Source organism: Silene latifolia, chromosome 2 (assembly GCF_048544455.1).
Source record: "Silene latifolia isolate original U9 population chromosome 2, ASM4854445v1, whole genome shotgun sequence".
NCBI lineage: Eukaryota > Viridiplantae > Streptophyta > Magnoliopsida > Caryophyllales > Caryophyllaceae > Silene > Silene latifolia.
The window spans coordinates 22436117-22508205 of record NC_133527.1 but is presented as its reverse complement, the minus strand read 5'-3'; the positions used below and the strand labels follow the sequence as shown (position 1 = coordinate 22508205).

Here is a 72089-nt window from a genome sequence, read left to right as displayed (position 1 = left end):
TCCTCATTAATTAATTATTATTGTTTTATGTTCTTCAATTATTCTTTCATGCTTTCAATCATGCTTTCATCTTTAATCATATTTGTTGTTGTTATTATAATTATGAGTAGCTAATCCCCTCATCTAGGATGAAGGGGATCTAGGTTAATTAAAAGGGAAAATCAATTAGTTGCTATTGATATCATTAAAGTTGTTGTTTGATTATTGTAATTCTTCTAGTTAATCAACTTGAGGCCTGAGTTATTAATTAGTGTAGCGAATCGATCCTATCGCCGACCGGGTTAGAATTGATATAGGCTGCGATAATCAAATAGAGAGTATCTAATCATAGCGACCGCATGTTAGAATCAATCTAAAGGGCATAATGGAGTCGACCGATCTTATGACCTTAAACAACTTGATAGATTTAGTAATTGATTGATAATCCCCGACTGATTGACCTAGTGAACCTAATTCCTAGACTTTTAATAATATTGTTAAACCTTCATTTAATTACTTGCAATTAGTTTGTTAGAATCAACTCAAAACAAAACCCCCCGAAATTGGTTACTTTAGACAGCTTAAATATTTACAGACTTAGCTTTCACCGCCTCCCTGTGGATTCGATACCTGTCTTGCTGCTAGCTATTCTTGTTAGTCCTGAGATAGATTTACTTTGGTTTGGTGATACGACTTTAGCCACATCAAATTTGGCGCCGTTGCCGGGGAGGCAACAATTGTTTAGTCTGTTTGTGTTTATTTTGTCTTTTTGTCTCAGGGAACCCAGTTCCTTGAGACCGTTCTCACACTCTCTTGTTAAGTTCCGTTTATGCCCAGGTCTAATAGGTCCCAGATTATCCCTTTTGATCCTGAACCTGAGAAGACTTTTCGCTACAGACGGAAATTTAATCAAGAAGTGGGTCAAGTAGAAGACTTGAGTATACTTGACGTCGAAACGGCGAGCTCAACCGAGACAAATGATCGGTCCTACGAGGAGGAAGAGGACGAAATTCCTATTCCCGAAATTCCAGATTATCACCGAAAGTCCTAGAGCCCCCATCATGCCTACCTTAGCCACCACTCGAGCCGACCTTAGCCTCTATTCCACAAGGGTTTAAGCTGCCCACTACTACCAATGGAACATTCGAGATTCGGCCATCTTATATCAATTTGGTGGAACGAAATATGTTTGGAGGGACAGCTGATGAGGATCCTGCGACGCATATGGAGAAATTTGTCACTTACTGTTGTTCTATCCCATTAACAAACTGGAGTGACACAAGATCGTTTAAGCGGTGCTCTTTCCTTTCTCTCGAAAGATGGAGTCACCGAGTGGTTGAGAGATATGGATATGGATACTGAAGGAGTTACAGACTGGAATTCCTTGGCTCTTGCTTTCTACAAGAGGTACTTCCCACCTCAGAAGACTAATGCTTTGAGAAATCAAATTACTAGTTTCAAGCAAGGAGTTACTGAAGATTTGAACGAAGCTTGGACTCGCTTCAAGCGTTTGGTTCGATCAGTTCCCCATCATGGTTTCCCAAAGTGGTTCCTCTGCAACCAGTTTTATAACGGGTTGTTTGACGATCATCGTGCCCTTTTGGATTCATCTGCGAATGGGAGGTTTCAAGATAACACCAATGATGGTGACGCGTGGAAGTTGATTGATCAGATTGCTACCCGTACCGCCAGGTATGGAAATCCTAGGGGAAGCACGCGAGGTACTGGAGTTGATAGTGCTCTGGCGGCACAGCTGGAGACTATTTCAGCCCAAATTGCTGAGATAAAGACTACCCAATCATTGGGTAGTAAAGAGAGAGTTCATGCTATGAGTCAGCAAGTAGAGGAGACTTGTGCTAGATGCGGTTTAGATGGTCATGGTGCAGCTGATTGTATGAGCACATTTGAGCAGGTTAACGCCTTTCAGGCTTACAGACAAGGTGCACAAGGTACACCTTTCTCCAACTTCTACAATGAAAGAACGAAGGAACATCCTTTCCTTCAATGGTCTAGTCAGAATGTGCAAAACCCGCAGCAGTCACAACCGCAAAAGAATGTTTATGTCCCTCCAAACAATCGTGGTAATCAGTCACAAGGGGGATATCAAAGGCAAAATCAAGGAGGCCAGCAGTTTAACAATCAATATCAACAGCCTCCTCAGCAAACTCCTCAACAAATTCCTCAACAAGCTCCGAACAATGAGATGGCTGAGTTGCGTAATCTTTTGCAACAAACTTTGACGATGCAGCAGAAGCAGACGGCTCAAATTTCTGAGCTGATTGCCCATAACAAGATGCTCGATAATCAAGTGGCTCAGATGGCACTTCAAAATCCATCAAAACAGGCCGTAGGTCTTCCTCCTCAAGGTAAACAAGCTCATGAGCAAGCTAATGTTATTCAGCTGAGGAGCGGTACTTCTTACGTGAATCCCGGCCTACAAAGCCTTGAGAAAGATGTGCCCATTATTGTTGATGATGTCCCTTATATGCATCCCAAAGGATTGGGTAATTTGGAGCTTAGTGATGATGAAAAAGAACCTGACGAAGTTGAAACACGAGCTGACGATAAAAGTAAAAAAGACGAAAAAGCTGAACCTGCAAAGGTTCCTCGATCGAGTCACAAGCGACTCGATCGAGGATCCACCCAGCTCGATCGAGTCACCCCTGACTCGATCGAGGATCCAAAATTGACAGCCGACGGTGTTTCAAAAGTTGTTTCTAAGGATAAGCAAGCCGAGCCCATAACTATTTCACTACCTTTTCCTCATCGACAACAAAAATCCAAGCTGGATAAGCAGTTCGGTAAGTTTATGGAGGTCGTGAAGAATCTACAGGTAAGTGTCCCTTTTACTGAATTAATTACTCAAGTGCCGGCTTATGCGAAATTCATGAAGGAGATTTTGACAAGGAAGAGATCCTTCGACGCGGTGGAAACTATTGCTTACACTCAGAAGTGCAGTGCCATGTTGCCAATTAATACACCACCCAAATTGAAGGATCCAGGAAGTTTTTCTATCCCTTGTCATATTGGTCATCTTTTTATTAGTAAAGCTCTTTGCGATTTAGGAGCTAGTGTCAGCGTTATGCCATATTCTGTCTGTAAGAAATTAAATATGGGTCCGCTGGCAGTTACTAATATGACACTGCAGATGGCCGATAGATCAGTTAAGCACCCACTGGGGGTGTTAGAGGATGTTCCCGTTCGTATTGGGAAATTTTTCATCCCCGTTGATTTTGTTGTCATGGACATGGCTGAAGACAACCAAATCCTTATCATCTTGGGCAGACCGTTCTTACATACTGCGGGGGCGGTTGTAGATGTTAGACAGGGGAGATTGACCTTAGCTGTGGGGGATGATATGATTGTTTTTAATTTGGAAAAAGCATTGAAAAACCCCATGATAGAAGAAACTTGTCATAGTATAGATGTTGTTGATTTTACTATTGATGAGTGTCTTCCTATGTGTTTGGACAGGGATCCTCTGGAGATTGTCCTGGTTTCGATCCACTGATCGACGGGTTCATGGAGTCCAGTTCATCGAATTGAGCAGCTTCTAACTGGAGAGGAATGCCCACATCAGAAGGTATATAGTTTGGGTGTCACACCTAAGGTAACTGAGGTAAAGAAACCTGAATTAAAACCTTTTCCCTCTCATCTCAAATATGAATTTCTTGATGACTGTGAAATGAACCCAGTGATTGTCAATGCTAGCCTAACTGAAGGTCAACTATCTGCTTTGTTGACTGTTTTGAGAACTCATAAAAAGGCAATTGGGTATAGCATTGACGATCTCAAAGGTATTAGTCCTGATTTTTGTATGCATAGAATTCACTTGGAAGAAGGCCACAAGCCTAGCGCACAGGGTCAGAGACGACTAAATCCTCCAATGTAGGAGGTGGTAAGAAAAGAGGTACAGAAATTACTTGATGCTGGTATTATTTTCTCTATTTCTGATTCTAAATGGGTCAGTCCTGTCCAAGTTGTACCTAAGAAGGGAGGTACTACAGTAGTGAAAAATGATAAGAATGACGGGCAATATCTCGCAAAGGCATGAGATGCCTCAAACTGGAATCTCCGAAGTAGAGATTTTTGACGTTTGGGGCATTGATTACCAAGGGCCGTTCCCTACATCTTTTGGGAACCAATACATATTAGTAGCTGTAGATTATGTTTCTAAATGGGTGGAGGCAATTGCCACCCCCACTTGTGATGCTAAATCTGTTGTTAAGTTGTTTCAGAAGACTATCTTTTCACGGTTCGGAGTGCCTCGTGCAGTGATCAGTGATGGAGGCAAGCATTTCAATGAGCGTCATCTTAATTCTCTCTTGAAGAAATATGGCGTTACACACCGCAGAGGATTGGCTTATCATCCTCAAACCAGTGGACAAGTAGAAATTTCCAACAGAGAGCTGAAACAGATCTTGGAGAAGGTAGTAAGCAAGAATAGAAAGGATTGGAGTCGGAAGCTCGATGATACTTTGTGGGCCTACCGTACTGCATTCAAAACGCCGATTGGAACCTCACCATACCGACTTGTCTATGGCAAGTCCTGTCATTTACCTGTGGAGCTTGAGTACAGGGCTATGTGGGCCATAAAAGAGCTGAATATGGATCCCTCACTGGCGGGTGAGAAACGACTGATGCAGTTGAATGAGCTTGACGAATTTAGACTGCATGCCTATGATAGTGCTCAAGTATACAAGGAGCGAACGAAGAAGTGGCATGACAAGCATATCTTGCAAAGAGAATTTCATGTTGGTGAGAAAGTTCTCTTATTTAACTCACGTTTGCGCTTGTTTCCAGGTAAATTGAAGAGTAGATGGTCTGGACCGTTCATCATTATTCGATGTGAACAAATTTGGGTCAGTTACACTGCATTCTGACACAGGAAAGACCTTCAAAGTGAATGGGCAACGCTTGAAAACATACTATGAAGGTGCTTTTGTGGGGGTAATAGAGGCTCTTGATCTCTTCCCCATTGATTCTTCTTGCTGATGAAGAATTACGGTCGTGCGGGACCGCAAAAACCAGCGCTACCGAGAGGCAGCTCGGATTTTGTAAATTATTAGTTTGTAATTAGGATTTTAAATTCAAGTTTTGTTGTTTGTTTTTATGTTCCTTGAACTTTGAGAGATGAGGAGAGGGTTCTTGATGTGTTTTCAAGTGCCTTTTGCAGGAATTTTGATGAGAATTGAAGCTATGAGTAACAAAGGACGAAGAAAGGAGTCCCAGCCTACTTCCTCGATCGAGCCAGCTGCGACTCGATCGAGGAACCTACCAGCTCGATCGAGTCAGCTGCGACTCGATCGAGGAACCTGCGATGAATTTAGAAAAGTTTAAAACGAAAGTTGGGTATTCCTGAAATTGGTTCCTCGATCGAGCCAGCTGCGACTCGATCGAGGATCCAACCTGGACCGGGTTCCGCGTTTGTTTTTCCGACGGTTTTATGCTCTCATTGCTTTACTTTCTTTCAATTCTCTCCTTCTATTTGTGACCAATTCCTGCGATACTTCCTCCTCTATCACTCTTTCTCTCTATTTTCATCATCAATCATCATCCAAACTCACTTAAAACTTGTGCTTAATTGCTTATTACTTGTTTGAATCATTCTCTTGTGCTTATTTTCTCAATTCCATTGCTTAAATTGCTCAGGTATGTCACGAATTGCCTCTAATGTGTCTCGAAAATTCTGAAATTTCTTGCCTATTTCTTGAGTTTATTGTATTGAATCTTCCATTGCTAGTATACAATTGCTATTTCCTTGCTTTCTAGCCCCTTAATTGTTGAAATTCATGCCTAATTTGCTAATTTGGGAATTAGAGTTCTTCAAAATCCGGGTAGAAATTTTGCATTAAATTAGTTAGAATTGTATTCTATTGCTTGGAATCTTCCATATTTGATACATACTCATGTTCCCCTATGTTTTTGGATGCTTTCATTGTCATTTGGAGTCTTAAAAATTTATTTTTTGGACCCATTATTGCCAAAAACGGGACTGTTTTGCATAAGGTTGAAGTTTGATTTTCTACTTGCTTTTATGTAGATAATGTCGACTTCTAGGCAAGGAAATAAGAGGACTAGAGAAAGGAGAGCCCCGGTTCAACAACCCGAAGTAATTCCCGAAGAGGTTGTGTCCTCGGAGGATGATTTGTCTCCCTTAGACGATTATCCATTTATCGAATTCCGTGACAAAGCGCAGAAAGACATGTTTGAGTATCTGTTAACTAAGTCTATGAGTGCCACGAGATGCGTGGATAGGAAAATTTTGCGCACATTGAAGATCGATGACATCATGTATGGCATGTTTAATGAAATTGGGTTGCAGGGTCTTTTCACGCTCCACGAGTTATCTTACCCTGCCCTAACTCTCGAATTTCTGAGCTCCTTTACTTACTATCCCAGTGATCATCTTATTAAATTTCGTTTGCTTAATGTTGAACGGTCCTTAGACTTTGACCGTCTGTCACACATTCTGGGAATAGATAAGCATACAGACGGGGACTTGTATGGTGTTGGTGGGCTGTCTGCTGTTCCTTATTTTCCATTGTTTACTGGTTATATGGATGCGGACGTCAGTGCTATGGCTTTGTTAGATGTCCAACACGTTTGTCTTCGTATGTTTTTGAGGTATTTGAGCTATTTGTTGTATGGCCGGACCGATAAGAGCAAGACCTCCACTATTGAGGTCTTAATACTTGCTAGTTACTTGAATCCTTATAGGGAGGAGACATTCCAATTCTCTCCCCCTGCTCTTGTGTGTTCGGCATTTGATAGGATGATTGGGAGGTACGGGAACCTTGACTGTGGTGCTCTTGTCACCAAGATTGCTAGGGCTGTTTGTGACTTTGAGGGTGATGACCCATATGAGCCCATGGCTGACTATGAACCGCTTGTTGATGATGACCACCTTCGTTATGACATTTCTTATCTTGATATTAAGAATGGGAAGGACCATTACTGGAGGGTCCGAGGTGAGTCATACATGCTTCTTCCTTGCGCCGGTTTGCCTGCTGTCGACCCCCTCGAGGAGAGTACGGCTGTGGTGCGACCCCCACCCGTTACTTATCTGATTCCCGAGGATCTTTTGGTTACTTTTCCTGGGTCTAGTACTACTACCACCACCGGCGGGCGCCGGCGGCGATGTGCACCCACTACCCATCTGCCAGGCTCATTCCAGCCCGCTCCTCCACATCCTTCAGCCTATCCCACTTCAGGCTATGCTTCAGGTTACCATTTTGATCCCGTCATTGAACGGGAAGTGAGGATGTATACGGGCATCAACACTGCTTTGACAGAGAGGAGGATGTGGGAACAGATGGAGGCTATGACTTTAGCTTCCGGGGGGCAGTATCGCGGTGTGTCACCTTCTTATTACACTACTCCTGGTGATGACAGCCGTGTGTTCCATCTTTACGGAGTAACTCCTACGGAGTAACTCCTACGGAGTTTGGACAGTTTAGCACCGAGTACGGTGCATTAGGCCGTCCCTTCTACACTTCAGTCCGCCCCCCTCAGCCTACTTCTGTTTTCGCGGAGGACACCGGCATCCCTTGTTCCCAGAGAGGCCCGTTTGGCCAGTTTGGTGCTTCTACTTCCACTGCTGCTGCTACTGGAGGCACTCGTGGTCGAGGCCGTCTTAGGAGACCCACCAGTGGTAGAGGTCGTGGCCGCAGTGTCGTTCCTGATCCTGAGTTGATGTCTCTTTATGCCGAGATTGATGGTTTTGATGATACTGCTGATGACGCCCAGTAGTGACAGCTGGTCACTACATCCCTCTCTTTCCAGCTGGTTTGGGGGAGGCTACTACATTACAGCTGGTATTATCCTTCTTTTTGTTTTTATTGCATTTCCTTTTTACCCTCTTCCCTTTGTTAGTTGTGTCCCATAGGTTGCTGGATTTCGTGTGATCATTTATATCTTTGTGGGCGTCACAATGAGGACACTGTGACATTTAGGTTTGGGGGAGTGTGTTTATTTCTGTTGTGTGCTTTTATTTATTGTTGTGTGAAAAAAAAAAAAAAAAAAATTCAAAAAAATTGAAAAATTATAAAATCCAAAAACATGTTTTTATTTATTTTTATTTTTTTTGAGTCGAGTCTTGGTGAATTGTATAGCAATGATGATAATTTGCTTTGTCTTTGCATTTGAGTCTCACTTAGTTGTCCATGTACATTGTTTTGACCCGTTAGCTATGATGAACAAAGCTCTTTACTCAAGTCTTGACCGTCACAATATGCCTTATGCCGGGTAGACTTGACTTTATTTTGTTGGTAAACCACTTAAATTTCTGAGGTCTTTAGAGCTTCCTAGGCCGGCAACATTAATAAACCGGTCTCATTGTTATTTAGGCTGATGAGTGTGGTCTCCTTGTGGTATATGTAATATCAAACTGCATAAGTGTGACATTAGTTTCTTAGCTTTTGCGCGTTCATTTGATTAAGTACATGTGGATAGGCGATTCTTATCGTTCAAATAAGCCTTACATCACCCAGTTTTGTTAGCCCGTTTGAACCATGTAGCCATTTTATATCCTATTTCTTAGCTACATTCTAGAATTTGCCTACCCTTTTCGGGACAGTCGCAGTTGTTTGAGCCTTCTTGTTATAGCTACTTTGGTTGGGTTGGGACTTTTATTGTCATGTGGGTAGTAGCTATCTTTTTGTAACAATTGTGTGACCTCTTATGTTGAAAAAGAAGTATTGTGAAGCAAAAGAAAACAAAAAAAAAAAGAAAAAAAACAGAAAAAGAAAAAAGAAAAAAAAGGCTTCGAAAAAAAAAGAGTTCAGAAGAAAAAAAAAGAGAAAGAAAAGAGAAGGAAAAAAGAAAAGATGAATAATGTTTGCTTCATTGATTTATGTTAGGAGGTCGTGTGTGTTAATTTCTGGAGTCTAATGCACATTTGGAGAGCTTCTTCATTTCTCTCATATGTTGTCAAAGTTGAGATTATTTCTCCAGTTGGATGATTGTTTTATTATTTATTAGATTTGGCTATTGGTCTAGCGCTGCGACTACCGTCTGAGCCTCACATTACCCATACGTGCTTTTGCACAAGCCACTTCTATACCAATGCCACTTTACCACCATTCTGTCCTTGATACATGTACTTGGTCTGTTTCGTGAATGCGTATTAGTTGGAGAATCTCTTATCACATTAGATTGCATGCATATCTCATAAGTTGAGTGAGAGTCTTATTTCTTTCTATCTTACATATATATCACCCATTATGAGTGAAACCGCGAGAATCCAACAGAATTGTCTTGCAAGGTTGAAAAGTATTCGGCTGAGTCTCGGTATCATGTCACATCTTGAGTAAGAGCTGCGTGAGTCTATTACCCGTGCTTTTGAATTTGTTTTATTAGCACAACTTCGGTCATTACTTTGTTATAGATATGGATAGCTGAGACTTGTATGTGCCTAGACATTTGCTCTGAATTATTCATTCACCATATGTTTATTGTCCTTTGTTTTGGCCTGATTGCTTTGCTTGAGGACAAGCAAAGGTTTGGTTTGGGGGAATTTGATGTATCACTTTCATATATACTTTTATAGCTCCCTTTACACCATATTTCATACCGTTTCGTGCCTATTATATCATTTATATGCTTTATTTCAATGAATTGTCGATACTGTCGCTATTTTGTGTTTTGATGCAGAAATGACTCAATATGAGTATGATCAAGCTGAGATTAGCATAGCGGAGACGGCACGGTAGAATACACGAAGCATGGCACGGGAAACGAGGAATCACGAAGACTAGAAGTGAAAGAAGAGAAGAAAGAACCTGTGAAGCAAGTTCCTCGATCGAGTCACTTCGACTCGATCGAGCGCATCCTCGATCGAGTCACCTGCGACTCGATCGAGGATCCTCTCTGGCGGGTTTATTTCCGGAATTTCCTAAAACGTTTATCTTTTGTTATAAATTAAAGACTCGTGTTTTATTGTTAGACTACGTTATATTTTGCTTGGATATTGCTGGAAAACTCTCTAGAACCCTAATCTTTCCCTTGTATGGTACTAATCTTTCCTCATTAATTAATTATTATTGTTTTATGTTCTTCAATTATTCTTTCATGCTTTCAATCATGCTTTCATCTTTAATCATATTTGTTGTTGTTATTATAATTATGAGTAGCTAATCCCCTCATCTAGGATGAAGGGGATCTAGGTTAATTAAAAGGGAAAATCAATTAGTTGCTATTGATATCATTAAAGTTGTTGTTTGATTATTGTAATTCTTCTAGTTAATCAACTTGAGGCCTGAGTTATTAATTAGTGTAGCGAATCGATCCTATCGCCGACCGGGTTAGAATTGATATAGGCTGCGATAATCAAATAGAGAGTATCTAATCATAGCGACCGCATGTTAGAATCAATCTAAAGGGCATAATGGAGTCGACCGATCTTATGACCTTAAATAACTTGATAGATTTAGTAATTGATTGATAATCCCCGACTGATTGACCTAGTGAACCTAATTCCTAGACTTTTAATAATATTGTTAAACCTTCATTTAATTACTTGCAATTAGTTTGTTAGAATCAACTCAAAACAAAACCCCCCGAAATTGGTTACTTTAGACAGCTTAAATATTTACAGACTTAGCTTTCACCGCCTCCATGTGGATTCGATACCTGTCCTGCTGCTAGCTATTCTTGTTAGTCCTGAGATAGATTTACTTTGGTTTGGTGATACGACTTTAGCCACATCACCTGCCTTATATTATTCTTTCGATGTGAGATACATAATTTAATTATTTAGACGTAGTATGTTCATCATGCCTACATTCTTTTTCAATGTGAAAGATATAATAACCAAGAAGTACATGTTTTTTCTTAAAAAACCACTATTGTATACATTTTTTTTTTAAGGTAAAACCACTTACTCTCGATCATTAGATAGGGATCTCTACATCGTACATATAACGACACATTAATGCTATATTACTGCATTCAGAAAACAATCATTAGTAAAATCTTTAGTTTTGTACTGTGTCGGGAGACTATCATTAGTAAAACCGCATCGTTCTCTTTCAACCACCCGTGGTTCCGTCGTCATTACGAAACCTAAAGTTTACGAACAAACAACAATTACATTCAATAAAACACCAAAACATAATGTTACTAGTTACGTAGCTACAATTATCCAAAAAAATGTACATCCTCGCTTCCTCCTAACAAAAGAAAATCATAATTACCTCTTCCAAAAAATAACATAAAAAATATTATTTAAATTATTTTTCTACAAAATGTAACGTTTGTGTTTAAGAAAAACCTACAAAAATATTGAAAAATAAGCTTACTTAAAAGTCATGGGTTTGGTAAAACATAATTTATTAATCCCAAAATTTGTAAAAACTAGATTTATTTTCTTATGATTAAACCAAAAAAAAATTATTTAATTATTTCTCTTCAACATCCTCTCAACAAAAAAATCATAATCACATCTTTCCTCAAAACAATAAAAGTAAAAGGTAATGTAATATTAGAATATTTTTGTTTGTTCTTAGACTACCGCTGGATTTAAGAATAAACCCACAAAAACAAGTGCAAGTACAAGTAATTATATTGAAAATAGGGTTCGTTTGCTTCAATTTTTTGTAGGTTTTGATAAAACCCACATAAATTAATCTATTAATCCCGAAATTTATAAACCCAAAACAAAAACTATTAGCATTTAAACATATCCAACACACTCAGAAAAGTATTGTGATTTTGAGTCACAAAATTCAAATTATACAAATTTTGAGTCACGCTATTCTACACTTGAGTCGACGACGCGAGACGATTTCATCGTCGTTGGGTTTGTAATAACTATAAATATAATAACAAAAGGCAATTCAAAGCATCATATTTCAGCATTCAACTATTTAAGAGCAATTTATCAAGCCACATCACCATTTCTTATTTTGAAAAGAAAAATGAATTTGTAAACATTGAATTGCAAATAAATAGCATAATAAATATTAAACTTTGACCGATTTAATTTTAAAATCATTTAAGCAACAATCAAAAATTAAGATACATACTAAAATTAAAATTTCTACGTTTATCGTTAGAATAAAATAAAGAAAAAAATTACATCATTCTAATTTAACGATACGAGAAACTAATGTATTTTTGTAAATGTTAAATGCAAATTAAACAATTAACTTTGGCTTTTTAATTGTTGATATAAATTAAAAAATTTCAAAATCAATATCCAAACTCAACATTAAATTACGATGTTAATTGTTAGAATAAATCAAATGAAAATAAAAATTAAAACACCCTAATTTTAAATTGTTTATATATTTAACTCCACTTTTTGTTATAAACTTCCCAATTTAATTAACTTATACATTTTATATAATATGTCAAAGAGTTTTTTTGGAGTATGTACCCACTTTTGACTGCATGGAATTGTAAGAATAATATTGTGTAATAAAAAAAAGTTTATAAAGTCAAATTATATTTCGAAAAATTGTATTGCAAGGATATTTAAAAAAAATTATATTACAAAGAGAGAAAAAATATATTTAACAAAAATACACTGTAGTGGAAGAATGTTAATCATTTAATCTACCTTGAATTATAGTTTACAAATAAAAATAAAAATATAGAAATTTATATTTCGAAAATATTCTTTAAAGTTGAATTAAGTACAGATATCAATTGTTTTTAATGAAATAACAATATATGGTAGATAAATGATCGAGATATAGAGGAAGCATGATAAAAAAAATAGAAAACAATAATAACAAAAATCGTTGCAAAACACTAACAAACGTAGCAATATTCGTGACAAAATACTAATAAACAGTGGCAAACGTTTAGGAAATTGTGGTTATATATATAACAATTAGTATCAAAATTAAATCGAAAGTTTGAGCATAATTTGGGTTGAGCACAATGTGACAATGGGAGATGTTCATAATTGTCAAAAATTATCAAAAATAAAATAAAATCCAAAGCTTAAATGCTTAATCATATAAATGTTCTACTAAAATTCATTGAAATAATAAGCTAAATTATCAAAATATAATATTCCAAAAAAAGTGAATTAACGGGTTTTAGATATATGAAATCTATTACCTAACGGCCAACCTACATATAGACTTGTCTAGATGAATATTTTTATACACATGATTCGTCTTTTATACCACAAACATATTTTCCCAAAATGGAAACAAGACAAATAGTATACTCGCCTTGTTGATGAATAGGTGGATCTAATATGTCTATGCCGTGGAGCGTAGTATCATCCCAAGATCCAATGACTGCGAATTTTCTATCAACCACCTTTGGTTTCGTCGCCATTCCAAAGCCTAAAGTTTACTAACAAACAACAATTACACTCAATAAAACACAAAAACATAATGTTACTAGCTACGTAGCTACAATTATCTAAGTTTTAATTGTTTTTCTACAAAATGTAACGTTTGGGTTTAAGAAAAACCCACAAAAGTATTGAAAAATAGGCTTGCTAAAAAGTTGTGGGTTTGATAAAACTCACATAAATAATTTATTAATCCTAACCTTGACTTGACGATGCCAGACGATTTCATCGCCGTTGGGTTTGTAATATTAGAACATTTATGATAGATCTACATTTGTTTGTTCTTAAACCCATAAAAACAAAACAAAAAACAAGTAGCTAAATACATTGAGAAAAAAAGTTTGTTTGCTTAAAATTATTGCGGGTTTTGGTAAAACCCACATAAATAATCTAGTAACCTTAAAATTCGTAAACCCGCAAAAAAAAATCGGCAAACATTAAATAAAACAGTAAAGGAAAAGGTGATATACTGTTGTATAAAGAAGAAGCTTGAAGTAGTAGAAATGGTATGAAGGTGAAGGAGGATGGATGGAATTGTATAAAGTGGGTTTGCTAAAGTATGATTTAAGAAAAAATTAAGGTGAAGGAGGATGGAGTTGTATGACGTGGGTTTTTGAAAGAGTATTGTTGTTGTGCACAGATGCGTCAGGGGCAGATGACAAAGAAGAAAACAAAAAAGGTTTTGATTCAACTCTAGTCTCAACTCTCTCTAGGTTTTATTTTGTGTAAGGAGCTGGAGATGTTTTTATGGGAAATGGTGTGTGTATTGTGTAGGAAGGAATAAGAGACGAGCTTAATTATATATACTCCTCTTATTGGGTGTACTCCCTCCGTCCCTTTTGTATATGTTTATTTACATTTATGTCCCTCAAAAATATCAAGAAGAGGAAAGGTGTCACAAATTTAAGTTGATAACCAAATTACCCTTAAAAAATAATACTCTGTATTCGATATAAAAAGTTAATAACTATATAAATGAGATATTCAAAAATATAATAATTAATATAAAGTATCGGTCTTAACTCTTAAAACGGCCAAATACCATCACACGGTCCTAATATATACAAAATATTTGGCATTTCCTAGGCAAGTTCTCATGTGATTTTGTATGTATTTCACCCGTCTTAAATAATACTGTATTTTCTAGAAAAAAAATACAATAGATAAACAAATGATCGAGATGGAGGGTGTTTTGACTTTCACTTATGTTTTTGCTCAAATTCCCCGTCCCCGTTCACTTCAATTCTTGTCAATAAAAGATTTTGAGAGAGATGTTTCTCTCTAATTTCTTTTGTTTTTTTTATATATCGAGGTATTTTTCATTGAGGTTTTAAATGGGAACTTATTTTAAAAATTGGTTTAGCTAAACACATTAGACGTAAGATCATCAGTAATGTCTCGTCATTCGGTTCCAAGCAAAACATACAATATCATCCATAACAAACCTAAAAGAAAAAAAAAACATTTAAAAAAAGGGTAAAAATTGATACACAATAATCTTAAAGTGGTGCGAAATTTAGACTAAAAAACTTAATTTGTTAGAACTCCTCTCTATTTCAGTAAATAATTTACATTCACTTTATTTTATGAGGCGAAATAAAACAAATGTAAATTATTAACCGGGATGAATGGAATATTCTGTATTAAAGAATTAAAGAAAGTTGAAGTGAGGGGAAGATAATACGGGAATATTATTGAGCTAAAATGGTGGAGTTTGTGATAGAGCCATGCAGTATGTAGTGTTGCACCAAAAATGCAAGTGTCAGGTTTGCAAAGAAAACACTCTTTCTATTGATGACTTGCAGCCTTGCAGGTTTATGTTGGAGCCAATGAGATTGAGGATATCTTTAAGGGAGTGTACTTGTCTAAAATGTAGAACATGTCAAATAATGAGAAAAATAAAATTTAAAGAAAGTTTATTTTATTTATTTATCAAGTGTAGTTATTTGAGTCATTTTAATTATAAAATGAATATGTTTCTGTTAAAAGAGAATACTGAATTATTTGATATTTCTGACATTAGTTTTTTTTTCAATATTTTCCTTTTTGTTCAGTATTGGAATTCAATGGAGAGTGGAAACAATTTATATGTACTTTTCGTTATATTGAAACTTATTACAAAATTAGGTTTAACTTTAAAATTTGTTACCTTATTCAAAAAAACTTTGTAAAAACGATCTCTCAATAAATTATCGTGAGACGGTCTACCATTTTATCGGATCCCTTTAGGCATTTTTCGAACCCCTTTTATTATTGATTGCAACTCAAAAGTCTCTTTCATTTGGTATGTGTACTAAAACAATACCTATTTGTTCATATATTGTAACTATTTTTATTAATATTTCATTTTATACTCTTAGGGCCGGTCATTTGTTTGCATTTATTAGTTTTGTCACAAAGATCAAGAAATGAGGAGGAGCTTATAATTATTACATAATAAGTGGAACAAATTGAGTATAGAGTACCCAATTATTCATCAAAGATATTTCTAAAATAAAAAGACAAACGATTAACTGAGATACTCAAAATAAAACAGGCAAACAAATAATTATAATAAAGGTATTCCACATAATGAAACTTCGATGACCTAATTACATATAAAAGAATACATGCACATTAAGCAAAAATCAATTGTTCTATGTCGATCGCCAAGGATGAGTACTATTTGAAAATTTATTTAAACGCAAATTCTTATTTTAGATGGGCTATTTTCGCCTGAAATAAGACGGACCAAATATAACCATTTGACGATAGAATGTTATAATCATTTTCAGGGTAAAAAGTGACAAATTGTCATTAAATAGTTATATTCTATTAAAAAATAGTGATATTTTTTTGGTTTGAAAATAAAACTGTCTGAAGCAAGACTGATTGTTCTTTAAAATAACTTTGAGTTATTACAATTGAATAACGAACCTGGGATTTTGGGGAGTTGACACGAAGCAGCAATCAATAATGCAAGATGGCCGGAATTTTACATCCTTACTAGTCCAATTAAGACACGGACTAGAATTAAAAGATTAATCTAAGTTTAGTATTTTTCTTGCCTTTTAAGCTGGTAACAGATAATTTTTTATTCAGGAAACTGATAATAAATAATTTAATTTTCTCTCCGTGTTCTGGTTATTTATTCATCATTCCCACTTTAAGGTGTTGGTATTTTAATCATCCATACTTATAATGATTCACTTGTCATTCAATAACACTAACCACAAGTGATCTCTTTCATTTCCTTAATAATTGTGCATAATTCAAAGATAAATAAATGACCGAGACGAAAAGAGTATATTTTAGCTGTAATAACACTCTAAGTCTCTAGTTAGAACTTTTTAATTTGAATAAATAATCAAGTTGAGATCTGTATTGGAAGATTATCTAAAATTGCTTTTGACTTGAGTTATTTTGGCATTTGCCAGACAAATTCACATGTGATTTTGTATGTATTTGATACGTCTTACGGTTTAAGGCGAATACATCCGTATTAAATAAAAATTTGTGAAAATAAAATAGGTAAATAAATGATCATGTGTGAGTTTTTTCCATCTTCATTTCCTCACCAACAACCGTTAGGCGTTAGATCGTTTTGGGAAAAATTCTAGGCTATTAAGATAATGGAAGGAAATGAAGATGAAAAAAAATGGAGACATTGGAGAAGATCTCAATTGAAAAAAAAGATACTCCACTAAAGTTGAAGTGAGGGGAAGATAATACATTGAGCTAAAAATGGTAAGATGTGGTGTTTGTAATAAGAGCAATGCAGGTATGTAGTGTTGTGCACAAAACTGCAAGTGTGTCAGGAAAATTTGCAGAGAAAAAATGGGCTACTTTCTATTGACTTGCAGGTCTATTTTCTGTGACCAATGAGACCTCTTTACTAACGGAATATTATAGAGTTTCCCTGATTTGTGTTGCACAGATGGTAGTTCAAGGAGGCACTCCCTCCATTCTCATTAAGCCGGACAGTGATAGGGCGTTACCGGGTGACACCCAAATTAGGTGCCACCCTCTCACATGCATTTTTAATTGAAGGGGTCCCCACTCACCCCTTGTGAGAGGGTGGTGCTCAAATTAGGTGTCACCCGGTGACGCCCTTTTATTTTCCTTCCCATTAAATAGTCAAAGATGCTAGGAATACACGGCGTGTACCAGGCCTTGGTACACGGGCCAATCAGCGCTCGCCACGTGTAAAGGTGAGTCAAAGATTCTTTTTTTGTTTGGAGGGAAAAATGGGAGGGATTTTTTCGGTTTTGGCGGGAGTAGTATTGGGAATAACCCCAATATTAATTAACACTTATTTTAATCTAATCTCCATAATTAAAAACACTTATTTTAATATAATCTTTTTAATTAACACTTTATCTCTCTTATTATTTTCATTACTTAAACAACTGTAAAATTAAATACAGTAACTTATACTAGAACAAAAAAAAATACAGTGATTAATATTGTAAAATTAAAATTTTCGAAACCTTATTTTTTAATACTCGTTCAACATCTACACCAAAAAAAAAAAAAAAAAAAAAACTCGTTCAACATTTGATTAAATGGCGCTTGATTTTGATCTCAATAACTTGTATGAAGAAGGTGAATGTTCACGAGCAGCAGAAACAAAAGGCAACGGTGAAGCAGAATATAATGGCGATGTTGATTTAATGAAAGAGTATGTCCAGTTGTATGGCGACGGTCCAGTGGATGATGATGACACCGTCGTTACTACTGCTGAGAACGACAACATTGTTGAACCTGTTGTAGGTTTGGCTTACAAGTCATCTGAAGTACTCGCAGCTTTCGCCCATTCATACGCATATAAGAAGGGGTTTTCATAGTACATTCGCACTAATAAACTCTTTAAAAAGTACAAGGAAGACGGTGTTTCAAAAAAAGGTTCCTTTAAGAATGAACCGCGGTATCATATGTATGAAAGATTAAGGCTTTGTTGTGGTCATGCTGCTAAAAACACGGATGCCTGCAATGTTTACATTGAGTCCCGTTATTTCGACGATGAAGACGTAGTGAAGATAACGCAATGCCATTTAGAGCACAACCATGAGATGGATCCTAAGAAAAGCCGGTTATTTGTTGGGTTTAGACATATAAATGACTACTTCAAAAAGAGGATGATGATCAATGATGCTGCTGGTATTTCAATATTAAATAATTACAAGTCGTTGGTCTTGGAGGGGGGAGGTCATGAGAACCTTGGCTTTAAGTTTAGTGATAGTCGAAACGTCATCAATCAAGAACGAAGACGTAGCGTCATAGATGGCGATACTAAAGAATTGAAGGCATATTTTGAGAAGATGAAAGAGGAGGATCCTAATTATTTCTATGCAATTGAGCTCGATGATTTTCGGGCTCCAATGAATGTTTTTTGGTGTGATTCACGCTGCCGAGCTATGTTTAAAGCGTACGGCGACGCTGTGACGTACGATACAACTTTCTTGACGAATATGTAAGGTTTTATATCTCAATTTATCTGTGTTAAAATGTTATTTTGATTAATCGTATTTGTTTGTTTGGTTATGTAAGAGTAGGAGTGTTTTACCGTGCTTCAAGAATTCATAAAATTAAAATTTAAATTACCAATTTAATTGTACTATAGAAATTATTCTGATTAGTGATTTTATTTGTTTGGTTATGTAAGTATCAGCTTTGTAGTATATCATTAATCTGATAGAATAAATCATGGTGTTACAGGTATCGCATGCCTTTTTCCCCTTTCATAGGGGTGAATCAACATGGGAATTCAATTGTTTTTGCTTGTGCTTTGGTTACGCGCGATTATGAAGAAAGTTTTGAGTGAGTTTTTGCCAAGTTTTTAGAATGTATGGGTAAAGCTCCATCAGTTATATTGACAGACCAGGAAAGAGCAATTGGTAATGCAATTAAAAAAATCTTCCCCAACACTCACCACAGGCTCTGCCTTTGGCACATATTGAAAAATGCTGGTAAAAATCTGGGAAAACATCCACTTTGGAACGATATCTCAAGTGACCTTAATTTAGCAGTTCACGACAGTTTGGAGGTGCATGATTTTGAGATAGCATGGAAGGAAATGGTTCGTAAATATGGTATTGAAAAATGTTCGTGGGTGAAGGAGTCGTATTTGATCAGGGAGAGTTGGGTCCCCGCATATTGGCGTGGGATATTTTGTGCTGGGATGTCGTCGACGCAGAGAAGTGAGCAACAAAACCGGTATTTCAAAAGTTATGTCAATGGGAGGACTACTTTAAGTCAGTTTGCAAAGAAAATTGAGGAAGCCTTGAAATTGAAAGTGGAGGAGGAGACCGCGAACAATCACGATTGCACAGAGAAACCGTATAAGATTGAGTGCAACTTACTTGTTGAGCAGGTTTTCCATAAATTGTATACTAAGAAGATATATAAGTTGGTACGTGACGAGGTAATTGGGTTAATTTATACCAACGCTGATCCGCCAAGAAGACTTGGGCATAGTGTGACATTTAACGTTGAAGATAAAAAAAGTGGCGCCATTTGGTAAGTGTAAGAACTATTGGGTTGATATTGACAGAAGTGTGGGACTGCTCAAGTGCTCATGTAAGTTATTTGAGTTCAAGGGTATACTGTGTCGACATATTATTAGATGCATGGTTATCGAAGATGTGAAGGTGATCCCGGAGAAGTATATACTTGATCGATGGCGAAAGGACTTGGTTAGAGAATACGAGACAATCAAAACTGGGTACTATAATCCGGAAGCCTCAGCTCGTGCGAAGAAATCGTTGGAGGTGACTATAAGGAACCACTACATTTCCACACTAGCGCTTCGAGACGATGAAACGTATGCAACATATGATAGATTGACTTCTGAATTAATTAAGGAGTTGGAGGGGATTGTTGGTGTTGAAACTATAGACGCCTATGTCCCTGGCGGTGTTTCTTCTAGGGTATGGGGTCATAGAAGGCTACAGCCTAAGGAATGCAATATTAGATATATGAAGAGGAAGGCAGCACAGAGGGAAGGTGGTCTGCAGGACCCTGTTGACAGAAGAAGATCTGGGAGGGTACCAAAAGGCAATAGAACTCCCGATGCTAGAAAGAATAAGAAGGTGAGTAATATAGTAATTGTTATTCATTGTTGTACTAAATTCTGTACTCGGCGTTTTTGCATAACTCTCTAAATAACGTCATAATTTTTTTAATTGCAGAAAAAAAACTAATGTTCCAAACCCATTCACCGCTAATGAGAGCAATCATTTAAATACTGCATGTAGCGAGTTTGGTGCATCGCAATCTACTCCTACAAGACAGTTTGGTGCATCGCAATGTACCCCTACGAGGAGCCAGTTTGGTTCGTCGCAATGTACCCCTATGCGGAGCCTGTTTGGTGCGTCACAATGTACCCCTACGCGGAGCCAGTTTGATACGTCGCAATCAACTCCTACAAGGAGCGTATTTGGTGCATCGCAATTACGCTCACCTTATTCTACCCCTAGCAGAAGCACATTTGGTGCATCACAGCCTACTTCTTCTTTGCATGCGATGGAAGGAGATGTTAATCGATCGATGTATGAGTCATCTTACGAATTTTACCGTTTGTATGTTTGTCATGTAAATTGCATATGAATGAAATTGCATTTTGCATAATGAAGACAATCATCTACTTAATTAAGTCTAATTATATTATATTATACGTATAATATACATGCCATAATTTGACCAAGTTTAATTTGACATACCATAAGTTTAATTACAGAAACCATGAGTTTATAATTACAAATTTACATACCAATTTAAACTTAGAGCCCTAAAAGATCAACTTAAAAGTAAATAAAGTCATGGACAATATCGCCTCTTATAATCTTCGTCGTAGAAGAGGTTCTCAGTACGCACTTGGTCTTCAATACGTTCAATGGTCGGGCCTGAGTGGAACCACCAGGTATACCATCCCCTTGTTGCCTTGCTCACATAACGTTTCCACCAGCCGCACCTGGGTATTATATAACCCACCATCAAGTCCTCATTAGAACCCACTTCGTAAGCGGATGATCTCTCATCTGTCCCTTTGAGGATGACCTTTCCTTTTGGATACGCAATTGAATTTGGAACATTCCTAACCCTTCTAAGAAATCTTTCTTCCTCTAATTTTGTTATTTCTGCCTCCCAAGGACAATCCGGATTTGAAACCGCTTGTCTTTTATTTGGATGTTGAAACTTCCACCAGTAAGGGTCGCACTTCCGTTTTCTGTACATATCCATAAGCTCTTCGAAAGATTCCAGTAAGATCTGTACATGCATAAAGATTAACGAGATACATAATGTTACTCAAAACTCACTACATTATAAAGGAACATGCATATAATAAATTTAATTTAATTTAACCCATGAACAATATGTAGGATTAAGAACAGACATGCATGTTTTGGGGCTTCCCTTTCATATAATCACAATCATCAATCCTTTAAACCTTAAACCTCAATATATGTAGTATTTGGGGATTTTATATTTGGGGATTACATATCATATAATCAGAATCATCAAGACATCAATATATGAAGAACAAGCATGCATCTTGGACTGACTAAGCAACAATAATCATTTAAACTTGTACAGAGTATAAATTTAGGGCAAAATTTGTATACAAAGAACAATATTCCATCAAGTATTCATCTTCTACTGACTAAGAACAATAATCCTTTAACATATAACATACATACTTGTTAAATTATTAAATAAATATATTTTAAGTTTAAATGTGAGATCAAACCTTGTTAATAATGATGAAGAAGTAGGCGTGATGTAGACGTTATCAGACGGTATGTCTCTTCAACTTCTCAAACAGTCTGCGCAGTCAGTTTATATGGGGAAGTGGAAAAAGAAATGAATGGGTGCCAATTTGTTGTCTAATATTAAAATAAAAGATTTGTAATTTTTTTTTTATTCAGTACAATATCAACATGATTATAGGATTATACTGTAGTTTATAGACCTATGTAGAAGATATAGGCAGCAAATAAAAAAAAAAGATAAGATCTTAACAATATTGCGTTATTTTAATAGCTTGATACGGATATTATAATATTTCACTATGTGATATGATGATCTAACAACGAACGAAACTTACTTAGATAAACATAAACATTATATATTAATATATTTTCTTCCATAAAATGATCTAAAAACGAACGAAACTTACTTAGATAAACATAAACATTATATATTAATATATTTTATTATTCCATAAAATAAAAAACAAACAAGACTTTTCCTTATTGAATATCGTCCATTTTGATGGACAATATGGCCGTTTTAGCCAAGTAGTAATTGAGATATTATACTTGTTCGTTTCAGCACGGCCACCTTTCTTATAGTACCAACTGCCCCATGCTCTGCAAACCAGGGCAGCATTCATCCTAGTTTCCATATCGCATCTTGGCACGATGTAGGACATGATAAGGTCCTTGCACGAACCAACTCTGAATGCCGGTGATGTCTTGTTGTATCCCTTGACCTTATAGTTCTTTGGTGTATAGAGAAAGCCTGGTTCCCACCACATCTTCCTTCTTTTGTATGGGTGAACACCTTCCATTTAGGTTTTATAGGGTTTTTGGGTTGTGTTGATGGAATGGTTGACAGAGAAAAAAATCTATGGGGACATATATATATATATATATATATATATATATATATATATAGGAGATGGAGATGGCGTCTTTTCATTTTTATACTCCATATTCAATGGTCAGTTTTACGTATATTGTATAGGTTCAATATACATACGACGTTTTTACATTGAACCTATACTCCATATTCAATGGTAATTAATTTGAAGATGTGTGCGAAAAGGTCCATTTACTACGTTGTCTCACGTGGAAATGCAATTCGTTAATTTAAAGTGTATACAAATAAATTTACATAAAATTAAACAAGTCATGTTCTTAATAGACTTCCCCGATCAGTTTCTTAATGATGTAACTGCTCCCGTTATTTTGGTGACCCAACATAAATCCTAACGCTAACTTACGGCACATTTTACCGTCTTTCTCAAGTTCTGCTAGGTTTCCATCAGATGGATATAGTAACTTAAGAAAACGGTGCATGACGTAAGTTGCTGAATCCCCCTCGATTGCCACTCCTTTCTTCTCCTTCAGTTGCCATTTACTGCACTTGAGCGAAATCCCACCGGCCAAACTTGTTGCTTTGTCCAACGTCCTTTTCTGCAAAAACATATAGAAAATTCCATCTATTAACGTTGTGCTATTTATGCTTTAGTAGCACATAACATACACAGGAATCATATTAAACGAAGAAACCGGCTTTTTACGAAACGTTATTAGGACATTAATAACGCTTGATTACCACAGCTTCATGAATATTCGTGATGTCAACTGAATCATCGGTTGTCTTGTAAAGGCGTACTGACTTTTTACACTTGTTCACCAAATACAACATCCAGGGGCCATCAAGAAATACAGGTACATGGAACTAGTCAATAAACATGGAAGGTTCAGGCACAAATTAAAACAAATACGAGTGAGGCACCGATAAAACCATTATTCATGCAAATTTATGCAGAAAAGGCACTTACATGGGTTGTCTCACTTAGTTTAAACCCCTTACTTATATCTTTTTATTAGGGTGGCCATATTCGGCATGAACTTATGACAGCCTCTAGCCTTGACAACCAGATCAACCATCTCCCCCTACATAAATTGAAGAAAGATGTAGTTCTAAGATTGTACATTACAAAGTTAGTTGAATATGTCTCACAATTTACCATAAGTTTTGGACAAAGTATGTAGTGTTGAGTGTCAATCGGATCTTCCATAAATAAAGTATAATTGATTACCCTTGCCAAAGCCTTCATTACCTAGGGTAAAAAATTAATCAAATTCTGATTTAGTAAAAAATAAACAATCAGTTAATGTAATTAAGATGGAAACCTTTTTCAACAACCTCTACACCAATTGGTTCTTCTCCAAGAATAGTATGACGAACACGACTGACCGACAATTCAACTTCTCCGTCATTGAAAATTGAATCGTCTTTGCACCTAAACAATAACAATATGGACGATAGCAACGTACACAAACTGTGCAAATATGAAAGCAACTACAGAATCCTAACAATTCCCATGCACTAACCCATATGCAGCTTTGGCAGGATGTAGAACTATACGGCATAGAAGTTTTTCAACCCTTCCATTGATAAATGTATTTTGGTCTGCATCGTCAACACTACAGTTATTTGTTTCCTTTTCTGTGACCTTTTTAACTCGCTTACGTCCTACCGTTGCCGGCTTTACCTTCACCTTCTTCAAATTCACATCAGCAGCCATTTCCTTAGTCACCGAGCACCCTTTACCTTCAAGCCACTTTTGGTCTACAATAGCGTGGACCTATTGGGTAAGGTTGGCCATAAACGACATTCCGAACAACATCAGACCTTCCAAACTGATCCTCTGAATCACCTACCCTATCAGCAGCTATTGTCTTTTGAATATCAGAGTATTGCCATGCACCCAATCTTGGCTCATCAACTTTCCACCTAAGGCCCTTACCTTCAAAGTTCAACCTATCAAGATAGATAATCTGCAAGTACAACACGTGACAGAGACAATGCACAATTATGGAGTGTAACTTTCAGGCAAAATTAACAACCATATCTGAAGCAATTCACATATAATGAGGAATCACTTACCATCAAGACTAATGCACAGCCTGAAATACCATCACATGTACCTTCACCAGTATATTTCACCATCCACTGTAAAATGAACTTAGACCAATTCCATTTCCAACTTTCAGAAACATAATCATAAACAACCGCTCGTAGCAGCTCTGGACTTGCGTAGTTGCTCTTCGTAGTACAGAGAAGGACACCTAATACATAAAAAATGAAATGCCGCAAGAAAAGTACTCTACTTTTGACCTCAGATATACATGCATTGTAGATGAAGTTGTAGGGGACACCACCATAACATTCATAGTGTTTCTTCAATTCCATAAACTCTACACGCCTTGAAGACGTTTCTTCAAAGTCGAAGGCGTCATCACCATATGGTAAACCAAGCACCCACCCAATCATTTCCTCATCAACTTTAACAATATAATCATCCCAAATTTTCAGTTCACAGGATCTAGAGTATAACACCCTTAAAATTAGCGATAAATAAAGGCGTAAATTCTACGTAAAAACTGACAGGATATGTTTGTAATTGGTTCAACTAGATAAAACCTGTAATTTCAAAAAATTTCCTAAACCATTCACAAACATTTCCAGAAGGAGAGTGTCATAACCTGCAATTTCTAACAAACTAATTTACATACATAACTAAAGACGCGGGAATATAGTAATACAAACGAAAATAGAAGAGGGAGACATATGTCCCTTCAAAATATATACAAAACCAAAAGTCTAAAGGTTTACTATAAAAATAGCCAAAACTAGGTCCAAGGTTCTCTTGTTCACTAGCTCGTCCGTGAACCCCAACTAAGTATCAAGTACCTGTCAATCGCATTTTATACAAACACGAAAGCCACAATTCAGTGGGGAGTAACTTCGAGTCCTCCCACCCACGAAACGTCATATTTAATGTAACATGTAATGTAACATGTAAACAACATGATAATTAATCTAATTCCCAAGTATTCTATCATATGAATACTAAACTGACCAATTTAAACTATCATGTGAAACATATAACAAGTAATAATCCAAACTTTATCAACTGTAACCGGCTTACATCTCACCTATTACAATTCATAAAATTACCATACAAGAAAGGGCAATATATCAAAGACAGGCATAAGTTCTTAGCACCGTCAATAGTCACTCTGTAACTCGAGTCTATACCACGAGGTAGGGAAGGTAATCGAACCGGTATCTTGGCTCAGCGGTTAATATTAATAAAACATGGCCAAGACACAACACAACCCTAGCCTAAAATCTGCGCAGACCTAGATATGCAGATACACACCACCGCACCCAAGACCCACAATTTTTCTAAAACAAAGTGAGTACCCTAAGGAGTCCACCAAAGGGTTGGCTAGTACTTAAGCTGACCACTTACTATCAAAATAAGTAACGAGGTCATGCCCCAACTTGGATATAAATCCACTAGTCAAGAACACAAAGGCTATTAAGCAGTGAACATATACTCGTCAGAGACTATAAAGACCTATCTATGACAAACACAACAACCTGCAAGAAAGTATTTAATACCAACACCATTTCTAGCAATATTAACAATATTAAAGGCTTCAGGGAATCTAGGGCCGTTTCTACAATATAAGAAGCTATTAAATTCAACCAACTATACATGTGAACTTAAAAACTTGATAAATGGCCCAAAACAAGAAAAAGGCCGATTATCCAATTCATATAAAATTTCATCCAACCGAATTTTTACCCGCAACCCCAGTCCTGCGACAGGTACGGGTTAAATTGCGGCTGACCAATCACTCAATTAACTGACATCGAATCGACAAAGGGACTAAGGCTCGATTTTGACAATCATCAAAACATTACACTTATCACTATAAAATTCATTTTGAGCCTATTAATTACAATTTCAATTTATAAACTATCCTAACATGTGATAACTATCAATATAAGCATAATTTTTACCAACCTTATTATCTTTACTACTAACATTATTCATTTCAAAGGTTTAACCATATGTTACTTATTCTAATTATATCATTAATGAACCTAAAATGACGAACAATGCATGGAAAACCGCGAAACAAGCAACGGGCAGCCGTGGGCCTGCCATGGGCCTGCTGCCGCCACCCCCACACCTCCATTTTTTTCCGATTTTGTTCATTTTAACTCGTTTTAAGCATTATTAAATCGTTCCCATATCATTTCCATACTATTATGAGAATTTAATCTAACAAATGGCATGCATGCAACCATTTTATACATGTGAAAATTTACTACTCAACCAAAAATCATAAAAACATACAAAAAGCAAAGAATGTGACGATTATTCGTCGAGTAACTCGAAATATGTTACCTTAAGCTAGAAAATGAGCAATTAGCACCTTAAAAACCAAACCCTAACAAGCAACTAGCCGCTATCTTCGACAATATACGAGTCCCCAAACTCGTCTTCCAATTCTTCACCTAAATAAACAATAAAAACACAACAATAAGTATAAAAACCGAATTTGTGCCAAAATTCGTCTTAAAACAACTTCAAGAAAACTGAAATTAAAATATACCAGGTTATAGATCTCGACGAGAGGATTCCGGAAATATAAATTATGCGAAAATCCGACAAGAAACGAGAAAGTTATGGTGATTTTAGCTTGAAAAGTAAGAAAAATGGTGGTTTTTGGTGATGGAGATGTTAGAGAATGAAGAAGGAAAGGAAAATCAGAAAAAAAAAAAAAGAAAAGGGGAAGGGGGTGCCGCGGGTTAGGGGAGAAAGAGAGGAAAGGTGCGGGTTTAGTCGGGATTTTACGAGTCGGTTTTGGCTCGTTTCGATAAGAATTAAAACCGTTGGTTAAATGCAAATTCCGACAAGACCAAAGTTCTTAAACACGAGATTACAAGAAAATTGAATACTCATACGACCCATTTCCAAAATCGTTTACCCAATTAATAACTAATTGCATTATCAACGTTTCTTGGAGAGCTATCTTGCAAAATAGAACATTGGTTAGAACCTAACAAATAGCAATCACAAACAGACTACCACATAAAAATCCTAACTCTACCCATCCTACCCATCACTCAAGTTTATTATTTAAAGGTCAAGTGATTTTAGGTGGGGTGCACAAACGTGCGTCGGGAGCAAATATGCTCTGATACCAACTGTGACACCCTTAAAATTAACGATAAATAAAGGCGTAAATTCTACGGAAAAACTGACAGGATATGTTTGTAATCGGTTCAACTAGACAAAACCTGTAATTTTTAAAACTTTCCTAAACCAACCACAAACATTTCCAACATTCCCAAGAGGAGGGTGCCAAAACCTGCAATGCTAACGAACTAATTTACATGTCATAGCTAATCTATAAGAAAATATAATGATACAACCCAAAATAGAAAAGGGAGACATATGTCCCTTCAAATTATATACAAAACCAAAAGTTAAAAGGTTTACTATAAGAATAGCCAAACTAGGTCCAAGGTTCCTTATGCTCACTAGCTCGTCTGTGTACCCATCTAAATCTTCAACCTGTCAATCGCATTTTATACAAACACGAAAGCCACAATTCAGTGGGGAGTAACTTCGAGTCCTCCCAGCCACGAAACGTCATATTTAATGTAACATGTAATGAAACATGTAAACAACATGATAAACAATTTAATTATCAAATATTCTAACCTATGACCCCCTAACTGACCAAAATAAACTATCATGTGAAACATATAACAAATTGTAATCCAAACTTTATCAATTGTAACCGGCTTACATCTCACCTATTACAATTCATAAAATCACCATACAAGAAAGGGCAATATATCAAAGACAGGCATAAGTTCTTAGTACCGTCAATAGTCACTCTGTAACTCGAGTCTATACCACGAGGTAGGGAAGGTAATCGAACCGGTATCTTGGCTCAGCGGTTAATATTAATAAAACATGGCCAAGACACAACACAACCCTAGCCTAAAATCTGCGCAGACCTAGACATGCGGATACACACCACCGCACCCAAGACCCACAATTTTTCTAAAACAAAGTGAGTACCCTAAGGAGTCCACCAAAGGGTTGGCTAGTACTTAAGCTGACCACTTACTATCAAAATAAGTAACGAGGTCATGCCCCAACTTGGATATAAATCCACTAGTCAGGAACACAAAGGCTATTAAGCAGTGAACATATACTCGTCAGAGACTATAAAGACCTATCTATGACAAACACAACAACCTGCAAAAAGTATTCAATACCCATTCCAATTCTAGCAATTTTAACAATATTAAAGGTTTCAGGGAATCTAGGGCCGATTCTACAATATAAGAAGCTACTCAAATCAGCTAACTACACATGTGAAATAAAGATATAATAAATGGCCTAAACAAGAAAAAGGCCGATTATCTAATTCATATAAAATTTCATCCAACCGAATTTTTACCCGCAACCTCAGTCCTGCGACAGGTACGGGTTAAATTGCGGTTGACCAATCACTCAATTGACTGACATCGAATCAGTCAAAGGGACTAAGGCTCAGTTTTCGGCACAATCAACAAAACATTACAATTATCACTATAAAATTCATTTCGAGCCTAATCATTACAATTTCATTTTATAAACTATCCTAACATGTGAAAACTATCAATATAAGCATAATTTTTACCATCAACATAATTTTTAACTACTAATATGATTCATTTCCTAAGTTTAACCATATGTCACTTATTCTAATTATATCATTAATGAACCTAAAATGACAAACAAAGCATGGAAAACCGCGAAACAAGTAACGGGCCGACCCGGGCCAGCCGTGGGCCAGCCGGCCTGCTGCCGCCACCCCTACACCTCTTTTTTTTCCATTTTTGTTCATTATAACATCGTCTGAACACTAATTAATCGTTCCCAATACAACAATCTTAACTTAAACTAACAAAAGACATTAATTAAGCATGCATGCATCAAATTTTATCATGTGAAAATTACTACACAAACAAAAATCACAAAACATACAAAAACAACAAAGAATGTGACGATTATTCGTCGAGTAACTCGAAATATGTTACCTTAAGCTAGAAAATGAGCAATTAGCACCTTAAAAACCAAACCCTAACAAGCAACTATCCGCTATCTTCGACAATATACGAGTCCCCAAACTCGTCTTCCAATTCTTCACCTAAATAAACAATAAAAACACAATTATAAGTATAAATACCGAATTTGTGCCAAAATTCGTCTTAAAGCAACTTCAAGAAAACTGAAATTAAATTATACCAGGTTGTAGATCTCGACGAGAGGATTCCGGAAATATAAATTATGCGAAAATCCGACTAGAAATGAAAAAGTTATGGTGATTTTTAGCTTGAAATGTAGAAAAATGGTGTTTTGGGAAATGTTAGAAGGTTGAAGAAGATAAGGAAAATCAGAAAAATGAAGGGGAAGGGGGACGTGCCGCGTGAAAGGGAGAGGAAAGGAGGAAAGATGCGGGTTTAGTCGGGATTTTACGAGTCGGTTTTGGCTCGTTTCGATAATAATTAAAACCGTTTGTCAAACGCAAATTCCGACAAGACCAAAGTTCTTAAACACGAGATTACAAGAAAATTGAATATTCATACGACCCATTTCCAAAACCGTTTACCCAATTTTCAAAAGAGTTGTAATTTTTTTCCCGATATGTCCTTATTTCGAATTGAAAGATTTTACACGGTTTGAACTATTTTTAAACATTTCGAAACTATCAAAATAAATACTTTTCTTCAAAATATAATAAAATTATATTTCTTTGAATTATTATTACTTCAAATACATTAATATCAAATTTTATTTGATTAATAAATTACTTCCGAAATTTATTAACGGTCCTAAATTACGGGGCGTTACAATCACCCCTCCTTTTAAAAAGTTTCGTCCTCGAAACTCAGAAGGAGAAATCATAGTATACAACATCTTAATAATATAGTTATAAGAAAATACAAATATCTTTTCAATGAAACGGTGATACTCTCGTTGATCAGACAAGAACATCCACATTCATATCAAGATATAAAAATATTCCTACACCAATAAATGAGAAAACCCATTATTGGGACGTCTCCAACAACGAGATTTAACACTCATTAATGTTAAAACCATTAAAAATCATAAAAGAATTTTCAAAATTTTAGTTTAAAGTTCTATAATAAGAATAATAATCAAAAGAGCTGTATGAATTTCATGAGGTAAGAATTGAAGTCGAACCTAAATGGGTGTCAAAGATGGAGTTTCATAGGTTACCAACATCAAACTTATGAGAGGAGTATGATGAAGTAAGGAAAAGAGGTATGAGCAGTAACGCTCATAATTAAGGAAGAAGGAAAATCAGACAACAAGGAAATGCCAGACACTTCTTTTATCACAAACTACAACAACACCCAAAACGGTTCCAAAAACTTCCTAACAACAAAACTCATAACCACATCACTCCCAAGGGTTTCCTCAATTGCTTATGTTACCTCATCCTAATCTACTCCCTGAAACAAGGTATTCCACTATAAGCGTGATCTCATCGTTCCAAATCCTCAAACATCCAGAAACAACTTCCACAAGCCTAAGGCCAAAGCTTCCAACAAAGCGATATTCGTATCCAACTAGTGTCAACTATGGTTTTCTCAAAAAGTAAACCTTCAATCAAGAATCCCAATACCAAGCTATAAACTCCAAGAGAAAGTTCCTCAAATATTCCACAAGATTCTCATTTCAAAACAAGGTAGTAACATACCAACCCCAAACTCTGAAAAATCAATAGGATCTCAAGTTTTCTATCCTTTTGCTTATTAAGGATTACCAAAAGCGGATCTACACTCAGCTACAACATCATCCCATCATCTCAAGTACTCAATGCGACCTCAAGGTCTATAAATCTATAGGGTTAACAAATTCTTCTCAACACTAAGTCTCTCTCAACTCAAGAACTCTCAAGAGTCAACTAAAATACCAAATCACATCACCAAACCATTATGGTCATCAACATCTCAAGGAATATTCTTTCAAATTTGACAGCCTAAAACTTACTTACCATCAAATTCCCAAGGAACACGGTCTTAATTGTAACAACACTTTATCACCTCAAAGTTCCTAAAACCATAAGTGAAACTATGTTCTTTAACCTAACAATTGGTGTCAACCAAACCATTACCCTTTCTAGTTACCAAAACAAGTGCTAAGACTTCCCAACAATGTAGCTTACTCTCACTCTCATAACATACTTCAAGTAGTAATCAATATCACTCACTAAAACCAACAAATAATCCCACATTTAACATTTTCCACACGATAACATATACATTATCAAACCCTCATATCCAAAGTGATTATGGAAGCCAAACCCAAACTCGGCTACTTAGTCAATCCTATATCCTCAAATCACATCTCACTAACTCTGTAAACATAGTCAACAGGGTACCAACTATACTAAGGAGATAAGGAGTGATAACGGGATAGAGAAACGGTAAAATATTTTCAAAGGATGCATGAACCTGACAAGTTAGGAAACTAAGGAGTCAGACCGTAAAGATAACGGTTGACAAAAATAAGAGGTATTCGAGTTAAGAAGATATCTAGGGCAAGAAGAAGATACGTAAACTTTGGCATAAAAACAGGGTTCAACAAACGTTAAAGAGAAGGGAAGGAGAACAGAACCGGCATAATGAAAGGGTTACCGCTTACCAAACACTCATCAAAGCTTATGATCGATATGATAAGGTTACATCACTAAGGTGCTCAACAAAGACTCAAAAGTCTACCAAATCATAGGACTAACAAGGACTCCACAATGGTAGGTATTCCTCAACTCAATTCACCACACAAATTCATTTGTTACCATCCATATCCCAAAGTATCTCCTTTACCATTTTCATCATCGAACTTCCCTTACTATGTCATCCCCAAGTACCATGGCTTGTTTACTCCCTCATCTCACGACTTAATACTTCTAGTCTCCGATACCATAAATTAGAATCACATCTTTGAACTCACGAACTACATCGAACAACATTCCACCAAAATTCCCAAATCCAGATATGATTAATAAGGTCAACCACGTGTTCTCAAATTTCGAGATGTCAACAAGGGCTATTCTATACTAGATTTAGTCAACTCAAAAGGTTTATCTAGCTAACTAATTCCAAAGTACGATACCAATCCATTAAGCAACTTCAATGTCCTATTGTATTCCTTTCAAGGCCTACAAGGATTAGTGCTAACTATCATTCCTTTAATTCTCCACAAGAAACATCGAGACTCTCAAATGAAGTAGCTCAGGTTCATTCCATATTATGTGCTAAGGTAGTACCCATGCTCAATCATCTATAATAAACAAGCTCTCAATAGACATAAATCCCAAGGTGTTTCTCAACTCACTAGGCTCCCATATCAAGCACAACTAACAAGACTAACCAAAGGATCCCAAGTTATATTCTCCTATACAACTCAAACCCTAAACAATCAATTTCTCAACTCGTTCACGCCCTCCCATGATACATTCTCTCAAAACTGGGTTCTCTTGAACAAGGGAACTATCCTGCGGATTAAAAGGAAGGTGTCCACAAGGACTCTTATTATAAGAAGAAAACGAACCAAGGATGAATCGGGAGAAAGAATAGAAGAGTAGTTACCAAGGCAAGAGAAGAGGAATTAATAAGACGAATAAACAACGAGATTGGAAGATTAAGGTAGGATACACTGAATACGAAAAGAAGTATCAAGAAAGTGGAAGCAATCTTCATTTGGCATAACCAATCTTCAACATTCGGCAACGACCACTCTGTCTTGGTCACCAACGAGTAAGATCACGGTCATAGCTTCAACGGCACAAAAATTAATAACTAATTGCATTATCAACGTTTCTTGGAGAGCTATCTTGCAAAATAGAACATTGGTTAGAACCTAACAAATAGCAATCACAAACAGACTACCACATAAAAATCCTAACTCTACCCATCCTACCCATCTCTCAAGTTTATTATTTAAAGGTCAAGTGATTTTAGGTGGGGTGCACAAACGTGTGTCGGGAGCAAATATGCTCTGATACCAACTGTGACACCCTTAAAATTAACGATAAATAAAGGCGTAAATTCTACGGAAAAACTGACAGGATATGTTTGTAATTGGTTCAACTAGACAAAACCTGTAATTTTTAAAACTTTCCTAAACCAACCACAAACATTTCCAACATTCCCAAGAGGAGGGTGCTAAAACCTGCAATGCTAACGAACTAATTTACATACCATAGCTAATCTATAAGAAAATATAATGATACAACCCAAAATAGAAAAGGGAGACATATGTCCCTTCAAATTATATACAAAACCAAAAGTTAAAAGGTTTACTATAAGAATAGCCAAACTAGGTCCAAGGTTCCTTATGCTCACTAGCTCGTCTGTGTACCCATCTAAATCTTCAACCTGTCAATCGCATTTTATACAAACACGAAAGCCACAATTCAGTGGGGAGTAACTTCGAGTCCTCCCAGCCACGAAACGTCATATTTAATGTAACATGTAATGAAACATGTAAACAACATGATAAACAATTTAATTATCAAATATTCTAACCTATGACCCCCTAACTGACCAAAATAAACTATCATGTGAAACATATAACAAATTGTAATCCAAACTTTATCAATTGTAACCGGCTTACATCTCACCTATTACAATTCATAAAATCACCATACAAGAAAGGGCAATATATCAAAGACAGGCATAAGTTCTTAGTACCGTCAATAGTCACTCTGTAACTCGAGTCTATACCACGAGGTAGGGAAGGTAATCTGTGACACCCTTAAATCTAGCCTTAATTAATTACGTAAATCCTACAGAAAAACTGGTAGGATATGTTTGTAATTGGTTCAACTAGCCAAAAACCTGTAATTTCAAAAAAATTTCTAAACCAATCACAACATTTCCAACATTCCCAAGAGGCGGGTGCCAAAACCTGCAATGCTAACGAACTACTTTACATGCCATAGCTAAATAAGAAAATAGAATGATACAAACCAAAAATAGAAAAGGGAGACATATGTCCCTTCAAATTATATACAAAACCAAAAGTTAAAAGGTTTACTATATGAATAACCAAACTAGGTCCAAGGTTCCATATGCTCACTAGCTCGTCTGTGACCCCAACAAAGCATCAACAACCTGTCAATCGCATTTTATACAAACACGAAAGCCACAATTCAGTGGGGAGTAACTTCGAGTCCTCCCAGCCACGAATCGTCATATTTAATGTAACATGTAATGAAACATGTAAACTATATGAAAATTAATCTAATTTCCAAGTATTCTAACATATGAATGCTAAATTGACTAATTTAAACTATCATGTGAAAAATATAACAAGTAGTAATCCAAACTCTATCAACCATAGCCGCTTGCATCTCACCTTCTATGATTCATAGAATCATCAAACAAGAAAGGGCAATATATCAAAGACAGGCATAAGTTCTTAGTCCCGTCAATAGTCACTTTGTAACTCGAGTCTATACCACGAGGTAGGGAAGGTAATCGAACCGGTATCTTGGCTCAGCGGTTAATATTAATAAAACATGGCCAAGAGACAACACAACCCTAGCCTAAAATCTGGAAGAGACCTAGACATGCGGATACACACCACCGCACCCAAGACCCACAATTTTTCTAAAACAAAGTGAGTACCCTAAGGAGTCCACCAAAGGGTTGGCTAGTACTTAAGCAGACCACTTACTATCAAAATAAGTAACGAGGTCATGCCCCAACTTGGATATAAATCCACTAGTCGAACACAAAGGCTATCAAGCAAAGGAACATATACTCGTCAAAGACTATAAAGACCTATCTATGATGAAGGCCGAAATACTCACCTAGGACCTAGTCCCACTAGTCCCACTTGAATACTTTAGCCCACACCACACAAGACAAGTAAGACACCCAATTAACCATAAGGGGACAAAAAGTCCAACTTACCAACCTAAATGCTAACATTCTATCATGTGAAAGGCTATATAAATGTCTATTCAGCAGATAATCCAACAGTATCCTCAATAAGTATTCAATACTAATTACCAATTCTAACAACATTAACCATACTAAAGGCTTCAGGGAATCTAGGGCCGTTTCTACAATATAAGAAGCTACTTAAATCAACTAATTACACATGTGAGATAAAAATATAATGAATGGCCTAAAACAAGAAAAAGGCCGATTATCTAATTCATTCAAAATTTCATCCAACCGAATTTTTACCCGCAACCCCACCTGCGGACAGTGCACGGGTCAAATTGCGGCTGACCAATCACTCAATTGACTGACATCGAATCAGTCAAAGGGATTAAGGCTCAGTTTTCGGCACAATCATCAAAACATTACAATTATCGCTATATAATTCATTCTGAGCCTAATCTTTACAATTTCATTTTCTAACCTATACTAACATGTGCAACTACCAAAATAAATATAATTTTTACCTTTAACATAATTTTTATTACTAATTTGATTTAATTCAAAAGTTTACCCATACATTACTTATTCTAATTATCTCATTAATGAACCTAAAATGACGAACAATGCATGGAAAACCGCGAAACAAGCAACGGGCCGACCCGGGCCAGCCATGGGCCAGCCGTGGGCCTGCCGGGCTGCTGCCGGGCCCGCTGCCGCCACCATTACTCCTCTTTTTTTTCCATTTTTATTCATTATAAGACCGTCTGAAACATAATTAATCGTTCCCAATACTAACTTGTTAACTAAAACTAACAAAAATACATGGATTAAACATGCATGCATCAAATTTAATCATGTGAAAATTATTACTCAAACAAAAATCACAAAACATACAAAAACAACAAAGCATGTGACGATCTTTCGTCGAGTAACTCGAAATATGTTACCTTAAGCTAGAAAAAGAGCAATTAGCACCTTAAACCCAAACCCTAACAAGCACTAGCCGCTATCCTCGACAATATACGAGTCCCCAAACTCGTCCTCCAATTCTTCACCTAAATAAACAAATAAAAACACAATAAATAAGCATGAACACCGAAATTTCCGAAAATTCGTCTTAAAACAACTTCAAGAAAACTGAAATTAAAACATACAAGGTTGTAGATCTCGACGAGAGGATTCCGGAAAGGTAAATTATGCAAAAATCCGATAAGAAACGCAAAAGTTATGGTGAAATTGAGCTTGATTTGATATAAAATGGTGTTTTGATGAAAAAGGGGAAATGTTAGGGATGAAGAACAAAGAAAAATCAGAAAAATGAAGGGGAGGGGGTGTGGTCCGCGGGAAAGGAGAGAAAGAAAGGAAAGAGCGGGTTTGAGTCGGGATTTTTCGAGTCGGTTTTGACTCGTTTCGATAATAATTAAAACCGTAGGTCAAATGCAAATTCTGACAAGACCAAAGTTACTAAACACGAGATTACAAGAAAATTGAATACTCATACGACCCATTTCCAAAATCGTTTACCCAATTTTCAATAGAGTTGTCATTTTTCCCCGAAAAGCCCTTATTTCAAAATAAAAAGTTTTTACACGGTTTAAACTATTTTTAAACACTTCGAAACTATCAAAATAAATACTTTTCTTCAAAATATAATAAAATTATATTTCTTTGAATTATTATTACTTGAAATACATTAATATCAAATTTTACTTGATTAATAAATTACTTCCACAAAATAATAATGGTTCGAAATTACGGGGCGTTACAATCACCCCTCCTTTTAAAAAGTTTCGACCTCGAAACTCAGAAGGAGAAATCATAGTATCCAACATCTTAATAATATAGTTATAAGAAAATACAAGTATCTTTTCAATGAAACGGTGATACTCTCGTTGATCAGACAATAACATCCATATTCATATCAAGATATAAAAATATTCCTACACCAATAAATGAGAAAATCCATTATTGGGACGTCTCCAACAACGAGATTTAACATTCACTAATGTTAAAACCATCGAAAATCATAAAAGCATTTTCAAAATTTTAGTTTAAAGTTCTATAATAAGAATAATATCTTTACTAATTATGATTAAATACGGCTTAGTACCGCGGAAAAGGAGTAAGAAAAAGGAATCATTACACAAAACGAGAAACAACTTAGGTATCCAATTGAACACTAGGGTTGAAAGAGAGTGAGAAATCATTTTCAAATGTTATAAAAAGAGGTCAATTTGTAGATTTAACTCCAAATTAAGAAAAAATGAACCAAAAGTTTACTCAAACTATATAGAATCTATGCAAGATGGAAAACAACTCGGGAACGAGAAGTGCAAGTCGCGATAGGGAACTCACACCCAACAGACAAGAAGGAATTGAACTCTTAAAGGTGGAATTTTTGGATGAAGTCAATAAAGATGTCAACGAACAAGACGCTTTACTCAAAAGGTCAAATGAGTTCCACAAAGGCGAACACAACGGAACAAGCCAGAATAGCAAGAATGACAATTGTCAGAGATCGGAATTAGGAAGATCGGTACATCAAGAAAGGTTCACAATCCTACTTCCCAACAATATTCCCATTTCCAATAGAAAGATTCCTCAAAGGATTAAATATAAGGCCCAAATTTACAATATCATTCCAAAACAACTTTCACAAGCCTAAGGTCAAGGCTTCCAACAAAGTTACATTCGTATCCAACTAGTGTCAACTATGGGTTCCTCAAATTCTACAAGGTTTTCATTTCAAAACAAGGTAGTAACATACCAACCCCAAAATCCGAAAAATCAATAGGATCTCACGTTCCTCTATCCTTTTATTTATTAAGGATTGCCAAAAGCGGAACTACACTCAGCTACAACACCGTCCCATCACCTCAAGTACTCAGTGCGACCTCAAGGTCTATATAACTATAGGATTAACAAATTCTTCTCAATACTAAGTCTCTCTCAACTCAAGAACTCTCAAGAGCCAACTAATACCAAATCACATCACCAATCCATTCTGGTCATCAACATCCCCAAGAAGTATTCTTTCAAATTTGATATCCTAAACTTACTTACCATCAAATTCTCAAGGAACAAGGTCATAATTGTAACAACACTTTATCACCTCAGAGTTCCTAAAACCATAAATTGAAATTATGTTCCTTAGCCTAACAATTGGTGTTAACCATACCATTACCCTTTCTAGCTACCAAAACAAGTGCTAAAATCTCCCAATAATGTAGCTTACTCTCACTCTCATACCATACCTCAAGTAGTAATCAATATCACTCACTAAAACCAACTAATAATCCCACATTTAACATTTCTCACACGGTAACATATACATTATCAAACCCTCATCTCCAAAGTGATTATGGAAGCCAATCACAAACTCGTCTACTTAGTCAATCCTATATCCTCAAGTCACATCTCACTAACTCTGTAAACATGGTAAAAAAAAGGTACCAACTATACTAAGGAGATAAGGAGTGATAAAGGAATAGAGAAACGGTAAAACATTTCCGAAGGGTGCATGAATCTGACAAGTTAGGAAACTAAGGAGTCGGTCCGTAAAGATAACGGTTGACATAAATAAGAGGTATTCGAGTTAAGAAGATATCTCGGGCAAGAAGAAGGTACGTAAAATTTGGCATAAAAACAAGGTTCAACGAACGTTAAAGAGAAGGAAAGGAGAATAGAAGCGGCACAATGAAAGGGTTACCGCTTACCAAACACTCATCAAAGCTTATGATCAATATGATAAGGTTACATCACTAAGGTGTTCAACAAAGCCTCAAAAGTCTACCAAATCATAGGACTAACAAGGACTCCACAATGGTAGGTATTCCTCAACTCAATTGGTTCTAAGAGCCAAAATCAATTCACCACACAAATTCATTTGTTACCATCCATGCCCCAAAGTATCTCCTTTACCATTCTCATCATCGAACTTCACTTACTATGTCATCCCCAAGTACCATGGCTTGTCTATTCCATCATCTCACCACTTAATACTTCTAGTCTCCGATACCATAAATTAGAATCACACCCTTGAACTCACGAACTACATCGAGCAACATTCCACCAAAATTCCCAAATCCAGATATGATAAATAAGGTCAACCACGTGTTCTCAAATTCCGAAAGGTCAACAAGGGCTACTCTATACTAGATTTGGTCAACTCAAAAGGTTTAACAAACTAACTAATTCCAAAGTACAATACCAATCCATTAAGCAACATCAATGTCCTATTGTATTCCTTTCAAGGCCTACGAGGATTAGTGCTAACTATCATTCCTTTAATTCTCCACAGGAAACATCGAGACTCTCAAATGAAGTAGCTCAGGTTCATTCCATCTTATGTGCTATGGTAATACCCATGCTCAATCATCTATAACAAACAAGCTCTCAATAGACATAAATCCCAAGGTGTTTCTCATTTCACTAAGTTCTCATATCAAGCACAACTAACAAGACTAACCAAAGGATCCCAAGTTATATTCTCCTATACAACTCAAACCCTAAACAATCAATTTCTCAACTCGTTCACGCCCTCCAATGATACATTCTCTCAAAACCGGGTTCTCTTGAACAAGGGAACTATCCTGCGGGATAAAAGGAAGGTGTCCACAAGGACTCTTATTATAAGAAGAAAACGAACCTAAGATGAATCGGAAGAAAGAATTGAAAGGTAGTTACCAAGGCGAGAGAAGAGTAATTTGAAAGACGAATAAACAACGAGATTGGAAGACTAAGGTAAGATTGCATTATCTACTTTTATTGGAGAGCCATCTTACAAAAAAGAGAAAATCAATTAGTACCTAACAATTAGCAATCACAAACAGACTACCACATAAAATCCTAAATCTACCCATCATACCCATCTCTCAAGTTTATTATTTAAAGGTCAAGTGATTCTAGGTGGGGTGCACAAACGTGCGTCGGGAGCAAATATGCTCTGATACCAACTGTGACACCCTTAAATCTAGCCTTAATTAATTACGTAAATCCTACAGAAAAACTGGTAGGATATGTTTGTAATTGGTTCAACTAGCCAAAAACCTGTAATTTCAAAAAAATTTCTAAACCAATCACAACATTTCCAACATTCCCAAGAGGCGGGTGCCAAAACCTGCAATGCTAACGAACTACTTTACATGCCATAGCTAAATAAGAAAATAGAATGATACAAACCAAAAATAGAAAAGGGAGACATATGTCCCTTCAAATTATATACAAAACCAAAAGTTAAAAGGTTTACTATATGAATAACCAAACTAGGTCCAAGGTTCCATATGCTCACTAGCTCGTCTGTGACCCCAACAAAGCATCAACAACCTGTCAATCGCATTTTATACAAACACGAAAGCCACAATTCAGTGGGGAGTAACTTCGAGTCCTCCCAGCCACGAATCGTCATATTTAATGTAACATGTAATGAAACATGTAAACTATATGAAAATTAATCTAATTTCCAAGTATTCTAACATATGAATGCTAAATTGACTAATTTAAACTATCATGTGAAAAATATAACAAGTAGTAATCCAAACTCTATCAACCATAGCCGGCTTGCATCTCACCTTCTATGATTCATAGAATCATCAAACAAGAAAGGGCAATATATCAAAGACAGGCATAAGTTCTTAGTCCCGTCAATAGTCACTTTGTAACTCGAGTCTATACCACGAGGTAGGGAAGGTAATCGAACCGGTATCTTGGCTCGGTTAATATTAATAAAACATGGCCAAGAGACAACAACAAACCCTAGCCTAAAATCACAAGACCTAGACATGCGGATACACACCACCGCACCCAAGACCCACAATTTTTCTAAAACAAAGTGAGTACCCTAAGGAGTCCACCAAAGGGTTGGCTAGTACTTAAGCTGACCACTTACTATCAAAATAAGTAACGAGGTCATGCCCCAACTTGGATATAAATCCACTAGTCAGGAACACAAAGGCTATCAAGCAGTGAACATATACTCGTCAAAGACTATAAAGACCTATCTATGATGAAGGCCGAAATACTCACCTAGGACCTAGTCCCAGCTAGTCCCAGCTTGAATACTTTAGCCCACACCACACAAGACAAGTAAGACACCCAATTAACCATAAGGGGACAAAAAGTCCAACTTACCAACCTAAATGCTAACATTCTATCATGTGAAAGGCTATATAAATGTCTATTCAGCAGATAATCCAACAGTATCCTCAATAAGTATTCAATACTAATTACCAATTCTAACAACATTAACCATACTAAAGGCTTCAGGGAATCTAGGGCCGTTTCTACAATATAAGAAGCTACTTAAATCAACTAATTACACATGTGAGATAAAAATATAATGAATGGCCTAAAACAAGAAAAAGGCCGATTATCTAATTCATTCAAAATTTCATCCAACCGAATTTTTACCCGCAACCCCACTGCGACAGTGCGGGTCAAATTGCGGTGACCAATCACTCAATTGATCGACATCGAATCGCTTAAAGGGATTAAGGCTCGATTTTAAGACAATCAACAAAACATTACAATTATCGCTATATAATTCATTCTGAGCCTAATCTTTACAATTTCATTTTCTAACCTATACTAACATGTGCAACTACCAAAATAAATATAATTTTTACCTTTAACATAATTTTTATTACTAATTTGATTTAATTCAAAAGTTTACCCATACATTACTTATTCTAATTATCTCATTAATGAACCTAAAATGACGAACAATGCATGGAAAACCGCTGAAACAAGCCGGGCCGACCCGGGCCAGCCATGGGCCAGCCGTGGGCCAGTGGCCTGCCGGCTGCTGCCGGCCGCGCCGCCACCATTACTCCTCTTTTTTTTTCCATTTTTATTCATTATAAGACCGTCTGAAACATAATTAATCGTTCCCAATACTAACTTGTTAACTAAAACTAACAAAAATACATGGATTAAACATGCATGCATCAAATTTAATCATGTGAAAATTATTACTCAAACAAAAATCACAAAACATACAAAAACAACAAAGCATGTGACGATCTTTCGTCGAGTAACTCGAAATATGTTACCTTAAGCTAGAAAAAGAGCAATTAGCACCTTAAAACCAAACCCTAACAAGCACTAGCCGCTATCCTCGACAATATACGAGTCCCCAAACTCGTCCTCCAATTCTTCACCTAAATAAACAAATAAAAACACAATAAATAAGCATGAACACCGAAATTTCCGAAAATTCGTCTTAAAACAACTTCAAGAAAACTGAAATTAAAACATACAAGGTTGTAGATCTCGACGAGAGGATTCCGGAAAGGTAAATTATGCAAAAATCCGATAAGAAACGCAAAAGTTATGGTGAAATTGAGCTTGATTTGATATAAAATGGTGTTTTGATGAAAAAGGGGAAATGTTAGGGATGAAGAACAAAGAAAAATCAGAAAAATGAAGGGGAGGGGGTGTGGTCCGCGGGAAAGGAGAGAAAGAAAGGAAAGAGCGGGTTTGAGTCGGGATTTTTCGAGTCGGTTTTGACTCGTTTCGATAATAATTAAAACCGTAGGTCAAATGCAAATTCTGACAAGACCAAAGTTCTTAAACACGAGATTACAAGAAAATTGAATACTCATACGACCCATTTCCAAAATCGTTTACCCAATTTTCAATAGAGTTGTCATTTTTCCCCGAAAAGCCCTTATTTCAAAATAAAAAGTTTTTACACGGTTTAAACTATTTTTAAACACTTCGAAACTATCAAAATAAATACTTTTCTTCAAAATATAATAAAATTATATTTCTTTGAATTATTATTACTTGAAATACATTAATATCAAATTTTACTTGATTAATAAATTACTTCCACAAAATAATAATGGTTCGAAATTACGGGGCGTTACATAATCGAACCGGTATCTTGGCTCAGCGGTTAATATTAATAAAACATGGCCAAGATACAACACAACCCTAGCCTAAAATCTGCGCAGACCTAGACATGCGGATACACACCACCGCACCAAAGACCCACAATTTTTCTAAAACAAAGTGAGTATCCTAAGGAGTCCACCAAAGGGTTGGCTAGTACTTAAGCTGACCACTTACTATCAAAATAAGTAACGAGGTCATGCCCCAACTTGGATATAAATCCACTAGTCAGGAACACAAAGGCTATTAAGCAGTGAACATATACTCGTCAGAGACTATAAAGACCTATCTATGACAAACACAACAACCTGCAAAAAGTATTCAATACCCATTCCAATTCTAGCAATTTTAACAATATTAAAGGTTTCAGGGAATCTAGGGCCGATTCTACAATATAAGAAGCTACTCAAATCAGCTAACTACACATGTGAAATAAAGATATAATAAATGGCCTAAACAAGAAAAAGGCCGATTATCTAATTCATATAAAATTTCATCCAACCGAATTTTTACCCGCAACCCCAGTCCTGCGACAGGTACGGGTTAAATTGCGGCTGACCAATCACTCAATTGACTGACATCGAATCAGTCAAAGGGACTAAGGCTCAGTTTTCGGCACAATCAACAAAACATTACAATTATCACTATAAAATTCATTTCGAGCCTAATCATTACAATTTCATTTTATAAACTATCCTAACATGTGAAAACTATCAATATAAGCATAATTTTTACCATCAACATAATTTTTAACTACTAATATGATTCATTTCCTAAGTTTAACCATATGTCACTTATTCTAATTATATCATTAATGAACCTAAAATGACAAACAAAGCATGGAAAACCGCGAAACAAGTAACGGGCCGACCCGGGCCAGCCGTGGGCCAGCCGGCCTGCTGCCGCCACCCCTACACCTCTTTTTTTTCCATTTTTGTTCATTATAACATCGTCTGAACACTAATTAATCGTTCCCAATACAACAATCTTAACTTAAACTAACAAAAGACATTAATTAAGCATGCATGCATCAAATTTTATCATGTGAAAATTACTACACAAACAAAAATCACAAAACATACAAAAACAACAAAGAATGTGACGATTATTCGTCGAGTAACTCGAAATATGTTACCTTAAGCTAGAAAATGAGCAATTAGCACCTTAAAAACCAAACCCTAACAAGCAACTATCCGCTATCTTCGACAATATACGAGTCCCCAAACTCGTCTTCCAATTCTTCACCTAAATAAACAATAAAAACACAATTATAAGTATAAATACCGAATTTGTGCCAAAATTCGTCTTAAAGCAACTTCAAGAAAACTGAAATTAAATTATACCAGGTTGTAGATCTCGACGAGAGGATTCCGGAAATATAAATTATGCGAAAATCCGACTAGAAATGAAAAAGTTATGGTGATTTTTAGCTTGAAATGTAGAAAAATGGTGTTTTGGGAAATGTTAGAAGGTTGAAGAAGATAAGGAAAATCAGAAAAATGAAGGGGAAGGGGGACGTGCCCGCGTGAAAGGGAGAGGAAAGGAGGAAAGGTGCGGGTTTAGTCGGGATTTTACGAGTCGGTTTTGGCTCGTTTCGATAATAATTAAAACCGTTTGTCAAACGCAAATTCCGACAAGACCAAAGTTCTTAAACACGAGATTACAAGAAAATTGAATATTCATACGACCCATTTCCAAAACCGTTTACCCAATTTTCAAAAGAGTTGTAATTTTTTCCCGATATGTCCTTATTTCGAATTGAAAGATTTTACACGGTTTAAACTATTTTTAAACATTTCGAAACTATCAAAATAAATACTTTTCTTCAAAATATAATAAAATTATATTTCTTTGAATTATTATTACTTCAAATACATTAATATCAAATTTTATTTGATTAATAAATTACTTCCGAAATTTATTAACGGTCCTAAATTACGGGGCGTTACAATCACCCCTCCTTTTAAAAAGTTTCGTCCTCGAAACTCAGAAGGAGAAATCATAGTATACAACATCTTAATAATATAGTTATAAGAAAATACAAATATCTTTTCAATGAAACGGTGATACTCTCGTTGATCAGACAAGAACATCCACATTCATATCAAGATATAAAAATATTCCTACACCAATAAATGAGAAAACCCATTATTGGGACGTCTCCAACAACGAGATTTAACACTCATTAATGTTAAAACCATTAAAAATCATAAAAGAATTTTCAAAATTTTAGTTTAAAGTTCTATAATAAGAATAATAATCAAAAGAGCTGTATGAATTTCATGAGGTAAGAATTGAAGTCGAACCTAAATGGGTGTCAAAGATGGAGTTTCATAGGTTACCAACATCAAACTTATGAGAGGAGTATGATGAAGTAAGGAAAAGAGGTATGAGCAAAGAACGCTCATGATTAAGGAAGAAGGAAAATCAGACAACAAGGAAATGCCAGACACTTCTTTTATCACAAACTACAACAACACCCAAAACGGTTCCAAAACTTCCTAACAACAAAACTCATAACCACATCACTCCCAAGGGTTTCCTCAATTGCTTATGTTACCTCATCCTAATCTACTCCCTGAAACAAGGTATTCCACTATAAGCGTGATCTCATCGTTCCAAATCCTCAAACATCCAGAAACAACTTCCACAAGCCTAAGGCCAAAGCTTCCAACAAAGCGATATTCGTATCCAACTAGTGTCAACTATGGTTTTCTCAAAAAGTAAACCTTCAATCAAGAATCCCAATACCAAGCTATAAACTCCAAGAGAAAGTTCCTCAAATATTCCACAAGATTCTCATTTCAAAACAAGGTAGTAACATACCAACCCCAAACTCTGAAAAATCAATAGGATCTCAAGTTTTCTATCCTTTTGCTTATTAAGGATTACCAAAAGCGGATCTACACTCAGCTACAACATCATCCCATCATCTCAAGTACTCAATGCGACCTCAAGGTCTATAAATCTATAGGGTTAACAAATTCTTCTCAACACTAAGTCTCTCTCAACTCAAGAACTCTCAAGAGTCAACTAAAATACCAAATCACATCACCAAACCATTATGGTCATCAACATCTCAAGGAATATTCTTTTAAATTTGACATCCTAAAACTTACTTACCATCAAATTCCCAAGGAACAAGGTCTTAATTGTAACAACACTTTATCTCCTCAAAGTTCCTAAAACCGTAAGTGAAACTATGTTCTTTAACCTAACAATTGGTGTCAACCAAACCATTACCCTTTCTAGTTACCAAAACAAGTGCTAAGACTTCCCAACAATGTAGCTTACTCTCACTCTCATAATATACTTCAAGTAGTAATCAATATCACCCACTAAAACCAACAAATAATCCCATATTTAACATTTCCCACACGATAACATATACATTATCAAACCCTCATATCCAAAGTGATTATGGAATCCCAACCCAAACTCGGCTACTTAGTCAATCCTATATCCTCAAATCACATCTCACTAACTCTGTAAACATGGTCAACAGGGTACCAACTATACTAAGGAGGTAAGGAGTGATAACGGGATAGAGAAACGGTAAAATATTTTCAAAGGGTGCATGAACCGACAAGTTAGGAAACTAAGAGTCGACCGTAAAGATAACGGTTGACAAAAATAAGAGGTATTCGAGTTAAGAAGATATCTAGGGCAAGAAGAAGATACATAAACTTTGGCATAAAAACAGGGTTCAATAAACGTTAAAGAGAAGGGAAGGAGAACAGAAGCGGCATAATGAAAGGGTTACCGCTTACCAAACACTCATCAAAGCCTATGATCGATATGATAAGGTTACATCACTAAGGTGCTCAACAAAGCCTCAAACGTCTACCAAATCATAGGACTAACAAGGACTCCACAATGGTAGGTATTCCTCAACTCAATTGGTTCTAAGAGCCAAAATCAATTCACCACACAAATTCATTTGTTACCATCCATGTTCCAAAGTATCTCCTTTACCATTCTCATCATCGAACTTCACTTACTATGTCATCCCCAAGTACCATGGCTTGTTTACTCCCTCATCTCACAACTTAATACTTCTAGTCTCCGATACCATAAATTAGAATCACATCTTTGAACTCACGAACTACATTGAACAACATTCCACCAAAATTCCCAAATTCAGATATGATTAAAAAGGTCAACCACGTGTTCTCAAATTTCGAAAGGTCAACAAGGGCTACTCTATACTAGGTTTGGTCAACTCAAAAGGTTTAACAAACTAACTAATTCCAAAGTACGATACCAATACATTAAGCAACGTCAATGTCCTATTGTATTCCTTTCAAGGCCTACAAGGATTAGGGCTAACTATCATTCCTTAAATTTTCCACAAGAAACATCAAGACTCTCAAATGAAGTAGCTCAGGTTCATTCCATCTTATGTACTAAGGTAGTACCCATGCTCAATCATCTATAACAAACAAGCTCTCAATAATCATAAATCCCAAGGTGTTTCTCAACTCACTAGGCTCCCATATCAAGCACAACTAACAAGACTAACCAAAGGATCCCAAGTTATATTCTCCTATACAACTCAAACCTTAAACAATCAATTTCTCAACTCGTTCACGCCCTCCAAAGTTACATTCTCTCAAAACCGGGTTCTTTTGAACAAGGGGACTATCCTGCGGAATAAAAGGAATGTGTCCACATGGACTTTTGTTATAAGGAGAAAACGAACCAAGGATGAATCAGGAGAAAGAATTGAAGAGTAGTTACCAAGGCGAGATAAGAGGAATTTGAAAGACGAATGAACAACGAAATTGGAAGATTAAGGTAAGATACACTGAATACGGAAAGAAATATCGAGAAAATGGAAGCATTCTTCATTTGGCATAACCAATCTTTAACGGCACCAAAATTAATAACTAACAATCAACAAACCTAACAATTAGCAATCACAAACAGACTACCACATAAAATCCTAACTCTACCCATCCTACCCATCTCTCAAGTTTATTATTTAAAGGTCAAGTGATTTTAGCTGGGGTGCACAAACGTGCGTCGGGAGCAAATAAGCTCTGATACCAACTACAACACCCTTAAAATTAGCGATAAATAAAGGCGTAAATTCTACGTAAAAACTGACAGGATATGTTTGTAATTGGTTCAACTAGATAAAACCTGTAATTTCAAAAAATTTCCTAAACCATTCACAAACATTTCCAGAAGGAGAGTGCCATAACCTGCAATTTCTAACAAACTAATTTACATACATAACTAAAGACGCGGGAATATAGTAATACAAACCAAAATAGAAGAGGGAGACATATGTCCCTTCAAAATATATACAAAACCAAAAGTCTAAAGGTTTACTATAAAAATAGTCAAAACTAGGTCCAAGGTTCTCTTGCTCACTAGCTCGTCCGTGAACCCCAACTAAGTATCAAGTACCTGTCAATCGCATTTTATACAAACACGAAAGCCACAATTCAGTGGGGAGTAACTTCGAGTCCTCCCACCCACGAAACGTCATATTTAATGTAACATGTAATGTAACATGTAAACAACATGATAATTAATCTAATTCCCAAGTATTCTATCATATGAATACTAAACTGACCAATTTAAACTATCATGTGAAACATATAACAAGTAATAATCCAAACTTTATCAACTGTAACCGGCTTAAATCTCACCTATTACAATTCATAAAATTACCATACAAGAAAGGGCAATATATCAAAGACAGGCATAAGTTCTTAGCACCGTCAATAGTCACTCTGTAACTCGAGTCTATACCACGAGGTAGGGAAGGTAATCGAACCGGTATCTTGGCTCAGCGGTTAATATTAATAAAACATGGCCAAGACACAACACAACCCTAGCCTAAAATCTGCGCAGACCTAGATATGCAGATACACACCACCGCACCCAAGACCCACAGTTTTTCTAAAACAAAGTGAGTACCCTAAGGAGTCCACCAAAGGGTTGGCTAGTACTTAAGCTGACCACTTACTATCAAAATAAGTAACGAGGTCATGCCCCAACTTGGATATAAATCCACTAGTCAAGAACACAAAGGCTATTAAGCAGTGAACATATACTCGTCAGAGACTATAAAGACCTATCTATGACAAACACAACAACCTGCAAGAAAGTATTTAATACCAACACCATTTCTAGCAATATTAACAATATTAAAGGCTTCAGGGAATCTAGGGCCGTTTCTACAATATAAGAAGCTATTAAATTCAACCAACTATACATGTGAACTTAAAAACTTGATAAATGGCCCAAAACAAGAAAAAGGCCGATTATCCAATTCATATAAAATTTCATCCAACCAATTTTTACCCGCAACCCCATCTGCGGCGGTGCGGGTTAAATTGCGGCTGACCAATCACTCAATTAACTGACATCGAATCAGTCAAAGGGACTAAGGCTCAGTTTTCGGCACAATCATCAAAACATTACACTTATCACTATAAAATTCATTTTGAGCCTATTAATTACAATTTCAATTTATAAACTATCCTAACATGTGATAACTATCAATATAAGCATAATTTTTACCAACCTTATTATCTTTACTACTAACATTATTCATTTCAAAGGTTTAACCATATGTTACTTATTCTAATTATATCATTAATGAACCTACAATGACGAACAATGCATGGAAAACCGCGAAACAAGCAACGGGCAGCCGTGGGCCTGCCATGGGCCTGCTGCCGCCACCCCCACACCTCCATTTTTTTCCGATTTTGTTCATTTTAACTCGTTTTAAGCATTATTAAATCGTTCCCATATCATTTCCATACTATTATGAGAATTTAATCTAACAAATGACATGCATGCAACCATTTTATACATGTGAAAATTTACTACTCAACCAAAAATCATAAAAACATACAAAAAGCAAAGAATGTGACGATTATTCGTCGAGTAACTCGAAATATGTTACCTTAAGCTAGAAAATGAGCAATTAGCACCTTAAAAACCAAACCCTAACAAGCAACTAGCCGCTATCTTCGACAATATACGAGTCCCCAAACTCGTCTTCCAATTCTTCACCTAAATAAACAATAAAAACACAACAATAAGTATAAAAACCGAATTTGTGCCAAAATTCGTCTTAAAACAACTTCAAGAAAACTGAAATTAAAATATACCAGGTTATAGATCTCGACGAGAGGATTCCGGAAATATAAATTATGCGAAAATCCGACAAGAAACGAGAAAGTTATGGTGATTTTAGCTTGAAAAGTAAGAAAAATGGTGGTTTTTGGTGATGGAGATGTTAGAGAATGAAGAAGGAAAGGAAAATCAGAAAAAAAAAAAAAAAAAAAAAAAAAAAAAGGGGAAGGGGGTGCCGCGGGTTAGGGGAGAAAGAGAGGAAAGGTGCGGGTTTAGTCGGGATTTTACGAGTCGGTTTTGGTTCGTTTCGATAATAATTAAAACCGTTGGTCAAATGCAAATTCCGACAAGACCAAAGTTCTTAAACACGAGATTACAAGAAAATTGAATACTCATACGACCCATTTCCAAAATCGTTTACCCAATTTTCAAAAGAGTTGTAATTTTTTCCCGATATGCCCATTTTTCGAAATAAAAAGTTTTTACACGGTTTAAACTATTTTTAAACATTTCGAAACTTATCAAAATAAATACTTTTCTTCAAAATATAATAAAATTATATTTCTTTGAATTATTTTACTTTAAATACATTAATATCAAATTTTACTTGATTAATAAATTACTTCCGAAATATATTAACGGTCCGAAATTACGGGGTGTTACATAGAGTTCCACTTACGACTCAACCATGCGAGGAAAAAATGGTCCAGTGACTTGTTTATTTTGAGGTCAAGGATCGTCTGAAAAATGGACTGCTTTACCCACTGGATTTGATTACTATTTAAGTTGACAATGAGCTCCATTACTTTATGAGGATAAAGGCGCATTGGAGGATACTGAAATTAAAGATAAAAAATTGGGGTTTTTATCGAACAAATTGGAATTAATACGGAGTACTAATTAAAATTAAAAATTTAAAATAATACGGAGTACTAATTAAAATTAAAATATTACCTTTCTGGGCCCAGATGATTTGTCAAGCTTCCTTGGCCTCTCACGCTTTCTGGGTTTATCGATGCTTCTATCCTTCGAATGGGTGTCCTTCAAAAGAACCAGTGAGATTAATTTTAGTACATCTCCTGCAATTAATTAGCACAAGGAGTTACATGAGTATGAAATTAATTTAAAGACATACAGATTCAGTTTCGTCTCCGGATTTTGATTCATCCTCTTCATATCCGCCATCAGATTCCCCGTCGTTGTCAAGCTGCATGGTGAATACGGTTGTTCAATTAAATCTAAAATATTGACTAATTAACAAATGTAAAAGTGTAAAGAAAGTATGGAAATACGTTATCGTTGACGTCTTCAGCTGCTTTGGTCGAACATGTTACTTCGTCTTCTACTCTTTTGTCACCCATGTCTATTCCCTTATTGATATCTTGACAACAATCTAGAATATTTCCCCAATATTCTCTGCCTACATCCATTATTTTCGACTTGGAGTGAAGTTAATTTTTTTAATTTTTCGCGAAATAGGGTTTTGAATTCTGGATTTGGGGGTGTTTTCTTTCGATTTTTCATTTCGGCGCCTGAATGAATGTTTTCCCTATTTATTTTCCCTTTAATTTTTTAACCAATTTTTTCACTTATACCCTTGAAATATTGCAACTATGGAGGGATGGATTAAGTGAAATTGAGGGGCATTATTGTCAACGAAACTTTGTATAATATATTTATTTCTACCAAGTACTTTCGTAATTGTTAAAAAATGTTTAACCATATTACTTTGGACATTGTCCGGTACCAATCATAGGGATTACAAAGACGGGAATCATATTACCGGCTCAAGGGATTACCTACACTACTTTGGACAACGTCCGGTACCAACCTGCATAGGGATTACCTACACGGGAATCATATTAAACGAAGAAACCGGCTCAAGGGTGGCAACATTGTATTAATCATCTGCATGTGATGTTACAATCCTCAAATATGAAGCATTATGGAGTATGGGGTTGACATATACACTACTTTGGACAACGTCCGGTACCAACCTGCATAGGGATTACCTACACGGAAATCATATTAAACGAAGAAACCGGCTCAAGGGTGGCAACATTGTGTTAATCATCTACATGTGATGTTACAATCCTCAAATATGAAGCATTATGGAGTATGGGGTTGACATATACACTACTTTGGACAACGTCCGGTACCAACCTGCATAGGGATTACCTACACGGGAATCATATTAAACGAAGAAACCGGCTCAAGGGTGGCAACATTGTGTTAATCATCTACATGTGATGTTACAATCCTCAAATTAGGTTGAGCTTATTTATAAATCATTATTTAGTATAATTTATTTTAATATAATCAAAAATAGTTATATTAACCATACAAACCCTAGAAACCGTAGTAAATGAACTATTTATCGTCAGAACTATTTAATAGTTCTATATAATATAACCTTGTTCCTTTCCCTATTAAATAGTTACATAACACACACTTTATTATCAACTCCTCATATCTACCCCAATATTAAATCCAAATTAAATATATTATCAGCTACCTTCCGAAGATGATGTTCAATGTCGATAAAGATGACGAATGTCCAAATAAATCCGAGATAGACATAATGGATGAAGATAGGAAGTCCTTTAAGGAAAATCACGTAGAGGAGCAAAAAAATGCAATGGAATGGCTATTTAAACGTACCCACACACTTGAAGAAGATGGTATAAGGAGAAATCAAAGTCGTAACATAATTCTCAATCTGGAAGAGATTGTGAGAGATGGAATCTTTAATAAGTTAGCAGTGGGAGATAAGAAGAATATGGCCGAGGTTTGCAAATCCTGGGCAAACTGGTTCCTCATTGGAACAAATGGTCCTAGGCTTGACAGGGTTTATGATCAAAGTCTGACCTATAAACTCCGGCTAGGAACACAAGTCGTTAGTCGAGGTGATTTAGATGTTAAGAGATACTGCCTCTGTCATTATATGAACGGAGAAAACAACAAAAGAACCTTCCATCTTCATCAAAGAGTACAATTTCTGAGTTATTTTGATTAATAATTTAATTATGTTGGAGGACATGCATATTATGGGAACCTATTTAATATCTCTTGTAACACCCCCTCATACCAAGGTACCTTACCAAGGACTACCCTAGCATGAAAGGCTGTTACCATCTCGGTTTCCCGAGGTTAGTATATCAAAGTTACAATTTCCAAACAACATTTATATAAAGTACAAAGAGTTAGCGAATACATTATCTCAAACCAACTCAAACTAAAAGGGTAAGAACTTCAATACAACTGAAATCATTGTCGGCTAAACTCGTAATGGCGGAAACTAGACTCGAAGTGATGTCTCCCCATGTCTGTCCCATAACTAAACATCTGCATTACCTGTCATATCTGCTCACCATCCCCGAATGGATCACCGCAGGTTTTACAAAACAACAACACGGGGTCAGTTACCGCATAATTCAAATAAGACAAACAAATAGCGTAACCGGCTGATCATCCTCCATCCCCGGTCTCCCGATTTCACACATTAACCGACTACACACCGAAGTGTGTAGCCTTGCCAGATTACCCATCGCAACAGGTAATCCTCGCCGCCAGTGGGTGACCGCAGCCCATCCCCACCTAGTCCAGCTCATCAACGAGCGACTAACAATCCCTTTCCCTTAATGTGCACATCCCCTCCCGTGACGGGTTCCACGGAGGGCGAACTAGGGTGTGAAGCCACTCCCGCAAGTGACTCCACCACAATCACACATACCACAGCAACACAACTGTCACAATACCACCACCGTCACAACACAACCACATCATCACCGTCACCACAACACCAACAATCCGATGATCAGCAGACAACAATCATACACAATACAACAAATATCTCAAATCAATTACACAAGAACTGAGTAGGGAAACCCTACCTTTTCGCAATCCGCTACGCTGTAATCAATCATACAAATGCACAACTAGTAACACATCATCACCTACAACAACGATAATCAACAATCAACAACATATGATGACCAGAACCCTAGACTCCCAAATTAACCAAATTAGGGTTTGTTAACTTATAAGAATGACAATAGATGAACAAGGATAAGACACTTACTATGGCGATTGACACGGAATGAGATGCTAGAACCCACAATCGACGACCATTGAATTGGAATTGATGAAGATGATTAGAGGAGAATGAACGTAGTTTATGTTTTTGGGGAGAAATGACTTTTGAAACTGACGAACGATATAACCTCTAATCATTTAAATCAAACCCGCGGAAATAATACCCGTCGGGCGGATACTCGGTCGAGTATAGGGTATACTCTCGCCGAGTATCCTCTACTCGGTCGAGTATTACCCATACTCGGCCGAGTATTCTGGCGAAGCCAAACAGAATACCCAACACACTTTACTCGACCGAGTAGGCCATACTCGGTCGAGTACCTGCCTATAAAATCCGTAGTGTTACAATCTTCCCCCCTTAAAAAGAACTTCGTCCCCGAAGTTCCAACCCAACCTATAAAACATGAACACCTAACACTAACTCTGCCAACCACGCTTACTAGATAACCTATCCTCTCGATATAGACTCCATAATATTATCGAATAACCATAAAATAATGTTGCCAACCTTATCTCACTTCCATAACACTCACTAGCAACTCAATACCAAGATAATCCACAAAATAAGATCAACCATCAAAACAGAATGTTACATTCTACCATCCTTAAAACGAACTTCGTCCTCGAAGTTTACTCACACATATAAACATCCTCACACAATCCGTTACTCTCACTCATAAACATCATACTACTACGAGCACTGCCATTACCTGTAATAAAATCGGCAATCACACAAATCCATTCTTATTCTGTACCAACACCCACACTTGCAATTGCAACCTGTATGACCATCAAACTCTCTTGTCGCATTCTACTCCTCTTAAGATAAATGTTACGCCCTCGTAACTTGCTAATACTAGGTCCTTTGCTATGCCTCCCATAAACCTCATTACCACCGCATGTCAACGATCACCCACTATAACCCCAACACCTACAACCATTCCTATGACCAGGACTCTCTTTCTTTAACAGTTCTCGTGCCTCCAATTATTCTGTATTCCCATAACATATATCATAAAATCCTCGGTATAACCACTACTCCATCTCTTCTACATTACCACCAAACGAAATACTTCTATATACTTATACGCTCATCTTCACGATCTAAACTCACAAGCCACAATTGTTACACACTCACATCAGCTTTTCAAGTTCATCACTTCTATTACCACAAAACTCACCCTTGACTTTACATGATACTAAGTCCTAAAACTCCGTACTCCCTCTCCCAAGGAAAGGTGCTAAACCACTTGTAGTTCCAGTTCAATACCACACATGCTCCACAAACTCTTGCTACAACTATGCCCACCAATGCCTCGTCTAAAACAAGATCGCAAGCACTCCAACAACCTCTCACTACTGAGTCCCATCATCAGGATATCACTATACCATGACAACAACGAAAACATATACAACTCTCTTTCATATCATACTCTACCCTCATTCCCAAACCGAAACGGTAAGAAACAACAACAAACAAAACAACAAATCTCTACATGTTCAACCAAAACTCACAAGGAACAAAGAAGAAACAAAACAACAATCTATGTTTAACTAGTATGCACTTTCGAAAACTCGTATCATAATCATCTCGCCTACTCCACCACCACCGGTGACGCACACCAACACCGCCACCAACAGCCGCACCGCAGTGCGAAAATACCCGCATCACAACACTAAGTATCGTGCCCGGATCACCACCCGAGGCACCACAACTACACCGATAGACATCACAACATACACAATCCCATAAACACTGACTCAATATAACATCTCGGACAAGAAAAACTTACTCAAGACCGCTTTACTAGATCACAACACCATATATCATACGGAATAAATAGACAAGAATCTCATGCATACCATCCAAAATTTTTCATGGAATAAACATATATCATGAATACACATGCAAGTATAACCAATGTCGACCACCCAAATCACTTTTGATCATCATTCCATTAAGTTACCGTATCCAACATATATTATAGAACATTCAGATAACAACATTATAACTATCACACCATACCGCTTCTCGTGAGGTCACAACCTCACACAAACATTTATATACATCTTAGACCCATAATCACATCCAACTAGTCAATCCTGATCACGTAAGTTACCACTTGACAAAGAATACCTCTCATCCGGATTTAACCCAGGTGCCTTTCATAACATATCCTCTCATACACACAATTATCACCCCTCCGACAATTGTAGCCATAACATCAGTACCCAACTTCGAGCGAATACCTCACATATCCACATCTTATACTCCCTCACAACCAAACATACTAATCACCTCCACAAAATCAACCTCATTAAAACAACTAACTTCCCTAAATTAACATCATCCTCAACCACTAGTGACAATACTATGGCACCAACATCCTTCATGTGACCACTCTCTTACTATCACTTCGTAATATCACAATCCGTTTTCTCTCTTTGGTTTTCATCCCAAATAACGAACATCCAATCCATCAACAAGATTTACCTCAACATTATTCCCAATTCTATCCTTTATCATATCGTTACCTAACTCTCCACCAAAATCTCAGATCGTGCAAACACTCTACAAGCTCCTTATTCCCTTAATACCTCGAAACTCACGGCTAACACGTCGTCCTGCTCTCCTATATAACCATTAACTCACACCCTCTAGTGGGGATATCGTACATTTCATAATTTCCTACCTTCATGCTCCTTAACTCCGGTCAACGTTCTCTCAACTTACTTCCATCCCTCTTTCCCTCCTTTTACTCAATAATGCCAATTAATAAGTCATCTCCTTTCTCTTTCTACCTAACTCTTTAGTCATTTGTTTATTTTCCATAGCTCCACAACTCTAATTCCATTAATTCATCTCAATATCTTATCATTCTTCTTATCATTTATCATCTCTCATCTTGCTTCACACTCACCCTTGTCACCATCAAGTCCGCACACTAACAGTTACTCTTCAATTAGTCGTATCTCCCTTTCGCATCTCTAGAAACCAAAATTCACCTCATACCGTTTGTCCAAAGAATTACACACTAGGCTCACCCCTTTGATATTCCAACTTCCCAAACTTAGCCACTATCTACAAATCCACATCGCGACATAACTTCCTTTAAGTTCACTATATACCTCTCTTTCCTATCTTCTTACAACAACCTTCCATTACATATATCCTTAAGCAACTCTATCCTAGCTGTCTTCCTCCATAAATCCTTACACATCCAAATATGCCACTATTCGTGTCCCTTATCTCAATCTTTCATTCTCATGCTTCTTTACACTTACATCACCCTTGTCCATATACACTTACTTTTATACTACTCAACACACGACTATATCACTCATCATATCTCACAAAACATGCTCTTTGCCTCAATTAGCTCACATTCTTCCTTTTTCTTTTTCCACTATCTCTCACATGTCTTCCTTATCCAACACATGTCCCTCATAAGCCGGCATTCTCCCTATCATAGTATTTGGTAACTTACGTATTAAGACCGTCTCACATATAAAAGAATGCGTTAAGACTCAAAACATACATGTGTATATACCCTACGACTCAAAACAATGTAAAAACATAGCCACCGGCTCAAAACAAAAGTAAGAACATAGCCACCGACTCAAAACAAAAGTAAGAACATAGCCACCGACTCAAAGTGGCCATCCAATGAGGTACTCGGTCGAGTACATAACATACTAGGTCGAGTACAAGGTACTCGGTCGAGTAACTATATTACTCGGTCGAGTTTTCGACTCCAGAAGCAAACTCAATTGTCGCAGAAGGATTACTCGGTCGAGTATTGGGAATACTCGGTCGAGTAGACCTTACTCGGTCGAGTATGAGACTACTCGGCCGAGTTCACGACTCCAGACGCTAAACAGTATTATCACAGAGAGATTACTCGGCCGAATATGGAATACTCGGTCGAGTATAAAAGATACTCGGCCGAGTAGGGGCTACTCGGTCGAGTATCGAGTATCGCAGCTTCTCAAAGACCGACCAGTTTTTGTAAAACAGTCATATCTCCCTCGTTACTTGGTCATTTTGGGCGTGTGACCTATCGTTAGAATCGTAAGAGGACAAGCTATCACCTCAACTTGGAATAACAGCAATATAATTTCTAGAACTCGACTTATGTCAGTTTTAAGACAACCCTTCCGTAATCGATCTTTATACAAATCAAGGTTCCTAAGCCAAAACAACTTGAACACACATAAGGCAACAAAAACAACTCAATACTTCAAGAAACCAGTATACAAGTGAACTCTTATCATACGTTCATGTATATAGACACCTGCTCGTAACTATTTGCTACTATCAGCAATCAAGCATTAACATCATCATGTTCATATGCACATGTACCACTACCATACTTCATGCTCAAAATTCTATTAAACAGGTAACATAATCACATTCTTCATGCTCAATATCAACCAGATACAAATTCACAATTCACCTTTCATATTTTACCATGTTCCAACACTTAACATGCCAACATATTCGTGCTTAAAGTTTAACATCACAATCCTCGATGCATCTTTCAACAACTATCACATTCCACTTCTTTCATCATTTCATCCAACCATGCACAAGATTCAAACTATAGATATCAAACACACATGAATCAAACATACAACAGTTTTCCCCCATGTGACCGGCTTGAGATCGTAAGGGCCTTAATGCGACTTTGGGACGTCTCCCAGTCTTTGCGGCGACTCCAAACAACTCTTCCCGGGTTCATTTTATTTGGACTCCCTAAGTTCATTGGGTTCATTTGTTTTAGGTGCCGGAATCGTCGCTCGATACCACTTTGTAACACCCCCTCATACCAAGGTACCTTACCAAGGACTACCCTAGCATGAAAGGCTGTTACCATCTCGGTTTCCCGAGGTTAGTATATCAAAGTTACAATTTCCAAACAACATTTATATAAAGTACAAAGAGTTAGCGAATACATTATCTCAAACCAACTCAAACTAAAAGGGTAAGAACTTCAATACAACTGAAATCATTGCCGGCTAAACTCGTAACGGCGGAAACTAGACTCAAAGTGATGTCTCCCCATGTCTGTCCCATAACTAAACATCTCGCATTACATCATCATATCTGCTCACCATCCCCGAATGGATCACCGCAGGTTTTACAAAACAACAACACGGGGTCAGTTACCGCATAATTCAAATAAGACAAACAAATAGCGTAACCGGCTGATAATCCTCCATCCCCGGTCTCCCGATTTCACACATTAACCGACTACACACCGAAGTGTGTAGCCTTGCCATTACCCATCGCAACAGTAATCCTCGCCGCCAGATGGGTGACCGCAGCCCATCCCCACCTAGTCCAGCTCATCAACGAGCGACTAACAATCCCTGTCCCTTAATGTGCACATCCCCTCCCGTGATGGGTTCCACGGAGGGCGAACTAGGGTGTGAAGCCACTCCCGCAAGTGACTCCACCACAATCACACATACCACAAAGAACACACATTGTCACAATACCACCACCGTCACAACACAACCACATCACCACCGTCATCACAACACCAACAATCCGATGATCAGCAGACAACAATCATACACAATACAACAAATATCTCAAATCAATTACACAAGAACTGAGTAGGGAAACCCTACCTTTTCGCAATCCGCTACGCTGTAATCAATCATACAAATGCACAACTAGTAACACATCATCACCTACAACAACGATAATCAACAATCAACAACATATGATGACCAGAACCCTAGACTCCCAAATTAACCAAATTAGGGTTTGTTAACTTATAAGAATGACAATAGATGAACAAGGATAAGACACTTACTACGGCGATTGACACAGAATGAGATGCTAGAACCCACAATCGACGACCATTGACTTGGAATTGATGAAGATGATTAGAGGAGAATGAACGTAGTTTATGTTTTTGGGGAGAAATGACTTTTGAAACTGACGAACGATATAACCTCTAATCATTTAAATCAAACCCGCGGAAATAATACCCGTCGGGCGGATACTCGGTCGAGTATAGGGTATACTCGGCCGAGTATCCTCTACTCGGTCGAGTATTACCCATACTCGGCCGAGTATTCTGGCGTAAGCCAAACAGAATACCCAACACACTTTACTCGACCGAGTAGGCCATACTCGGTCGAGTACCAGCCTATAAAATCCGTAGTGTTACATCTCTTTCTTATCTGTTGTTGTTAATTTGTTTTGCAGATTTTCTGGGTTGATGTAGAAGTCCCTTATCTCGAATCAATATGATGGTTTTATTGTCTTCTTTTGTATTTGAAAATCATTATGTATTGTTGACATTATCGTTTATGCAATTTGGAATATCGTTTTATTTTCTGTTCCATTATCTAATTGTTTGAATTTCAATTCATGATGTATTGTTGACATTATCGTTTATGCAATATGAATATCGTTGTATTTTGTGTTCCATTATCGAATTATATAAATTTGACTTAAGTTCACAAGTACAATTTTTATATTTTATTTAAAATTGAAGAAATAATCAAAACAAGTCATCAAGCTTCAAATATTTCAATATCGTTTCGATGTTAATTTTAAAATTTCATGATATTTTTTTTAATCAAAAAATTAAATAACTTATAAGATATCAATTGCCCAATTGAAAAAGACTTTTGAGTAATAAACAGACATCTTCATAGACAGTCCAGATCACCTGTCCCGCATATTTGTCCCACTCCCTGTCCCATCCACTAATACACTGACATCTGGTCGAAATAAAACAAAAAAGAAAAACCTCACGTGCATCTTCTTACCCCCTTCCCGTCTCTCTCTCTCTCTCTCTCATGAAACACTTCTATATCTCTCGCATGCAGCTCCTCCTCCTCTCAACCAAACATGGCTCCCTACTTCATTATGCTATGATGCTATCAACGTCCCCAACGTCCCCATCATCACTATCGCTCACCTCACAGATCAAACACCACGTACGAACTCGGAATCGAGTATCGCTTCAGCAGCAACAACAACCACTTCTCTGCCTCCGATCCTCTCCTTATTTACTAGCAGCAACCCGTAATTGAGCCCATTCATGGCTCTATTCTTGTTAAAGATAATCTAAAAAAATCCAAGAATAATCTAACAATTTGATTATAAACAAAAATGTAGTACATGTGGTATCTCTAAGGCTTAGAAATAGAAAATAGTCATATGACTCTTCTAGAGAGATCACGGGAAAATGGTTAACCCAAGCATTGAAGCACTATAAATAGCTACTTGAAGCTTTGCTTTGTATACACAAGAAATTGTAACAAACAAATCGATAATACAAACATTCATATACTCCACTCTCCCTCACCTACTAAAAACCTTGCCTACGTAAACTTTTAACACATAATCACCAAATATAAAACTAACAATTCTGGCCCCGAAATCAACCGCTTCGAGCGCCAGAAGCCCTTTCTCGCTCACAACCATTGCCGCACCACTGCGACACCGGAATCTGAACCACTTCTACTTACCCATCTCGAGCGAATACCAGACTTGCATCGCACCACCACCTGCAATTTTGTATGACAACCGTCACACCACCACGACATCATCTACTCCATCGTCACTACCAAGTCGCAGGCCACCAATTGACGCCATTCAAGCGCAGATCCAAATCATATCATAAGCATTTCATAATATTCCAGATTTTGATTTTGTTCGGTTTTAATTGGTTTTTGTTTTTCATATTTTGATGCTGGTTTTAATGTTTAATGTTGAGAGAAAGAGAGAGAGAGAGAGAGAGAGAGAGAGAGAGAGAGAGAGAGAGAGAGAGAGAGAGGAGGAGGAAGATGAAGTGAGAGATAAAGGGAGATGCTGCACATGACTTTTTTCTTCTAGTTTATTTAATTCTAGATGTCAGTTTATTAGTGGATGGGACAGGGAGTGGGACAAATATGGGTAAATTATATCCTACTCCCAAGAGTAGGGAGTAGGATACTCCTCTTAGGTAGTTATTGAAGAAAAAAATAATAAAAATAAATAAAGAATAACAAAAATAACTACCCACTATGTTAGTATGTTACCAACTTACCACTTCAATTAAACTTCAACCCTTTAAAATACATAACAAAAACTTTGTCGTTAATTTATTACTACACAAATTCATAAATTGCATATTTTTTTGGCAAAATTAAATTGGATTATGTGCTTTGTTATGGTCTCAATTGATTTGAGCAAGTCTGCAAATGGAGATACCGACATTCACAAAGTATAAATAACATAATCAAATGTTATATATTGTGAATATGGGGTTTATATTTTATGTATATGTAATTTATAAGTACCGTATATGTAAATAATATTTGTGAATATACATAATTTATTAGTGTGAATATATAGTTATACTTTGTGAATAGTAGTTATGTTCTATTTGGGTATTGATGATCAACTCTATGAATATATTTGTTATTGTTATGTATGTGTATCTGTGAATATGTTCATTATATTGCGTGAATATCGTTATTAATTCGGTAAAGTGAGTTTTATTTTGATAATATGATGTTTAATTTACATGACTTTATCAATTATATGATGTGAATATCTACGTGAATATGTCAACTATGTAATATGAATATCTCATTGTTATGAATACGCCAATTATATGATGTGAATATGCGAGTAAAATTAAAATAAATGCCAAAATATACCAAATGCGATCTCTAATTATAGAGGGATAAAAATTATGAATAATGATGCAAATTTTATTATTTTTCAATTTATCAAATTTAAGTTATAGAGTTTTTAAAAATCAAAATAAAGAAGGAGTATGATGTACCATACACCTGGGTGTATGGTATAAGAATTGCAAATATGCGGGACAGGTGATCCGGACTGATAGACAGATACTCTGTCTAACAATTATCCATCTGAAACGTTATATTTTAGTGTCAGAACGTTTTCTCTAATAACAGGTTGTCATTAATTATAATTAAAAAAAAAATTGAATAATCAACAGACATCTTCATAAAGGGAAGTGCTAGGGCGACACCGGGTGTTACCGAGTTTCGGTAACACCCTAATAAAAAAATAGAAAAAAATGAAAAATTAAAAAGTAGTTTTAGTTTTTACGCCAAAATTGTAAGGATAAAACCGTAATTCACAATTAACTCACGAACTACATTGAACAACATTCCACCAAAATTCCCAAATTCAGATATGATTAAAAAGGTCAACATTACCACCAAACTCCCATAACATATATCATAAAATCCTCAGTATAACCACTACTCCATCTCTTCTACATTACCACCAAACGAAATACTTCTATATACTTATACGCTCATCTTCACGATCTAAACTCACAAGCCACAATTGTTACACACTCACATCAGCTTTTCAAGTTCATCACTTCTATTACCACAAAACTCACCCTTGACTTTACATGATACTAAGTCCTAAAACTCCGTACTCCCTCTCCCAAGGAAAGGTGCTAAACCACTTGTAGTTCCAGTTCAATACCACACATGCTCCACAAACTCTTGCTACAACTATGCCCACCAATGCCTCGTCTAAAACAAGATCGCAAGCACTCCAACAACCTCTCACTACTGAGTCCCATCATCAGGATATCACTATACCATGACAACAACGAAAACATATACAACTCTCTTTCATATCATACTCTACCCTCATTCCCAAACTGAAACTGGTAAGAAACAACAACAAACAAAACAACGATCTACTAATGTTCAACCAAAACTCACAAGGAACAAAGAAAAACAAAACAACAATCTATGTTTAACTAGTATGCACTTTCGAAAACTCGTATCATAATCATCTCGCCTACTCCACCACCACCGGTGACGGCACCGCAACACCGCCACCAACAGTCGCACCGTAGTGCGAAAATACCCGCATCACAACACTAAGTATCGTGCCCGGATCACCACCCGAGGCACCACAACTACACTGATAGACATCACAACATACACAATCCCATAAACACTGACTCAATATAACATCTCGGACAAGAAAAACTTACTCAAGACCGCTTTACTAGATCACAACACCATATATCATACGGAATAAATAGACAAGAATCTCATGCATACCATCCAAAATTTTTCATGGAATAAACATATATCATGAATACACATGCAAGTATAACCAGTCATGTCAGACCACCCAAACTGTCACTTTTGATCATCATTCCATTAAGTTACCGTATCCAACATATATTATAGAACATTCAGATAACAACATTATAACTATCACACCATACCGCTTCTCGTGAGGTCACAACCTCACACAAACATTTATATACATCTTAGACCCATAATCACATCCAACTAGTCAATCCTGATCACGTAAGTTACCACTTGACAAAGAATACCTCTCATCCGGATTTAACCCAGGTGCCTTTCATAACATATCCTCTCATACACACAATTATCACCCCTCCGACAATTGTAGCCATAACATCAGTACCCAACTTCGAGCGAATACCTCACATATCCACATCTTATACTCCCTCACAACCAAACATACTAATCACCTCCACAAAATCAACCTCATTAAAACAACTAACTTCCCTAAATTAACATCATCCTCAACCACTAGTGACAATACTATGGCACCAACATCCTTCATGTGACCACTCTCTTACTATCACTTCGTAATATCACAATCCGTTTTCTCTCTTTGGTTTTCATCCCAAATAACGAACATCCAATCCATCAACAAGATTTACCTCAACATTATTCCCAATTCTATCCTTTATCATATCGTTACCTAACTCTCCACCAAAATCTCAGATCGTGCAAACACTCTACAAGCTCCTTATTCCCTTAATACCTCGAAACTCACGGCTAACACGTCGTCCTGCTCTCCTATATAACCATTAACTCACACCCTCTAGTGGGGATATCGTACATTTCATAATTTCCTACCTTCATGCTCCTTAACTCCGGTCAACGTTCTCTCAACTTACTTCCATCCCTCTTTCCCTCCTTTTACTCAATAATGCCAATTAATAAGTCATCTCCTTTCTCTTTCTACCTAACTCTTTAGTCATTTGTTTATTTTCCATAGCTCCACAACTCTAATTCCATTAATTCATCTCAATATCTTATCATTCTTCTTATCATTTATCATCTCTCATCTTGCTTCACACTCACCCTTGTCACCATCAAGTCCGCACACTAACAGTTACTCTTCAATTAGTCGTATCTCCCTTTCGCATCTCTAGAAACCAAAATTCACCTCATACCGTTTGTCCAAAGAATTACACACTAGGCTCACCCCTTTGATATTCCAACTTCCCAAACTTAGCCACTATCTACAAATCCACATCGCGACATAACTTCCTTTAAGTTCACTATATACCTCTCTTTCCTATCTTCTTACAACAACCTTCCATTACATATATCCTTAAGCAACTCTATCCTAGTTGTCTTCCTCCATAAATCCTTACACATCCAAATATGCCACTATTCGTGTCCCTTATCTCAATCTTTCATTCTCATGCTTCTTTACACTTACATCACCCTTGTCCATATACACTTACTTTTATACTACTCAACACACGACTATATCACTCATCATATCTCACAAAACATGCTCTTTGCCTCAATTAGCTCACATTCTTCCTTTTTCTTTTTCCACTATCTCTCACATGTCTTCCTTATCCAACACATGTCCCTCATAAGCCGGCATTCTCCCTATCATAGTATTTGGTAACTTACGTATTAAGACCGTCTCACATATAAAAGAATGCGTTAAGACTCAAAACATACATGTGTATATACCCTACGACTCAAAACAATGTAAAAACATAGCCACCGGCTCAAAACAAAAGTAAGAACATAGCCACCGACTCAAAACAAAAGTAAGAACATAGCCACCGACTCAAAGTGGCCATCCAATGAGGTACTCGGTCGAGTACATAACATACTAGGTCGAGTACAAGGTACTCGGTCGAGTAACTATATTACTCGGTCGAGTTTTCGACTCCAGAAGCAAACTCAATTGTCGCAGAAGGATTACTCGGTCGAGTATTGGGAATACTCGGTCGAGTAGACCTTACTCGGTCGAGTATGAGACTACTCGGCCGAGTTCACGACTCCAGACGCTAAACAGTATTATCACAGAGAGATTACTCGGCCGAATATGGAATACTCGGTCGAGTATAAAAGATACTCGGCCGAGTAGGGGCTACTCGGTCGAGTATCGGCGCAGTTCTCAGCACCGACCAGTTTTTGTAAAACAGTCATATCTCCCTCGTTACTTGGTCATTTTGGGCGTGTGACCTATCGTTAGAATCGTAAGAGGACAAGCTATCACCTCAACTTGGAATAACAGCAATATAATTTCTAGAACTCGACTTATGTCAGTTTTAAGACAACCCTTCCGTAATCGATCTTTATACAAATCAAGGTTCCTAAGCCAAAACAACTTGAACACACATAAGGCAACAAAAACAACTCAATACTTCAAGAAACCAGTATACAAGTGAACTCTTATCATACGTTCATGTATATAGACACCTGCTCGTAACTATTTGCTACTATCAGCAATCAAGCATTAACATCATCATGTTCATATGCACATGTACCACTACCATACTTCATGCTCAAAATTCTATTAAACAGGTAACATAATCACATTCTTCATGCTCAATATCAACCAGATACAAATTCACAATTCACCTTTCATATTTTACCATGTTCCAACACTTAACATGCCAACATATTCGTGCTTAAAGTTTAACATCACAATCCTCGATGCATCTTTCAACAACTATCACATTCCACTTCTTTCATCATTTCATCCAACCATGCACAAGATTCAAACTATAGATATCAAACACACATGAATCAAACATACAACAGTTTTCCCCCATGTGACCGGCTTGAGATCGTAAGGGCCTTAATGCGACTTTGGGACGTCTCCCAAGTCTTTGCGGCAGCTCCAAACAACTCTCCCCGGGTTCATTTTATTTGGACTCCCTAAGTTCATTGGGTTCATTTGTTTTAGGTGCCGGAATCGTCGGCTCTGATACCACTTTGTAACACCCCCTCATACCAAGGTACCTTACCAAGGACTACCCTAGCATGAAAGGCTGTTACCATCTCGGTTTCCCGAGGTTAGTATATCAAAGTTACAATTTCCAAACAACATTTATATAAAGTACAAAGAGTTAGCGAATACATTATCTCAAACCAACTCAAACTAAAAGGGTAAGAACTTCAATACAACTGAAATCATTGCCGGCTAAACTCGTAATGGCGGAAACTAGACTCGAAGTGATGTCTCCCCATGTCTGTCCCATAACTAAACATCTGCATTACCTGTCATATCTGCTCACCATCCCCGAATGGATCACCGCAGGTTTTACAAAACAACAACACGGGGTCGATTACGCATAATTCAAATAAGACAAACAAATAGCGTAACCGGCTGATAATCCTCCATCCCCGGTCTCCCGATTTCACACATTAACCGACTACACACCGAAGTGTGTAGCCTTGCCAGACTACCCATCGCAACAGTAATCCTCGCCGCCAGGGGTGACCGCACCCATCCCCACCTAGTCCAGCTCATCAACGAGCGACTAACAATCCCTGTCCCTTAATGTGCACATCCCCTCCCGTGATGGGTTCCACGGAGGGCGAACTAGGGTGTGAAGCCACTCCCGCAAGTGACTCCACCACAATCACACATACCACAAAGAACACAAATTGTCACAATACCACCACCGTCACAACACAACCACATCACCACCGTCACCACAACACCAACAATCCGATGATCAGCAGACAACAATCATACACAATACAACAAATATCTCAAATCAATTACACAAGAACTGAGTAGGGAAACCCTACCTTTTCGCAATCCGCTACGCTGTAATCAATCATACAAATGCACAACTAGTAACACATCATCACCTACAACAACGATAATCAACAATCAACAACATATGATGACCAGAACCCTAGACTCCCAAATTAACCAAATTAGGGTTTGTTAACTTATAAGAATGACAATAGATGAACAAGGATAAGACACTTACTACGGCGATTGACACAGAATGAGATGCTAGAACCCACAATCGACGACCATTGACTTGGAATTGATGAAGATGATTAGAGGAGAATGAACGTAGTTTATGTTTTTGGGGAGAAATGACTTTTGAAACTGACGAACGATATAACCTCTAATCATTTAAATCAAACCCGCGGAAATAATACCCGTCAGGCCGGATACTCGGTCGAGTATAGGGTATACTCGGCCGAGTATCCTCTACTCGGTCGAGTATTACCCATACTCGGCCGAGTATTCCTGGGCAGAAGCCAAACAGAATACCCAACACACTTTACTCGACCGAGTAGGCCATACTCGGTCGAGTACCAGCCTATAAAATCCGTAGTGTTACATCTCTTTCTTATCTGTTGTTGTTAATTTGTTTTGCAGATTTTCTGGGTTGATGTAGAAGTCCCTTATCTCGAATCAATATGATGGTTTTATTGTCTTCTTTTGTATTTGAAAATCATTATGTATTGTTGACATTATCGTTTATGCAATTTGGAATATCGTTTTATTTTCTGTTCCATTATCTAATTGTTTGAATTTCAATTCATGATGTATTGTTGACATTATCGTTTATGCAATATGAATATCGTTGTATTTTGTGTTCCATTATCGAATTATATAAATTTGACTTAAGTTCACAAGTACAATTTTTATATTTTATTTAAAATTGAAGAAATAATCAAAACAAGTCATCAAGCTTCAAATATTTCAATATCGTTTCGATGTTAATTTTAAAATTTCATGATATTTTTTTTAATCAAAAAATTAAATAACTTATAAGATATCAATTGCCCAATTGAAAAAGACTTTTGAGTAATAAACAGACATCTTCATAGACAGTCCAGATCACCTGTCCCGCATATTTGTCCCACTCCCTGTCCCATCCACTAATACACTGACATCTGGTCGAAATAAAACAAAAAAGAAAAACCTCACGTGCATCTTCTTACCCCCTTCCCGTCTCTCTCTCTCTCTCTCTCTCTCATGAAACACTTCTATATCTCTCGCATGCAGCTCCTCCTCCTCTCAACCAAACATGGCTCCCTACTTCATTATGCTATGATGCTATCAACGTCCCCAACGTCCCCATCATCACTATCGCTCACCTCACAGATCAAACACCACGTACGAACTCGGAATCGAGTATCGCTTCAGCAGCAACAACAACCACTTCTCTGCCTCCGATCCTCTCCTTATTTACTAGCAGCAACCCGTAATTGAGCCCATTCATGGCTCTATTCTTGTTAAAGATAATCTAAAAAAATCCAAGAATAATCTAACAATTTGATTATAAACAAAAATGTAGTACATGTGGTATCTCTAAGGCTTAGAAATAGAAAATAGTCATATGACTCTTCTAGAGAGATCACGGGAAAATGGTTAACCGGCATTGAAGCACTATAAATAGCTACTTGAAGCTTTGCTTTGTATACACAAGAAATTGTAACAAACAAATCGATAATACAAACATTCATATACTCCACTCTCCCTCACCTACTAAAAACCTTGCCTACGTAAACTTTTAACACATAATCACCAAATATAAAACTAACAATTCTGGGCCCCGAAATCAACCGCTTCGAGCGCCAGAAGCCCTTTCTCGCTCACAACCATTGCCGCACCACTGCGACACCGGAATCTGAACCACTTCTACTTACCCATCTCGAGCGAATACCAGACTTGCATCGCACCACCACCTGCAATTTTGTATGACAACCGTCACACCACCACGACATCATCTACTCCATCGTCACTACCAAGTCGCAGGCCACCAATTGACGCCATTCAAGCGCAGATCCAGCCGTCATATCATAAGCATTTCATAATATTCCAGATTTTGATTTTGTTCGGTTTTAATTGGTTTTTGTTTTTCATATTTTGATGCTGGTTTTAATGTTTAATGTTGAGAGAAAGAGAGAGAGAGAGAGAGAGAGAGAGAGAGAGAGAGAGAGAGAGGAGGAGGAGGAAGATGAAGTGAGAGATAAAGGGAGATGCTGCACATGACTTTTTTCTTCTAGTTTATTTAATTCTAGATGTCAGTTTATTAGTGGATGGGACAGGGAGTGGGACAAATATGGGTAAATTATATCCTACTCCCAAGAGTAGGGAGTAGGATACTCCTCTTAGGTAGTTATTGAAGAAAAAAATAATAAAAATAAATAAAGAATAACAAAAATAACTACCCACTATGTTAGTATGTTACCAACTTACCACTTCAATTAAACTTCAACCCTTTAAAATACATAACAAAAACTTTGTCGTTAATTTATTACTACACAAATTCATAAATTGCATATTTTTTTGGCAAAATTAAATTGGATTTTGTGCTTTGTTATGGTCTCAATTGATTTGAGCAAGTCTGCAAATGGAGATACCGACATTCACAAAGTATAAATAACATAATCAAATGTTATATATTGTGAATATGGGGTTTATATTTTATGTATATGTAATTTATAAGTACCGTATATGTAAATAATATTTGTGAATATACATAATTTATTAGTGTGAATATATAGTTATACTTTGTGAATAGTAGTTATGTTCTATTTGGGTATTGATGATCAACTCTATGAATATATTTGTTATTGTTATGTATGTGTATCTGTGAATATGTTCATTATATTGCGTGAATATCGTTATTAATTCGGTAAAGTGAGTTTTATTTTGATAATATGATGTTTAATTTACATGACTTTATCAATTATATGATGTGAATATCTACGTGAATATGTCAACTATGTAATATGAATATCTCATTGTTATGAATACGCCAATTATATGATGTGAATATGCGAGTAAAATTAAAATAAATGCCAAAATATACCAAATGCGATCTCTAATTATAGAGGGATAAAAATTATGAATAATGATGCAAATTTTATTATTTTTCAATTTATCAAATTTAAGTTATAGAGTTTTTAAAAATCAAAATAAAGAAGGAGTATGATGTACCATACACCTGGGTGTATGGTATAAGAATTGCAAATATGCGGGACAAAGTGATCCGACCGATAGATGAGATACTACTGTCTAACAATTATCCATCCGAAACGTTATATTTTAGTGTCGAACGTT

The 72089-nt window shown here is 36.7% G+C and overlaps 1 protein-coding gene and 3 long non-coding RNA genes across 4 annotated transcripts; 1 reads left to right on the top strand and 3 right to left on the bottom strand.

Annotated features, from left to right (window-relative positions):
* The first annotated feature begins 19121 nt into the window (after window positions 1-19121).
* LOC141637009 (protein FAR1-RELATED SEQUENCE 5-like) lies at window positions 19122-20475 on the top strand. The gene is made up of 4 exons (XM_074446763.1): window positions 19122-19697; window positions 19827-19852; window positions 19899-20364; window positions 20464-20475. The coding sequence occupies exons 1-4, from the start codon at window positions 19122-19124 to the stop codon at window positions 20473-20475; spliced, it is 1080 nt and encodes a 359-aa protein (XP_074302864.1).
* A 7837-nt stretch (window positions 20476-28312) lies between these two features.
* LOC141628758 (uncharacterized) lies at window positions 28313-30286 on the bottom strand. The gene is made up of 3 exons (XR_012537187.1): window positions 30180-30286; window positions 29972-30081; window positions 28313-28448 (listed from the first exon to the last, which is right to left on the bottom strand). It is a non-coding gene; the product is annotated as an uncharacterized LOC141628758 (long non-coding RNA).
* Window positions 30287-34066: 3780 nt separating this feature from the next.
* Window positions 34067-45225, bottom strand: LOC141628756 (uncharacterized). Its single transcript, XR_012537186.1, has 3 exons — window positions 45100-45225; window positions 44892-45001; window positions 34067-34345 (listed from the first exon to the last, which is right to left on the bottom strand). It is a non-coding gene; the product is annotated as an uncharacterized LOC141628756 (long non-coding RNA).
* On the bottom strand, window positions 34745-37194 carry LOC141628753 (uncharacterized). Its single transcript, XR_012537185.1, has 3 exons — window positions 37018-37194; window positions 36811-36918; window positions 34745-35083 (listed from the first exon to the last, which is right to left on the bottom strand). It is a non-coding gene; the product is annotated as an uncharacterized LOC141628753 (long non-coding RNA).
* Window positions 45226-72089: the final 26864 nt, after the last annotated feature.

Bases quoted from the DNA above. Each gene is read 5' to 3' on its own strand.
- LOC141637009 (XM_074446763.1), top strand. From the start codon at position 19,122: ATGGGTAAAGCTCCATCAGTTATATTGACAGACCAGGAAAGAGCAATT. The intron at 19,698-19,826 runs GTAATTGGGTTA...TGATATTGACAG, and splicing joins ATAAGTTGGTACGTGACGAG to AAGTGTGGGACTGCTCAAGT. The intron at 19,853-19,898 runs GTAAGTTATTTG...ACATATTATTAG, and splicing joins GGGACTGCTCAAGTGCTCAT to ATGCATGGTTATCGAAGATG.